The sequence below is a fragment of the Vanessa atalanta genome, chromosome 2 (assembly GCF_905147765.1).
Source record: "Vanessa atalanta chromosome 2, ilVanAtal1.2, whole genome shotgun sequence".
Classification (NCBI taxonomy): domain Eukaryota; kingdom Metazoa; phylum Arthropoda; class Insecta; order Lepidoptera; family Nymphalidae; genus Vanessa; species Vanessa atalanta.
The window spans coordinates 3,998,274-4,070,362 of NC_061872.1; the positions used below are offsets into that span (position 1 = coordinate 3,998,274).

The following is a 72,089-nucleotide window of genomic DNA, read 5'->3' on the forward strand; positions in this document are numbered from 1 at the left end:
AAGGTATATCTGGTATAGTTCTAGTCCCAGGGATGGACAAAGGTTACCTTTTCACGCCTAGAGGGAGTAATATGTTGGGGGTTAAGGCGGTTTGTGTGTTATAGGTAAGGTTTTTTAAATTTCGAGCGGGTAGCCGCAGATTCAACTAATAAAAAGTAAAATTAATGAAAAATCTTATATACGTATGGTATATATGTACATACATATACAGAAGTTTATTATATAAATCTATATAAAGACAAATGTACACTTAAAATGAAATTTAATTTATTCCATAATGATAAACGATTGAAACTAATGTATTATCTATTCTATCGTAAATAGTTGAACACGGTTTATACGATGGATTTGATTACATTATCCACATGATTAACGTAACTATGTATTCCGTTTTCAGTGGAATAGTTCCGCTTTGAAGCTACGAGACATTATCCTCAAAAGGCTACAATATGTTCTACGATGAAACTGTCTTTCAAAAGTTCAAGAAAAGAGACTACAAATTAAAACTTTATATTTTCAACGATTTTAGTCTTTCAAAAAATATCCCTATAAACTGCATTACAATCGGAACGGCAACGTTTGCCTTAAGTTACTGACCCGCTGTGTCAGCCAAACGTATAAATTCTTGAAATATAAAAAAACGTCCCGTGAATAAGTTAATGAACGTATTTGTTTGTTTTTTTAGTGTTTGGTCTTAAAACGCCATATTATATTAGGGGTTTTAATGAGCTGACGTCACAGCCACATTGTATATATCGTCTTACTTGGCATTTATATATATCCAAACGAAGTAGGAATAAAGTTAAACAAACCCTAGATTTAAATATTTCACGAGATTTGCTTATAACTCATCTATATTGTGCACTACTAAGAGTATGATTAATGATTTATTTTCAAAATTCCGATAACAGTTTCGCCGACAAAACTCCATTTTTTCGCAAATCCATAGTGAATATGATAGACTAATCAAGCTACCAATGATATCGCGTCAATTTGCTGTCAAATGTTGTTTATTTGGCTTTTCTCCACTTATGGTTACATTAGAGTATAAATTAGTTCTATTATGCAATATCCTAAATTAACAGTTTTGAATTATGAATATGAAAAATTTCTACAATTTCTCTTTGGTATAATGTTTTCAATTACTGTCATTATAGTATCAAAGTATAAAACAAAGTCGCTTCCCGCTGTCTGTATGTCCTTATGTATGCTTAGAACTTTCAAAATACGCAACAGATTTTGATGCGTTTTTTTTTTATAGATAGCGTGATTCAAGAGAAAGGTTTATATGTATAATACATGCATAATACAGTAGAGAAACTCTGATAACTTTAGAGGTTTCTAATGTGATGTCTTAAATAAACACATTTTTTTCCACATTTCACTTCTGACATTGCAAATGCTTGTTGAACCCTACGAGATAGATCAAAATAATATAATACAGTATTGTACACTTTAAAAGGGTCTATATGCATTGCACCCGTGCGAAGAAAAAACTGATAGAAGATAAAAATTAAATACTATAAAACATACTCTTACTTAGCTGTGCATAAAAAGAATTGTGATCCATTTGTATTGGGTCCTGAGTTTGCCATGCTTAATATACCGGGTCCTGTGTGTTGTAATGTGAAGTTCTCATCTTCAAACTTCCTTCCGTATATAGATTTACCGCCTGTTCCATTGTTATTTGTAAAATCACCTCCTTGACACATCTGGTTACCGTTGATTAAGAATTTTATTACAATGTTATATAATTACATATAGGATTCATCCGGAAAGATAATGAATTTCTAAATAATCTTTATTCTAATATATCAATTTAAAAAAACTAATGACGAAACAAGAATTCTTCATAGAACAAGAACAAGGAATTTGAATAGTCACTCCTTATATATATTATATATATACTCCTATTATATATATATAAACATTGAAAATTTTGATACATATCTTAGTAACTAGTTAATTCATATATAAAAATTGCAAAGTGGATTATTACTGATCTATTGTTTATTTTTGAACAAAAGCTGAAAAATTGTATACTCTACAATGTGTGTGTATGCGTTTACTTTATATGTGTATTGTAATAATATTAAGTATTAAAAGGAAAAAGAAGTTTACACACTTTCAACTGTAAAATCTATACTCTGCTGCTCTTGAGAAATTTCCTTTCTTCACATAACCTATATATTGTCAGAGCCAAGCCCAACCTGAGATAGCTGCTAAACGCAACGAGGCAGTCAAGTATCATTTGATTTTGAATCATAACTTTTAGCTTTAATTTTATATTTTATATCAAGTGATTAAATACATACTTCTCAAAGGCGCTACAATTATTTGCTTCTAAAAACTATTAAAAGGATACAAAGTCTGGTATAATCCTGTGGAAACTACTTCCTTGGTAACCAAAGCCCTTCTCATGAGTGCACAGGGCTCTGAAATTTTCTGCGGTCTTGGGCACTACATCCGCTCTCAGCATCATAATTATCCTCCCTATTTCCTGCTTGCCGACACTAATGTCAAAGTATACTTGGGGATTGCGTTTCTCTGTAGGTTTTGCGGGAACAACCTAGAAATTAAACATTTGTAATATTAAAAATAGTCTTTGAAACAACAATATCATTGTAAATTTAAAAAATGTACATTACAATACAATTACAATTTAAGATGTAAAAAAATTAATATCAATTCATTTCTTTCTTCTTTTTTCTTATAAACTATCTTTCTTTCTATATAACTTATAAGCTTTTCTTCTTTCTTATAAACTAAGTAAAACTCGCCAAGTTCTCTTTCCAATTGATTTATATAAAGTATGACAATCAATCACCAAGTACAGTTTCCATACATAACCTTACTACCAAATTGTTTTATTAATTATTTTATCAAATAAATTATAAGATATATTCTTGAAATTAATTATTTATATTAGAATCATATTTCATATTTAGAATTGGTAGTTAAACTTCAATTTACTTACTGTGCCAGTTTCTGTACTTTCTTTCGTACTCTCTTCTTCTCCTTCTTTATTGACATTTAATGTCTCCCCAGCATGCTTCTGCAACCAACTGTCTTCAGACCAGACCGGCCGAGTGGAACCTTCTTTGATACGTTGTGGTGCTGCTATGTTAACTCTTATTGTGCGTCCAAATAGTTCTGAATCATTCTAAAATGATTAATCATAATTTAAGGTTATACGATGTTGAATAACAATTTAAGCTTTTAGAATAACTTATGTAAAGTAACTTTAAAGGAAATAAGAATTAAAGTAAAAATTATTAACGCGAAATTGTTTTGAAAAGTTTCAAATTTTTTTTTTAACTTATTTGGTGTTTCTTTACACATACCATATTATCAATAGCAGCAGCAGCATCTTCAGCATTTTCAAATTCAATAAAAGCGAATCCCCTATGCTTTTCTGTCTCATAATCTAGAGGTATTTGAACATCAACAAGATCTCCGAATGGAATGAACGCAGCGTTTAAAACCTTCTCATCGACTTCTTCAGCTAAACCACCAACGTATATTGTTCTTTTCGAATTGGGCTTGCTAGCCATGATTATTTTTTCTACTACTTACTTATATATACAAAAATAATGTTATGTTTTCGGCAATTGCATATCCTAACCTAAAAATGCAGTTGATGTTTACGCTTTATGATAAAGTGACAAACGTCAGTCGACTTAAGACAAAGACTAACAGATAAAATATTTAAAAACATAAAATATACATTATAATGAATAATTATTATTATATAATTTTATATGATGAATTATAATAAAGTTATTTCTAATTTATTAAATGAATATATTCACCGATGCAATATTCATACATGCTTAATATATTTATAACTTTAATCAAATCAATTTTATTCAAGTAAACTTCACAATGAAGCATTTTTGAATCATCAATATTTAAACACTACCACGGTTTCGGAAAGCAATATCCTGCGAGAAGAAACTGCAAGAAACTCGCATTATAATAATAACCTAACCATTAGCACTAGGCTAATGGTATTTTTTGTTTTTTTTTCTTAGGTTTATTATTTATGCTATCGAATAAATTATGATGAACAAATAATAAAATATCGAATTAATTAATAGTATTAAAAATAAACATTTTGCTAATTAAATCAATTAAATTAATATACCTATAAAAAAATCTATTCAAGCATTCCTCAAACAGTAAACACATGCCACAGACTAGACTACTAAAGACTCAAATACAACACGATACTAAAATGTACAAATATGTAAAATTGTTTTGAATTTGTCTTCAAATGTACAAAAAGAGCAAAATGCATAATATTCAAAATTACTGTTAGCCCGGTTGTAACTAGTTTGCAGAGGCTATCATTATTTTTTCTTTCAAGACGTAGTTATACGAACAACTGTATTTAGCGCCATTTTTTAATAATAATTGTAGTTATAACTCAAGTCGATACAATGTTTGTTTGACGTTCGTAAATTCTTGCAAAATAACATTAATTTTATGTTGTAAATATATATTTTTTAACATTTTGTGTCAAGTAATAATATATCTACATATTGAGTTATCCTTAACAATGTTGTATTTACCGTTTGACCATCAACTAAATCGTACGAACCTTTTGTAAAATACATTTTCTTGTAAACAAATTAAAACTAAACTACGCCTCAGAAAAGGATTGTGAAATGTCAGAAAGTATATATTTTTTTAATTACAAGATATTATGCCACATTGATTATAACAAAACTATTATAAAACGTACAGAATACAAGTAAAAAATAAGCGTAATTAACACCTGACGTCACTTTAAACATTTCACGAGTGAGATATGTAGATACCAAGTGAGTTCTTACAGAACAGTACCGCTGAGTCGTACGAAAGAAAGGGTTGTCTTTGTATTTATAGACACACATAGCCCCTGATCTGATGCTATAATACCGATGTTTTTTTTTAAATCAGCACAATGTCTATGGAGCCACCGAAATCATAAATTGAATTGTTATAAATATTAACCATTCCTTGCGTCGCCAATACGCCACCAACCTTGTGAACTAGGATTTTACCTACTTACTCGTTTGTTTCTTGTGCCTGCATTTGCAATTTTGCACTCACTTACCCCTCAACCCGGAACGCAACAATACTACGAAAGTTTTGTAAAAAGTAAAATTCTCATAATGCCAGCCCATGTTTAGTTTTCTAATTTCCAACCTACCTTTCCTGTCATACATACAAACATCTACGAGTAATTAATATAAAAATACATTCTCACCCAATTATTCGTCTATATTACACTATCATATATGAAATTGACCATTGCTAATACGTTTCCTACTCCAATTTATGCAGACTAATCTGAGTGAAATATATCAAGTGCGGATCTACTACATGGATTTATAAGATAGAAAAAAATATTTTTAAAGTTTTGATGGGCTCTTTTTTTACATTAACTTATTACACCTATACTATATACTATAATATACTATATACAATATTATAAATTTGAAAGTAACTCTAGGTCTGTCTGTCTGTCTGTCTGTCACGGCCAAATCGATAAACTGAATTTGACGAAGTTTGGTATGAAGTAAACTTGAACTCCAAGGAAGTACATAGGCTACTTTTTTGCCTAACACATAACAACCAACTCCTAAAACCGCGAGCGAAGCCGCGGGCGACAACTAGCATATATGTATTTTCGCCGAAGGGTCGGCTTACGTTTCGGAGCTTCGTGTTTTTAAGCCCTGTACGTATGTTGTCATAATATTTATTATGTTATATAAAACGTAACGACTTTTGTTTACTTGTGCATACCGTTAACGAACAACAAACGCTAAGGCCGTCAAACATGCTCGTGGAGATTTAATTTATACGTAACTAGCGACCCGCCCTGGCTTCACACGGGTGCAATGCTGATACTAAATATACTACAGAATGTCTTACAACGTTCACAGTTTTTCAGTCATTAGACAATACAAACCGTTTTGTCTTCGAAAATATTCATTTAAATTACATGCTGTATAGGGCCATGTTGATCTATATTAAATGCACAATGTATTTAAGGTACTTAAATGTATAAGGATTAATGCTGTATTGCTTAAAATCGCTTAGAAAGTAAGCCACTATTTCTCGAAAAAGTAAAGGATAAAAATGGTTATTGTATCTAAGAGATAGACCTATACCATCGCGGACTTTTTAAGGTGGACAATACTGTAGTACATTATTTTGATCTGTCTCGTAGGGTTCAGCCATCGTTTGCAATATAAGTGCAAAAAATGTGTTTATTTACGACATCACTTCAGAAACCTCTAAAAGAATAGTGTTTCTCTACTACATTGTGCGTGTATATATAAATACAAATATTATATAAATCTTCTTCTTGAATCTATCTATTTAAAAAAAAACCGCAACAATATCCGTAAAAAAAATATGAATAAGTAAACTCGCTTTAGTATAATATCGTTATACCAATATCACCATTAACTGTACAAAGTTCAAACTCAATTGAGTGAGTTATTTCGGAACGCATAAGACACAAACGAAGAAACACTATTTTTTATAAATATACTAGCAAAATCGTTTGTCATGGCAATCGGTTGGACTCCGGATAAGTTGAAGTGCTTCATCGTCATCTAGTGGCGAATTACAACTATATAATATAAAAACCTGTATTCTATTCCAACTATAACAAGAAAAAGCCAAATAAACAACATTTGAGAGCAAATTGACGTGATATAATTGGTCGAGAGCTTGATTAATCTATGATATTCACTATGGATTTTGCGAAAAACAGGCATTTTGGTGGTCGACGTAAATGTTTTGGAATATTGGAAGTAAAATTAAAGTGAAATAATAGGTTAAGTGTAATAGTGTTGTATTATAAATGAAGATATAATGATCATAAACTCTTAGAAGTGCACAATATTGCTGAGTTATTAGCAAATCGCATGAAATACGTAAATCTAAGGTTTGTTTATCTTTTTTAATACTTCCATTGGAATAGGCTACAATACATGGTAACCGGCAAAACAGTGTCGCAGATAATTAATCTAAATGCTTTTTTTTTTTTTAAATGCAATAAATTTTAAATGATCGTATTAATAAAGCCGCACGTTAAGTTTGTAATCAATGATCGTCTCGAATACTAAAGTCTGTTACAGATAATTAACAGTAGGTAGATCAGCATAGATAGTGCAAATTGACGTTAGTGATAAAGCAGGGATAATGGCGGGAATCGTACAGGTTTAGCCGGATATGGACATGAAATGAAATTAGCCATAAATACGTGTTTGATTAATGATCTGTAATAAATATATCCAGATAAAAATAAAATCTTATAGTACTTTTGGTTTAATTAAGATTTATTTTATAATTGACAAAGAGTGTGCGTGCCTTTCTAACCACTAGTGTTTATACAAAAAGGCGCATGTGAAAATTTGATAACAATTTATAAAATCAAATCAACATTATTTATAAATTTATTGTTTGATCTGCCTTATTTAGAAACGTAGCTTAGCGAGTACTTAATTAAACATATATTTCTGTTTCTATTTAATTATTTACTAAGAATATACAACAAAGGATACATACTGACGTGTACATATCGTGCAATAATGTTTTAAAATGTATATTCCTCTTCATTTGTAGGAAAATACATCTAACACGTTCAATATTGATTTTATTTAAACAAAAATAATAGTTACTTAATAAATTCATATGGGAACTACAAAAAGGTAAATAATGGTTATTAGAGACAATGTTAGACAAATTTTAAATTAAGTATTACAAGACAAAGTATAATATTGAACTTGAAAAAAGATGTGAGATTGCTTAGTACAAGATACTTTTTTTTGATTTGATAAACAATTTGTCTCAAGAAGAGAAGATTTTTGTCATTCTTAAGATAATATAACTACTCATGGGAATTTGGGATCGAATAGACGTTAAAATAAAATTATTTATTCTTAAGTTATTGTTACATCAAGAAGACTTCATTGGATGTCATCGAACATCGTAAAATTTACATAAGCGACTTTTGTGAATATATCTCCAAAACCTTGAGAGAATTATTCAATACTGCGTGTGTCTAAGGGAACTTTCCTGGATCTGAAAATATACTTGTGCCTCTGGGGCTTGTTTTAGCGTTAACTGTTGATTTTATGTTATTTTATTTTTACCTTAACATTATTCTTTCTTCTTTCAGTGCAATCATGTGATCCAATTTAATAGCAATATCCCATTATGAATGAAAATCTTGTATGTAAATGCATAGTCGAACGTGTTCTGTGTGCCATAAATATCGCGTGTGCAATTAAAGATGTGAATGAAAAGCTGAAAGAAAGATCTGCAGATGTCTATCAATGGGAACCAGATAAAGATAGAGTTTTTTAAACCCTATACATCGATTACAGGTAAAAACCATTAGCAGTTAATTTAATTCTTAGTTACTAAGGAAACATCAAACTTCATTCATAAAACTAAGGAAATAATTAGCGTTTATGCTCAATTACCTATACTAGTCTAAACTAGTATTATAAAGAGAGAACGCGAATTTTGTGAGTCTGTGGTCTTGTAGAAAGTAGACTTAGGAACCACATAACTTATTTGAAAAGTTCTTACATCATCCGAAAGGTACATTATTCCAGATGGTGGTTTTATTCTACCGTCATTCAGCTACCTATACTTCGTATTCTTGTTTCATTTAGCGGCGGGGGCGCATGATGGGTGGCGTATTGACGTTATACGAAGTAACTTATACTTCTTCAGAGGTCAGGAAAATGAAATAAAGAGTCTGTAGTTGGATTACTGCTAGGCTATACCTCCTCTCTTGCGGAGAAGTTTGGAAAGTTCTACGCTGTTCTAGTGCGCGTTAGTGGAAAGTGGCATGTAGACGATTTTCATACGACAGGTTTCTTCACAATGTTTACCTTTATCACAATATAAACACAAAGAATTCAACAATTGTCTATTAATGGAATAAAATCTTCTGGATCTCTACTAATTGGCGTTCCACAAGGATACATTTTTGGTCCATTTGTATATTTTGTTGTACATAAATGATTTTTATGTTAAAAATTCTTATATTGAGCCTACTTGAATAAAAAATATTTAATATAATCACAAAACGTCATCGATGCATGTCCAGAGCCTGTAATCTTCGTTAAAGATTAACGTCTTCTAGCCAATAGCCCTACAACCAAACTGGAACACTAGTATCTAAGAATAAAGATAACTTACCTTCCAATGATTATCATGCTCTTTTTCGTGAAATAAGTAACAAGAAAACAACTTGCTAGGAAGCATAGAACCATTCCTGTGGGTACATTATACAATAGATTAACTTCTTGCCCCATAGATACAGATTAAGTCTCAAGCCGGCTTGTTCAATCCGTATACAATTCGTTAGTCACACATAACGAAAGTGACACAGGGTACCGTTTGTTTGTCGTAATACAAGTACAGTTTATTTCAATAGATGTTATACAATGATCGTGACTTTGCTTTACTCAGTCTGGGTTAGTGTTTGTATAAAACAAAGTAACTACTAATCACAGGCAGCGCTATTCTGTAAGAACTCATATCGTATCTCACTCGTCAAATATTCAAAATAGATTTAAGCTGATACGCTATTTTGATATAATTTCACGGTCGTGTTTTGTGGTGACATTCTTTTCGTCGATTTTTTTTTCGAAATCTAATCAATCTGAGTTTTGAGTTCTAAGAAATTTTAGTATATATTTCTTATGTGTTAATATATAGTACAGACCGATTTATCTCTCTCTAACATCAATAAGCTACCACTCGAAAGAAATAGACAAAATATTGTATAACGATGATATAATATCGTAATACAACATTTACTAGTAAGTAAATAAATAATGTTTTATTTTAGATATCCAATAGATTCTACTAAGAGAGTTAGCAGCCATCACGAGTCTTGATTACTGTTAAAGGTACAAGACTAAAATCTTGGTGTGGAATTGGTTTAATTACACACACACACACACACACACACACACACACACACACACACACACACACACACACACACACACACACATCAGCCCGCATTCGTCCACTGCTGGACATAGGCCACTCCAAATGCACGCCACTGTGGTCTTTCTTCGGCAACTCGCATCCAGCTCCTGCCAGCCGTCTTCTACACTACGTTTGCCGAGACGCGGTCTCCACTCTAGAAAACGTTTTCCCCAACGGTTCAACCAGTGCGACCCGTCATGACATACGGAGCCGAAACGTGGACACTCACGACAAAGCTGGTCCACCGGGTTAAAGTCGCTCAGCGTGCTATGGAAACGGCTATGCTCGGAGTATCTCTGAGGGATCGCATCAGAAATGAGGTGATCCGTCAGAGAACCAAGGTTATCGACATAGCCCACCGGATTAGTAAGCTGAAGTGGCAGTGGGCTGGCCATATTTGTCGTAGAACCGATAACCGTTGGTTTAATTATTTCGAGGAAAATATAATAATCATATTCTCATTACGATATCCTTACTTTATAAGTCTGATTTATACATTATTAAATAATTTGGCAGCTGAGAGTCCGGACTATGAAAAGTCTTTTTAACCCCCGACGCAATAAGCGAGGGGTTATAAGTTTAACGTGTCTATGTATCTGTGTAATTGTCTGTGTTATCGCAGCTTCCAAGCGGATGAACTGATTTTCGTTTATTTTTTTGTGTCATAGATAATTTCATTAATAGTTTTTAGCCATGTTTCATGAAAATCTGTTCAGCCGTTTGAAGATCATCAGCTCTTTAATAGTTGATGAGGGTATCTGACTACCTTCCATAGGCCCTATCCATTCGAAGTTAGGGTAAGGTTTAGATTACGAATGTTGGTAATTAAATGGGATCAATTAGGCTTAATTACCACTATATTTATACCTATGATACCTAGTACCTAACTAAGTTACTAACTCAACTAACTAATCACTACAATTACCTTCCTAATATTTATACCTACTTTAAAAAGGACTAAATAGAAGTAAAATTAAAAATGTCAAAAACAAATAATATATTAAACCTATTATAATTATAATCGTTACATATATTATTTAAGTTCAAATATTTTTATTTTCCATGCATCGTCGTCGCGTCGTATAATAATGATACTAATAAAATTCATACACAAAACTCTAATGTACTGTCAGAGTAAGAAAACCTTCGTCAGTTTTCAAATTAATTCCTTTATCAAGTCGTAAACTCTTAGTACATTTTGTAACTAAAGCATTAAACAAAAAACTGCATATAAAATTCAACTATCATAGTATGATAACTAGGTTCAAAATAGTGTACATTGCGACGCAATATGTCATACTCAATCGGTAAAGCAGATTATCGCGCATACTGAGCACACGAAAATAGACCTTAAGGTGACGAACCTTTTCTTACCCCGACTGTACATATTTAAGAATTGTAACTATGAATACAATATATTTTAAAATTCATAAAAGATTTTATTGAAAAACCTTTCCTTACATTATCATATTAATATACACGTATTTAAGTAATAGCTTAAGCTTTTCTCAAGTTAAACAATTTAAATATTAAACAGGTCAGTTTAGTTTCGTTGATCATCATCCAATCAGTCATCACCTTGTTATTATTACCTCGTTTATTGTACGAAATATGATTACATACAGCGGCGCTTTTTGGAAAAAAAAATTAGGCATCAAACTTAACATTCGAAAATTGTGATCCTCCTTTGTTTCTTAGAAAATAGCTTTCTTTACCTTTAAATAAAATACCTTAGTAATTATTTAGTATGGTAATAAATTACATACATAATGTTACATAGTTACAAATTTTATTGCCAACATTAAAATATACGTTAAGTTTTACATACAATAACCGTTCTCTAATGCGCCAATTAGAAGCGATGTGATTATGTAGGTATATATAAATAAATACGTGAATCACAACCAAAGATCGCTAGTTCGAATGCGTGCAACAAATTTTCATGTTACAGTTATTTTTATAACAAATCCGATGGTCAACAAGAAAAAATTTGTTAATAGGGCTAACCTACTCGATGATAGGGATTTCTGCAAACGCTGGGTACCCCTACTTCATACATTTTCTCGTCAAACTTAAATACGTGGTATTGTTAGGTTTCGGTTTGAAGGGTGAGAAAGATAACATCTTAGTTACCAAGGTTAATAATTGACGATGTAATAAATGGTTGATATTTCTTACAGTGGCAATGTGTATAGGCTATAGTCGGTAGTGATCACTTGTTAACCAGTCTACATGTAGGTACCACACATTCATCATATATTCTACCTCCAAACAGCAATATGTAGTAGTTCTAATGGATTACTAACTTATTATTACTTCAATAAATTCAATAATTTATTCATTAATATGTAACGAATGCATTCCATTTACAAAATCGATTATGATACACGACGACAGATAAGTATAAAATTAATTTATGTTTTGTTTTATGTTTAGATTATTGAGCCAAAGATCTGACATTATTATGCCAATAATTAATCGGGACGATGTAAATAAGCGCAAAGGCAATAAATAAAAAATATATATTCTTTTTTGCTTTCTATGATTTTTTCTTAACCAAACATATGACAGTTATTTTTTATAAATTATTGCAACCAACAGTATGGAATGAGCCAACACCATGCTATGGTGTATGAAAGCCGATATCAGTAACCGCGTTACAGCTAACATGTTCCCCTCATGTATCTAATTACTAAATACTTATTTTTTATATTATAATTATCTGGAACTGTATACGCAGACAACGGGTTTCATTGTTATTTATAAATAAAATAATATTTATTTGAATACTAGCTACCCGTCCCGGCTTCACACGGATTTACATAAAACGCTTGTCATAATTTATGCATAGTATAAATCTATTAAATTAAATAGTAAAGCTCCCTTAAAGTAAAGTTACTTTCATATTTCAGTAAATTTTCACAAAACCTCAATAAATTATACATCTAAACCTTCCTATTGGTGACACCCGTATAAAAAAAATTGTCCGGTAATTTTTGACTGACGGTGGACGGAATTTGTTTTATAATAGGGATAGTTCATAGAGAAAGGCACAATGATTACATCTTCAAATAAGTTACTTAATCTTATTAAAAAAACACATGACAGTATAATATATACCAGTCAATTAAGCTACCTGAGCGTGAATGATTATTTTAATTTTGTTGATCAATTTCGTTGTACGATAGGTCTGCTTAAGCTGGATGGAATTAGCTTGTTGATATACATACTGATGTAGCGAACAGCAATTAAAATGAAAAAAAAAGACATAAATCATATTTTTATTTTTTTTCATATTTCTACCATAAAGTATTTTACAAAACAACTACAGAATTATTGATAGACGTGTACTACAATGGTAACCGGTCGCCGTATTGTCAACCGAGACAGGCCGTATTTACATGCAGACAACAAATATTATTCCAACACTTGACCAGTGCCTGAAAACAAGACCAGAAATCCTCATGCGGAATCATTTTTTGTCATATCGGATATTTGTTGTTTTATAACGTTGCTTCCGCAGCTTCAGCTGTTTATTTTTCCCCACATATACCCCCATTTATACCACAAGGTAATTTAAGTAAACATCCATGTTCAGACCTAACAGTACAAAATCGAGAGCTTTAATAACATTATCGTAATATGCTTTCAACTAAAAACTTATAGATTATAAATTTTAAAAAGAGTTTAATTAATATTGATATAAAACTCCTTATATCTGAGGAAAGTTTTAATTTACAGACATCAATGTCGATTGAAATTAATGATAAAGAACATCCCTATACTTTATCAGTAATTTCATCGGCTGTGTGTCAAGTAAGAATAATTTAAACGTAAACGTATTTAACCATATTTAATACACATTTTTATTAAATAACTTTTTATAATTACATACACAAAAATGGCATTTAAAAAAATATAACCTAATTATGAATTTTTAGTTCTACTTATGATCAGGAAAAAAATGTGATGAGCATCAAGACGTTTTAAAATATGCTTTCAAAACTTAAAAATATTTGTCAATCGTACACAAACGAAACCGAGGTGTACAAATATACCTTTAAATCCCAAGCGTGCAGTTCATACCGTCCGTGTGTACATAAAATAAAGCCAGTATAAAACAGGCACCGCGGAGGTTTCGCGGTACTCGCTCGTGCAAGGTCAAGTGTGAGAGTCATTGCTCTACGACGCGCATCTGGATACCTTCATCGACTTCGGTGAGTACATTTTTTGAGTTTGTCTCATTTCTGATTATGTTTACTGTATAATATTATGACTCAGGATGATAATGAGTTCGACGTTTCATTTGTATTAATTTTAAATTTAGATTTAACTTATCGTTGACATTTCTATCAATACCTTATACTATTCAGTAATTTATTATTATTTTTTTACTACAATTTATAAATTTGCTATTCTATTTTATGCTATTATAGAATACGAACTAAATAAAACTACTTGAAAAACGAAAAACAAATTAAACTTACAACTTTTTCTTAAAAGGAGAAAGAAGATACTTGGTCACCTGTGAAACAAACTGGCTTTAAAAAACACAAGTATAGGATAAAAGATATCTAATATTTATTAGTTTATTTTGTTATTACGCAATGATTAATTATCTAATTCAATTTAACTTTGATTGTAGGACTTTGTGCAAGCTCGTCTCGATATATTTTAAGCACATAACATTAATTCTACAGTTAAACAACAACACTGTGTATTGTTGTATTCCAATTTGAAGTATTCGTGTGGCAAAGTATTAATTTAGTACACATGGTTAGTTTTGCCTCAGTAAGGGATACTGGTATTTCTGGTACAAGCATCAAGAAGTGACCCATTGTTTTGACTCCCTTAGTATAAGAAATAAAAAAAATACATACAGAAATTAAATGGCAGAAATATTTTATATATGTCCATAGAAGGAGTATGCTTACTGTAAATTTCGTAAATGTAAACACTTCGATACCAAAAAAACTTGCTCTATATTCACAAGCCAGTCACTATAAGAAATTTTAAATATTAACTTCGCATAAGAGAACTGTTACATGTAATTATTTTTTTTTTTTTGCAAAGATAATATCCAATACCGTTAATTAATAATACAAATATGTTAAACTCGTAACGGTTCTTTGTTCACAGCTTAACAACGATAATATTTAAAAACCTATAATAGCAAATTAAATATAAGTATTAAAATTATTGCTATCTCTTTTTTCAAATGATTTATTTCATCTAAATCACTATGACATAAAACCACATAAACGTTGATGATAATAAATAAATATTTGTTTACTTTATATTAAAAATATAATGTATGCAATGCGAGCCAATATTTTTATAGAATTTACACAAGACTTTTATAAATTTAATTAATCACAATTGCTAACTTTCAAAAGCATGTTAAACATGTAGTAAAAAATTGGTAGCAGATGTGACTGTGTTTTATAATAGTTACTTTATTCGAATAAACATAGCACAGATACACATTTTATATGAGCCAAACTATTACATATATATAATAAGTTTAAAACCAGGGAACAATCGGATATCCGAAAAAAAATCTATCCGAAACCGTTACCGAATCTGACATAAGCTAAAATTATTTTTCTGTGATTACCCCTAATACCAGATAATAGCCACATTGTTACCTTTTAATTTTCTCTCATATAACTACTAAATAATCAAATATACGTAATTGAAACTTTCCGAAACAATTGGTTAATCCGAAATAATTTCGTATCCGTAACCGTATCTGAAACCGGTAAAATGGTTTAAGATTTTAGCTTTTGCAATTTTTTTTATGTCACGTATTGTATAGACTAAAACATAAAGCAAATAACATTATTAATAATATTCAATAACATTTCAAAGCACAATATCATACAAAAACAATTAAACAAAAAAAAAACCTTTACAATCAGACCATCGCAAGATATTTCTTAGGACGTGAAGATTCAGAGAGAAACCAGTTCATAATTATACTCGATACAATAATTCCATCAAAGTGGACATTATTATGATCCTTATGCTGATGTATTACGGACTAAGGATTACATAAGATTTTACCTGTTGCCTACCGTACATGTTAAAATATAACCTGTTGTACTTTAATGAGACCTTGAAGGGCTATGATGAACTCCGCGCCTGTGAGGGCTTACAAAAGTTTATTTTCTTCGCCATCTTTTCGCACGTGACGTGACGTTTTGGATTCAGTGAAATATAATCCCATACAATAGTCATAAGTGTGTAAGGGTCGATTACTACAACGGCGACGTAACATTTATTATAAATTTATATATCTAAATATATGCGAAATACCAATGATCTCAAGATCTCCAGAACTAAAGGTCTAAAAGGACATTAAATTTATGATCGTTATTATTTTCGCAACATTTAACTTACTAAGACAGGAATTTTGAAAATGGGAAGGTTAACTTTGTATGTATTTTACCCGTACGAAGTCGGGATAGAGAATTAGTACATCATATTTTTATGACCCAAATTTATAAAGATCCAAAAGCTTAACGAGCTTGGTTTGTTTCGAGTTTCAGATTGTGCTTATAGTATAGAAATCAGTGACAGCACATGCGTTGTACAGCCATAGGAACAACTGTATATTAAAAAAAACAAATAATTATGACAAATACCTTATACCTTATACTATATGCCTTTTCATATGCACAGGAACACGTGTAAAGTAGTAATGTATGAGTTTTATCATACTTACAATGAAAGATTTCTGATATAAGATCATTTGATCAAAGGACATACAATCTATCGCAAAACTTATAATGAAACAAGTAAAATGCAAGATTAAAACTAAAGCAAATAAACTACCACACTTATTTTTTATTTTTTTTACAATTGCATTTTGCAAGTTGCATTTTGAACCTAGGCAGTAAGCAGTCCATCACGGCACTTAATATGCCTCTCTGAGTGCACCATACCGGGTCGTCCACCTTCCGCATCCTGTCGGATTACGCCAACTGATTCTCAGCTTAAAATCCCTCTGACTTTTTATTGCCAGGCCTTTTTAAGTCTGGTCTATTTTGTTCTGAACGAATGCTAGGTTTTTGTTGAATAAGTAAATGTTTTATATTGAGAAAAAAAACACCTTATAATAATTTACGTTTTCCATATTATACAAAGGTAACTGAAAGCTTTTATGTAATATATGCCTGCATCAGAGCCTTCACCGTTTACTTTGAACAATTACAGTACTACAAAGGGACTTAATATTTAAAGAAGGGTTAAACATAATATATTTGTAAAATTTTAATGATTAGTAACTCCTTTATTTTCTCTGTTCTGCATAATTAATAGCATTAAAATTTATTTAATTAAAAATACATTTTCAAAGCTCTATATAGAACACTGTCTTTTTTATGAACATAGGTGTACTGATTTACTAACACAAAATGTAACAACCTACTTTTTAAAACTATTTGACTACCTTGTAAAAGTATTCGATAAATAAATTAAGTTTAATACTTACGCAATACCGAGACATCTAGAAAATAGATATTGTCCCAAATGCTATGGCATTTAAGAGTCTCTGTATTACACATTCCGAGAATTGCCTACGAAAAGTTAATATAATGCCTCCACAGATAAAATATTGTAATAGAAAATAAAATAATTATGTCCTCTTTGGTGACACGAGAAATGAAAACATATTATAGTGAACTAGTGTATACTTATTCCTGTGTTGGCACTTTCTTGTTACCTAACTGGCATATGAAAGGGGTGATATCTGCCATAACTGAAGATTATAGCTGAAACATGACTCAAATTTCTGTATTTTAAAGTATATTTATTTATGAAGTTGGAAGTCGGACAGAGCAATATGCCAGCTGATGCTCAGTGGTCACCACCGCCAATAGATATTTGCGCTGTAAAAAATCTTAACTATTCCTTACATGATACCAATACGCCACCGACCTTGGGAGATAAGATGTTCTTTGTATCTGAAGTTATACTCACACATCCCGGAAAACAAAATGCAAAGGACTGCTGTTTGGCGTTAGAATATCTGATGAGTGACTGTTACCCAGACTTGCACAAAGCCCTACCTAGTCAATTTTATTGAATATCTCTAAACATAAATAATATTTAAATATGTTTATGTTATACCGTAATTTTTTTATGCCAGTGAGAGTAGGAAATGAGTGGTTTCAAGGAAATTCTATAAATCTCTTGTTATAGTTTCTCGATAAAAAATAATCTTTACAATATTCAAGTCAAAATAAAAATAATCAAAGAGGAACATTTCGGGCCGGGAGCCCGAAATTTTCTTCGTCATTGATATAATCCAAGCAACTTGACTAAATACGAAAAAACCTTAACTTTAAAATTACGGTTTGATTCCGTTTATAATAATCGCGAGCTATGGTTTTTCTGTAGAATAAATTGTACGTGTTGACACAACTATTCTCCCGTTTATAATGGTAGCAATTTCTTTCGGAAGCAATTTCGATGGAATTATTATTTTTTTTCATTAAACAGTTTTTTAATGGGCACTCGTACTTTGAATCGTTTATGGCATTCGAACGTGACGACTTCGAATGCTTCAGAAAAAAACTTCACAGATATTTTTAAAAGCTCATTGATTTGTTCTTTAAACTGCGGTAAATTTTGGCGTATTTATTGAATTTATATTAAATTTATGTCAGTAAATTGCAGACCATATTAGCGTTATATATATCTTGCATAGAAGATTATTTCTTCTAATCAAACATTTGTAAAGGTAAAATATAAACAAATATTAACCAATAAAAGCACTGGGCGTTTGTGCTGTTCGTCTTTTTTGGTCGACTTCAAAAATAAAAAATAAATATTGGACATCACATACATTACTCTGATCCCAATGTAAGTAGCTAAAGCACTTGTGTTATGGAAAATAAGAAATAACGACGGTACCACAAACACTCAGACCCAAGACAACATAGAAAACTAATGAACTTTTTCTACATGGACTCGGCCGGAGGTCGAACCTGGGACCTCTGAGTGGCGTACCCATGAAAACCGGTGTACACACAACTCGACCACGGAGGTTGTCGAAAAAAGGAGGATTTTATTAATTTAGAAGATTTTAAGTCAAAACCCGGGATTCGTGCAAGCTCATCTGGGTAGGTACCAATTACTCGTCAACTATTCTGCCATCAAACAGCATTACTTAGTGTTGTTGTGTTTCTGTTCGGGTGAGTGAGCAAGTGTACAGGCACAAGAGATATAACATCTTAGTTCCCAATATTGATGGCGCATTGGCGATGTACACACACCACTTCCAATAATCAACATACTATTGAGATATATCTGTAGGTTGACTGAAAAAAATAATAAGAAATACTTTACCCAGGAAAAGATACCAAGTTATCACCATATGACAGCTTTAATAGTGAAGGAGACAGTTAAAAAATATATCATCAAAATGAATTAACGTATAATATACAACCTCCTTGGATAAAATACACTAGCGTCGTAGAGAAAAGAAAAAAAATCTTACAAAATCTATTGAGTGCTCAATTAAGTTAAAACTGTGTCTAATTGGAGAAGCTACGATTGTGATATTATAACTGTTATATGTAATGACGCTACGGTAAATTGATTGTATTGTTAGTATTGCGTTATAAAAATAATACAATAAAAGAAAAAAAAACGGTCAAGTGCGCGTATGACTCACGCGAGGGTTCCTTACCGTTACGTCTTATAAAACCACTCACTAGTGCGTGAAACGTATATGAGAAAGATAAAAGCCTAAAGGGCTATATTTATTAAGCTAGCAATGGTGATGTCGGCCTTTGTATGTGATATTAATTTCAACATCAAGTAACTTAAGATTACATAAATTACCGAGTGACTACTCGAACGGTCAATAATACAAGAATTCTGCTTTTTTCATCTTGAAATACGGAATCTCAACCATAATCCTTTTAATATTAGGCTTTAATCACTTTGACATAAAACAAAAAAAAAAAAATTAACATAAATTTGAAGCAAATGAATAGTTCATAGACATTGGAGCTGTTAGAAATATTGACTATGGCCTGCAGAGACGATGGCTCACCCTTCGCTGTTGTATTGCTGTTTGGTGGTAAAATATGTGATGAGTCCCTTCTAGGGTTTGCATGAAGCCATACCAAGTGAATGAGAAATGTGTCTAAAGGATTAGGATTTAAGAAATAAACAATGCAGTGCGATTCTGTTATAATTCACTTCGAATCTCACTCGTGAAATGTTGACAAGCGACTTACAGTGTAACGCTATTTTGTAATCACATAGTATAGTCATTATCGCATATTACTTTCTGGCATTTCACGCACGTATTCTGGGGGTTTCGAGAGTTTGTTTACAGGATAGCTCTCCTGATCGATTTGCGAGTAGTTGATTAACTTCTAGCAAAAAGATAATTTATTTCTCACAGGAAACACTATTGGTATATTTAGAAAATAATCAACAAAAATAACAATCATAGTGGACTCGATATTTGTTGATTGCTAATGCAGAATATACATAAATTTAATTGTACTTTATTGACATACTCTGTAATTCAAATGGCGGAAAAGAGTAACTATTGAGTTTCTTGGCGGTTTTTCTCGGTAGAGAGCCGATGTTATTTTTATATTTAATTCAACACTGTAACACGACGATTCAAAATAGGCTCAAAAGTTTCAAAACAAAACAAAGGCTCAAAAGTTGAATAAGTAATATTTTGATTATCATAATTCATCATTACAGACATTCAAGTATACGTTTTATATTTTGTATGAACTTGTCATTACTCTTAAATAATAAAATTGTGTCAGAAAATGTAATTGAAATAATGTTTAATAAAATAATGATTGACTATTTTTTTAAAATAAAGGTAACTTCACTTAGATGAAAAGCTGAAAAAGCGTGTACGAAAATACTTAATTTTCAGCCATTCAATTGTGACGGAATACGTTTACGAGATCGCCAAAAACTAACATATCAAATTAAACAAAAACCTTTAGGTACATGAAAATCTGAAATAATATATACTTAAATTATTATTTTTTTAATATTTGCGCAATACTTAGTCTTAGTTCGCCTTTAATGTCTAACCACTGACATGCTACTTATTGAGAATTGTTTGACATAAAAACCCAATAAAGTTCATTGGTGATTGAACTGAGATCCTCTGGTTATCCGGCCTTATATCTAGACCAACGAGGCCGTCGAATAACATGATAATAATAAAACAGCTCTGAAGCCAAACTAAGTCAGCGCTATTAATGAACATGGAAAGCAACAATAGCTTTACCGCTACAATCACAGGCCCTTGAGGCTAAACTGATACATTTTCTAATGCGTGTGTAATGTTCGCCTGATCGCGGTGAGCAAACTGTAATCAGTTAATGCTCTGAGCTGTTAGACAACTCCGTTCAAACATATCCATTGAGCGGCTTCGTGGAATGCCTTTATTTTATACCGGACGGCCGTTAAAACCAATCGTATATACTAGGTGTAAGTATCTTAACATGAACCTTTCAATCAAATAAAGTCAAAGATCAGTATTAAATATTAGAAGCATTATCATGAAAATAAAACTGCCACCGGTTCGGATATAAACACCTTAGATATGCGAAGAGAATATTTCTTTGTTTTATCTATCTGTGTATATAATCTATCTTATATATAAAATTATTTGTTTGTATATTGGAATTTGGAATTAATTTTATTTAAAAAACATATATTTATTCCTTCGTAACTTGGCCCTAGATGCCGCAGTACATCAACATTTATAGAGCTACCTTTCAACGGATGCCGTAACTATTGGCAGGCATATTATTGGTCGGGAAATGAGATTTACTAAGTTTAAACCTCATTTGCCAAAAGTACCATTTTAGCGGTTAAGCTTTTCTTCCACTCTACTGACAATATGTACCTATATACACATATAGGACAACTGCGTGCCTTTTTCTGAATTTAGGGTCTGGTCGTCAGGTGCTAAGCATAAAAAAGCCTAAGTCCTTTCTTGGAATTGTAGTTTAATTTATGCCCAATTTCATCAAATCCGGTTCAGTTATTTAGCCGTGAAAGAGCAACATACAGACAGACAGACGAAGCTATCTTCGCATTTATAATATAAGTATATAACCCATGATACCACATCATATGCAGCAATCAGACAATGTTAATGTCTGACCTGTGTGACCGTGAGCCTTCCTGCCATTAGTAGTAGTCATAACAAAATATCTGATTGCCCCCTCTCCGTTAGAGAAGGTAAAGAGCTCATTCCACTACTATGTAATTAGCTAATCAGTCAGTCTCGTGAACAAGACATTCGTAGATAATGTCAAAATATCGAGCTCCACCAAATAAAAATAAAAAACATTGTAAGTCTCCCGTTTTAAATACTGTTAGTAATAAAAATAACCATGTTAATTTATAATCTTGTATGTAATGCTTTATAATTAGTTCATTTAAAAAGATTTTGATTAAATAAAATAAAAGAAAATCTTTAATTAACTGTATCATTCTTGATTACTCTCGTTATGCTATACATATATGTAATATAATTATTAACGTTGAGTTTTAATAAAACATATAGATTATTAATTTATTATCTCTTTAATCGCGCACTTGTCTGTTGTGCTTTGTTAGGCGTAAAACTAATCCTTCTTTTTCTTTATAACTAACTTATGTTATACTAGCGAACCGCCCCGGCTTAGCGCGGGTGCAATGCTGATGCAAAATATACTACAGAATGTCTTTATATACAACGTTCACAGCTTTTTAAATCAATTCAGGACCATATTGATCTATATAAATGCACAATGTAACACAATTTAAGTTACTTAATTATATAAGCATTAAAATGCTGTATGTCTTAAAATCGCTTCGTAAATATGCCAGCATTTCTCTTTAAAAGTAAAGAATTAAAACTGGTTATTGTGGGTTATCACTAAGAGTTAGATATATACCATTGTGGACTTTTTTGTAGATTATTTTTAGGTGTATTGTAGTACATGATTTTTACCTATCTCGTAAGAAGTTAGCGTTTGCAATATAGCGCAAAAAAAATGTGTTTAGTTACGACATCACATTTTCAGCGTTTCTCTACTATATTATGCATGTGCTATAAATAAAAACCATCCTCTTGAATCAATCTATCTATTAAAAAAAACGCATCAAAATCCGTTGCGTAGCTTTACATATCTGAGCATACATAGGGACAGACAAACGGCGGGAAGCGACTTTGTTTTATACTATGTAGTGAAATGGAAAATTCCACACACAACCGATAATCGAGAAATTTCAGCAGTCGGAAACTATTATAATGTCATCTTTTAATATTCCGCCCAGTCTATATAAAATAATTAAATGTTTGTTAGACATCAATAAAAAATAATTATCAATATTGGAAAGATAAGTTCAGTAACATTCTGTCGTATAACGGAACTTCTCTACTTTTATATATTTAATACAACATCATAAACTAGCGTGTAATTCATAACTGACAGAATTTTTTACTCATCACACATAACTATTATCGAAATAACACCGTTATTTTAATCTTACAAAAACTGCCATCATCTTTGATTGCCCGTTAATAATTTGTACGCAAAGTTTGTGTATTCCAATGGAAGTAGGAAAAAGATAAACAAACCTTAGATTTACGTATTTCATGCGATTTACTAATAACACTGCGATATTGTGCACTACTAAGAGTTTATGATTAGTTTATATAGTAGTATTTATAATGCAACACTATTGCACTTAACAAACAATAAGTATATTACCACTTTAATTTTACATCCAACATTCCGATAATAGTTTCATCGACAATCCATAGTGAATATCATAGATTTATCAAGCTCTCGACCAATGATATCGTGTCAATTTGCTGTCAAACGTTGTTTATTTGGCTTTCTTCCTGTTATGGTTGTTCTGGTATGACTTGGATATACAATTGTCAACCATTCTTTCGCTGTTTACTCTCGGTATAATCACATAATAGCACAGATGATAAAATTTAAATAACAGAACTCTCTTTTAAATTAAAATCCAATTACAATGACGAATTACAACGATCAGTTATTATGACAAAAAATAATAAATATAATTTTCATATTTTAAGTAACAATAATCATGGACTGGACATAATAATCTAATAAAAAGAAAAATTAAAAATAAATGAATGAAATATAATAAATTTGCCATTTCGGAACGCTTGTGCAAAAACGAAATTAGTTATTTAAGCGTCGATAGCGCAAAGGTTTAAGAGCCGCCTAGCTATGTTGCAGGATCGATCCCGGCCCCTCGGGCTATTATCTTCTCCATTCCTAGCAAGCTTTAGGCTTAATTAAAGAGATAAATAGGAATATTAGTAATTCCTTAAATAAGCAATTCTATTATAATTTAATAAAGCAACCACGAGCGAAAGCGGAAAGGAGACACGGAGGCATAAAAAACAGTTATGACGTAGGCCGGTACAGCAATATATAATTAAATTTACAATATAACTAATTATAGACATAAAGAATTTGTATTTTATATATAGCTGGGTAAGGAGAGCTGGGTCCTACTGGCGTTTATAGTGACACTCAACTTTGCTTTGAAATAGAGTCATCTCCAGCTGCAAATGACATCTCCTATAAAAACTCCTGGACCCGCGTGATACGTATCGAACAGATAGCTCATACACAAAGCACTATATTAATAACACAAAATGTACCTTTTGTAATGTCTTCTTTGAATTGTATATGAATTATGCATAGTAATATTCTAGGTAGTATAAACAGAAATATAACGAAAACACCCATCAGATGTATGTACAGTACTAGGTATTGTCGTGTTCCGGTTTGAAGAGTGAGTATCTACAAGCTCAAGGGACATGAGATCTTAGTCTGCGAGCTTAGTGACGCAATGGCGACGTAAGAAATGATTAAAATTTCTGACGGCGCTTATATAAACACAAAGTTGTAATTATATTTATTTAAGAAATAGGCTGACGAGCAAATGGGCCACCTGATGGTAAGTGGTCACCATTGCCCATACATATTGGCACACAATCAAACATCTCCAACACACCACCAACCTTGAGAAGGCAAAAGAAATTGCAGCAAAAACTTCGTCAAAAGAAAACTTTGAAGCCGGCAAAGTCGCGATATAAGGGAGTCACGAATATCAGATTATCCTTTTACATATACTTTCAATCGGTTGTAAGCCAACGGAAAGAGCGACTACTTAAGACAAACATTACGAAGCGAGCTATAAAGGATTCCGTTATTCGAACCGTACCAAACGAATAGTATAGGAATCATTTATATTTATTACCGTTGACCTTCAATTTAATGATATACTGTACATATGCCGTACTTGCGACTTTGTCGGTGTGAACTCAGGTATGGGAATAAAGTTTATTCGTTAATTGCCACTTTTCTTAATGATTTTTACAAGTTTTTATTTTTTATTTACGTCCCATAATCTTTGTATGTATCTTTGTATACTTAACGGATTTTAAGGATCTTTTGATGACTTTTATTTCAGTTTTATGTATATTTTATACAATTATATCAGACTACAATTATAACAGACAGTTTCAGAGATTTCGTGATTAATCAGTGAGTATGTGGTATTTCACTTTTTTGTATATAGATTATTATAAAATGACCTGTAAACGGCACTCAGCTGAGCTCAGGACTCCTTCTCCCTTTGAGGAGAAATTATGGAACTAATGCCAACACGGTGCTCAATTGCGGAAACAGGGCAAAATAACATCGGTTTCCTCACGATGTATTCCATCACTGCCGAACATATGATGAATTTTAAAAGGTGGCTAACCGGATTTGAATCCGTCTATGGGATACGTAGCCTAGCCACTAGGTTACTTTGGTTCTACTAATTTAATTCTAGTAATTAATGGTTAATCATAATTAATTATTATGCGTAGTAATAGCAATGTCCTGCTTTCATATTCAGCTCAGCTGACAGCGCATATTTAAACGTACTGTCTCCATTCCAACAGCAAACGTATTCCTGAATTGCAAAAAGCTTCGGAGGACGAATAAATGTTAACATACGACTAATATATCTCTCCAATTAAAAACGTTTACCCATCGCGGTTTTCTTGCTAAGCACAAGCCTGACCAATCAACGTCAACCCTGTTTCTCGTATAATAAATACTTGTCAAAGATACTATTTATTATTCCTACAAGTATCTTAACAGCGAAATATCTTATAACTAGCTGTTACGTGCGGTTTCACCTGCGGTAGACGGGATATTATTGCTACAATTCAGTAAAGGTTCCGTACCTGCGGATCGTTTTGTAATGTAGAGTAGTCTATAATTGTGAATGGTCTTAATAGGCTTCCTAAGGCAAAGAAATCCATTCTCAAGATATACGTCATTCGGAGCTCCGCTGACTTCGTAAAATCAACAAAAAAACATTTCACCCTAAGCTTAGTCCGTTCGAACTAACAAACCTAATAGTTTAAGAGCTTTATATATATGATTGCATTGCAACAAGAAAGATATTTATTTATATAAATCGAATTATTTAACGTACTTTATCAGGTGAATATATGTACTCGTATATGTAATGGGTCCTTACATATGAAATTGGCGTTTTTACGGGAGGAATATAAAGTATTAATTTTTTTTGTAAAATATATTTAATTAGTCAAAATGTACATAGTTGTTATCTATGTACTTTTGCCATCTCATAGGTAGTTAATTGATCCCCTTACTAAAAAACCATAGTGGCGATAATCAATAAAATCTGAAGGCGGTTTGGACTGCCGCCCCAGAGTTGAAGATTTATCCTTGTCAGAAGTTGTTCAAATTCTGGAAAAAATGTTAATCTGTTGGAGCAAGGTCCGGGGAGTAAGGTGGATGTCCCAAACATTCCAATTGTAGGTCGTCTAACTTAGTGGTTTTTTGTTGTGCAGTGTGTAGTCTTGCGTTGTCGTGAAGCAGCAGTACCGAAACCTGCAGCTATCTCTGAAGTACTTTGTGATGGATCCGCTTCCACAATAGCCTTTAATTTTTCATTTTCCACTATGGTCTCCGGCCGTCCACGGGTTTGGTTCTGAAGGTCAAAATTTCCAGAACTAAAACATGGAAACCAAAAACGTATCGTACTTTCTTTTGCGACATCAGCGCCGTACACATCATTAATCCTTCGAACTGTTTCTGCAGCACTGGTGTCACGGTAGAACTAGTACTCATAAATATACCGAAATTTCATGATTTCCATTGTGCGGTAATAAGCGACGCCATTTGAATTTAGAATTCTTAACCAAAGAGGAGATATTTCAGATTCAGAGGTCAGTACGACAAAACGCTAATTTCATAAATAAGGACCTAATATTAAGGTAAATATCAAAATTTTAGTATTCAATACATATAATATCTTACAGACATTTATAAGATATTACAAGACCAGGGGTGTACTAAGGGCTTAAAAGTTATAAATCCTTAAGTGACCTAAAATTATTATTCTAATTAAAGTTTTTGGTAAGTATTGCGCTACTAATAAAGGTTTTTAGATGTTCACTTTGACAAAACCTACCCTCAGCGTAGTCAAGCCCCTCCCAAACGGCCTGGTTCCACGCTATTACACATAATAACATATATTAGTAAGAAATAACCTAACCAATCAAAAATTTCAATCAAAATGAATTGTACTTTATTCAAGTAAACTTTACAATAAATTCATTTTTGAATCGTCTATATTTCAATTCTACCACCGTTTCAGAAAACTAGAAGAACGAGAAGAAACGGCAAGAAACTCGCAAAGTTGCTCTTTTGAATAACCAAATTTACAATAATGTTAGTAGTCACAATTGTTGTTCTTAATCCGTCCTGTTTTGTCAAGGCATCTTTATCCAAAAAGTATTATTTTAATGTATAAAATTTATTTAATACTAACCTTCCATTTGGTTTCCATTTCGCGCTGCTGATAATAATGGATAAATAACTAATAAAGGCTTAAAGTTCACCGAACGTTTGGAAACATTACGATAATAACCATAATGAGACGAAATACAAATAGCCTTATATGTAGCAATACGTAAAAAAAAAGATGCACTCACTTGTCTTTACATAATTAAGATAGATAAAATTAAAATGATATATATCAAAAATCAATATATCTAATATTAAAATAAAACTGTACTTTTTTTTAAATCTTTCAAACAGGTTTTCTTAATGTCGGTCACTGCAACACTGTTATAAACGAGCCGGTTTAATTGATTTCTAAAATCAATTTCGGTCATTCAATAACCACGAAAATAAATTTTAACATGTCCTATTAAATATTGCGCTTGATCACTGAATGTATTAATTCTAAACCAGATTAACTAAATAAAAAGTAAAAGCAAGTGAATGGCCGTCAGCCATTGGCACATTCTCCTTTTGGAGCTACACTAATTCAAGGTACATGTGGCAGAATTACATCCGACGATGTGTTCCTCGACCACAATACACGAGATGAAATATAAGCACAAATTAAGCACATGGAAATTCAACGGTGCTTCTAATGATTTGTACCCGCAATCTTTGTTTAAAATTATACTTCTGTAATATTTTTTTATTAATCAAAATAAATAAAGTGTCTATGCAAACTTCATTCGAATCATTTGAAATACTTTTTTTTTGACATTTAATTTGTAACAGCTTTTGTTTTAATTGAAATACTGCATTCTTATTTCAAAAATAACCAACCAATTAATCACTAGCATCGTTTTATGTTGTCTGTGGCTACTAAATAAAATAAAGGTATAGGACTTCTGCAAAGCAATAAATAAACATTCACAGGGTTAAGTGTCATGTATTGTCGTCTCTCGCACGCTCTTTTTACTTGATGTTGATTTTCAAATAAATATGTGGTTTCCAACCCGCAGCGTGATAAATATCTGCAAAATGACTAGAGAACCATTCATTATACATACAATGAAATGGTTTTTTAATAATTAAAAAGTTATGCTACATATTTTTACTCCTTTTTACGAAAATTACCCGGATGGAGGAGTACGAAGATCACACAGTTCAGGTTTATAAAAAGAAGAAGTGCAGAAATCTAATATTTTTTACATAGTATACGTTAGAAATACATTTAATTAATAAAAACAACATAACATACTGTGTTGGTGTTGGTGGTAGGTATTTGTTCAAGCTCTTCTGGGTAGGTAACACCCACTAATTAGATATTCTACCGCCAAACAGCTGTACTCACTCAATGTTGTGTTCCGGTTTGAAGGGTAAGTGAGCAAGTGAGTATGGGCAATTACAGGCACAGGGGACACAACATCTTATTCCTCAAGGTTAGTGTTGCATTATCGATGTATGGAATGGTTAATATTTACACCAATGTCCATGTGAGGTGGTGACCACTTCCCATCAAGTGGCTGGCACATTCCCCCATCCGCCTACCTATATCATAAAAAAAAACATGTGTTTGAAACAAACATACATATTCACTATGAAACATTCATAAGGCCTAAGACAACACAGCGTCATATCAAAGTTAAAATAAATTATGCTTTTTGACAATTACGTTTTTTTAACTGTAAGAATGACAAGGTATCGTCCATTTCAGCCTCACTTTTCATATCTTTCGAATCAATTTATCTTATATTTTTGTTACAAACAACAACGGTCGAGTTTCGACAGTTAATACTACAAAATTACTGAAACGATAAACCGTTACGGAGAATTCATGAAAAACAATTTCGCTTAAATATATTTTCAATTATCTATTTTTATAGCTTACCTCTTTGGTGAATTTTCATTTATTAGGTGTTTACGATCGACAGAAGGAAAACATGATGAGGAAACCTTGAACTTACTATACTATACTTTGACGACAAAAATAAAATAGTATATGGAAATCCTATCCAAGAGACAGATTACCTATTTAAAAACCAACATTAAATCTTGGAGTACCCTCAGATAGTAAGATACCAAGGGTGTGTTCAGTACCCTTAGATACCATCTCAGGATACTGAAAACACCCTGAGATGGTAAGAAAACCTGCATGGAACAAAGCGAAGGACTTATAGATTTAGGACAATGTTGTGGAATCCATTTCAACCAAATTTTACTATTAATCATAATACTTTATGAAAGCTAAGCTTCATTCAGAATTGAATCAAATACGAGCTGTTCATTATCCGTTTTTTTTTATAATACCCATATAATACAGATTAATGAAAATATTCTCTCGATAAATGCTTCAGATGTCTGCTCTGTCTTATAGCAATTGGTCATACATTCTACTGTAAGAAGCAAAAACCCCGCCGCGATTATAATTCATGATGTTATTAAATTGATGGCAAGATAAACGTTCCATTTGATGAAGCAAAAAGAGATAGGCAGCGATTGCATTGAAAGATTTTTCTTTGAATTTCTCACATTTATTACAGCTACTGTGTGTATACAGTTTGGCGTGACTTCACACGACTTGGTTATACTATGAAGTATTTCATTTATTTCTGTAATAAAAATTAAATTATCATGTTATGTAAAAACGTTAGGTCCTTAACAATGAATTTAAGGATTTCGGACACTGGCTACTTTCTAGTGGGAACTAGAACTAGATTTTTGAAATTCCTATTTTAAATTATTATTTAGAAAAAAAAAAAAATTGTAACTTATTTTCCCGCCGTTTATTTTTCGTGATATTACTGTCTCTATGACCATGAATAAATCGATTTTTCTCGTTATTTTCGAATAAGATACGAGTTTTGTCGCGGCATCACCCTAGCACGTTGTCGTTTCCATAGCTTCCATAGCATTAAAATGAGCTTAAGTTTCAAATAAACCTTAATAAATACCAAAAAGTTAAAGTGAATAGATATAAAATACGTCTGATGTACAAGCCTACAAACCTTTCTTTCGATACATTGGAAACTTTGTACATTCAATATAAATAGTTACGTTAGGGTTTCTGCCTTTGTACTATCAATACATCACACAGTTTTACCGCACTAAACGTATTAAATTAAATAAGAATAACTAAAATTTGTTGAAAATTATTTAGCAAAGATATCGATATTATAAAACACAAATTCGATTATCGATATTATCGAATTGGAAAAGAGTTATCGACATCTAATCATAATAATCAGCGAAGCTTTTTACGACAATTACTGATAGAATAACAAAATATATTTTTTTTAAATTCAAGTAGCTAAAATAGTTTTTAAAATAAGATCAAATTATTTTCAATTTCCGTACACTGTTAGTCATGTAGTACGCTTATTTTGTTTTTTAAACCTTAAAGAAAACAAAAAACAACGACCGTGTAATAAACAGCCAGTTCCATCGTGTTCCCATAATTATGTATAACAAAAAATTGTTTTGTTATGAAGGTACTAAGTTACCTATTACAGATCGTTCACCTGAGATGATTCCACGGAACGCGGTTACGTAAAAGCAACGATCTTAAATTATACGTTTTCATTATTTCTATTTACTTTTTAGCATATAAACAGGAATTTAAGAAGTTAGTTTAACTTTTGGAAGTATATCTTTTGAATAATAACATTGAGATCTGCTGTGTTTTTGAATAAGATTGTGTGTGAGTGTGTGTGTCGTGTGTACACTCTACGTGTCTGTGGTCGTGTATATCTTGAATACAAATTTGCCACATAATGAACAATTCATATTTATTTTATTAAAGCCTTGGTATCCCGACTGAGTGATTACACTCATAGCTTACAAGACAACAAATTAATTTCTCACTCATGTAATATCTTTCAATATTACTGATTTATTGTAATACGCTGTTTTATTCATTAAACTGTTATACATATTAGAGCGAATTTAGCATAATATAATTTTCTAACACTTTACGATCGTGTGCCGCTGTGAGTTTCGAGTTTCTTCTCACATAATAATCCGACTTACATTTGGATATTTGTTGTTTGCTTTGCAATGTTGAGACTAAAAAAGGTTTTTGCGTGTTTTATACGTTAAACGCGCGCTGTAAACGTTCTACCTTGATCTTCATCTAATCAATTTAAAGTGTGACACTAACACTTGAATGTTAGTGCATGGTATTTACGTTTTAATGTAGTATTTGTATTTATTTAATAATATCTGTAATTTTTGGTGGGAAATACTTAGTACCTGAGGTTTTCACCAGGTTTATGTACATGGATTTAATCGTCTAATTCGAGAGTATTTGTTCTTTGATCACTCGAAAAAAATATATAATTTGATTTATATATGGCAAATGTTTGTTGTGTTTTGTTGAAGTATTTGTCTTTCGACACCACTTCTACCGCTAGACCGAGGTAGGGGAGACACATTCTATTTTTCAAAAAAAAAAAACATTGTACTTGAGATAACAACAAGGAGTTATACTATGAATATTAATCGCCGAGAAATTCTCGATAGCAGCTTGGATATAGCGAATAGTTTATAGGTTTATGTGTGTGTATGTATGTAGTGAACAGAGATACAGTCCCATGCCTCCGAAAGCAAGTGATGTCCTGCGCGAGATCTCTAATTTATGCACGCACATATTTACAGCTACCCATGTGATGTGGAATGTATCATATTAAATGTGTCAAATAAAGAACTTACCCTTTATAAATAAGTTAAAAAAACATCGGAATTTACAGATAAAAGAAATCCTTATTAATATATTAATTTAACAATGTACGCGTGTATGTAACATGTACCCGGGGGTTGAGCTTAGAACTTCAGGTACTTTCTTGGACCAGCGAAACAGTTTTTGTATTATTTTGTTCTTTTTTGATTATTATTGTCTATTAGGATTATTTATACATTGCATAACTTTTCTCTTAACATTTATTCATCACTAAATAGTATAAAAAAGTCGCTACCCGCTGTCTGTCTATCCCTGTGTATTCTTACATCTTACAAAACTACGCAACGGTTGTTAATACGTATTGTTTTAACAGATAGTGTTTTAAGAGGAAGGTTTATATGTATAATACTTGCATAATATAGTTGAGAAACACTGATATCTCTTAAGGATAACCCATAGTAACCATTTTTTATCTTTTACTTTTTATTTATTTTTACTTATCCATTGTGTATTTAATATCGATCAATATGGCCCTGTAGTTTAAATGTATAGTTTCGAATATATTACAAATTTAAATTGGAGGGACATAGCGGTTTGTTTTGTCTAATGACAAAAAAGCTGAAAGTTGTATATAAAGACATTCTGCCGTATTTAGTATCAGCATTGCACCCGTGCGAAGCCGGGGCGGGATAGCTAGTTTATTAAATTATAATATACTTTAGCACCGACGACGACTAAAGTTGTAGAATTTATATTGTTAGTGCAATGAGAGTCTTCTTATAAATCACCTTTCAACAAAGGTTGTCTCTGAGAGATTTCTACAAGCGATAAAACTGCCATTGCACGCCAAGTGTTCCTTCTTTATTTTTTGAACTTGGAATTTATAAATATAAAAAAATAACTTTTTAAAATTATATAATTACTGAATATTATACTAGGAGCAAGGGTAAGTACTAAAGCCACGATAGCAAAAAAATTAATTCTTTGTATGCGTGTTTATTTATTTAGTATATGGATGTATGTATGTATGTATATAAAAAAAGGCTAACCTAACCTATCCTATATTTCGCATTAGAAGAATGTTTTTTTAGCTGTGGTGGTGATAATACGTTAGTACCGATAAAAGATATAATTTTTTATCAGCAACATTTAAAGTTTATTTATGGTTTGAACTGTGCTGTCCCCCTCGCCCCTTGTTAAAAAGATTTTTAAAAGGCCTGCTGTGTTCCTCACCGTTGATCCAAGACTTAACCCAGGATTAGGAGAGGCCTTCATACGAATTTAAATTATAAAAAAAAAAAAAAACTTAGTGGGAAAACTGATAAACCGTGGATACAAAATATTGAATGTTTTGAACTAGTGAGGAAACTACATTATGTAGGTATATTTCATATATAAATTTGAATGTATCGATCATCTATTGTTATACTACATTTTTTTTTTTAAAAATCAGTGACAACACTAAAGCTGTCCAAAATCAACCGAACAAAATCGGTTCACAAACAGAATATTAATGTAATATAACCTTACCGTATTTTATAGCAAATTGTAGCCATAACATTCATAGCTACCATATATAATACGTATAATAAATAACCTATAAAAAAAGTATCAAGTCTAAGTTCAAAGACTTGCTCTACAAAAAAAAATCAAATGATAAGTATGGACGTCATTACGCAAGTGGTATAGCAGATGCGCTCATGCACAGGCTGTGCGAAGGCCGTGCGCGACCATTGACCCCAAGCAACGCCATCTCTTAACGAGTAGCTCTAATAAAATTATTAGAACTACAAAACTTGTTGTTTGCTTCACAATATTTAAATATTTCATAATAACGACTGTACACAACTAAAACAAAATCACTTTTAATCTTCCTCGCATATTGTAATGTCTAAACAAAAAACGTTTAAACTTCAGTTAAGTCTGAGAACCGTAATAATTCTAATTAGAAATTGCAAACACCCTACCACATTCTATTACGGGAACAGGTTGTAGCAAGATTTTTTAAATAAACCACTTCTTCCAAGAATAAACCCGGAGCCACACGAGTGACAAGTCGAACTCACTTAATATAGGAAGACATACGTAGAAGCTTTTTCATAGTGAATTTTAATTGTTTTAAATTTTATGAACAAAACACGATTTGATCGATTGTATGCGATTATATTTTCTTTTTAATGTATGTGCCAAGGAGAATGACTAATGCGTTTATGAATGGCTGTCTATTCTCATTAAAAATTACAATTTGAACGTGTAGTATAATTCTTATAACTGATTTCGTTACGATGCGTAATTGCTTTTTTTCCAAACGTAATTAATATTTCACAAGCGAAACTTATTTTTTATCTAAGTTTTTACAAGAAAGTCTTTCATATTTTATTACTATTTAATAAAACGGTATATCATTTTACTAAATTGTTTGTACAGTAATTTTAACACGCACGAATGTGTGCTCTCAGTAGCTGCAGTCTGAGGCCAAAGTTACTCTGCCACTAAGCCACTATTTGTGGAGGGTCATAATTAATCAATCCATATGTATTTCTGGTTTAGCCATTCATGGCGTGCGTGATTGAATAAATAGGCGAGTGGAGCCTAAGCTAATTCAATAAGAAAGTTCAATGAAAACTGAACGTTTAACTGTAATACATATAACTTGGAAATCCTATATTAAATACTATATATGTAACTTATACGAATAATTTAAGGTTTTATTTGTAAGGCATTTCCGAATATAACCTTTTCAATTAAGATATCAATGATATAATCGAATAGGATTTAATTTAATGCGCGTCAAATCCTGTTTTATTGTCACTAAAGCGCCATCTTTTATCCGATAGTCGTAATTATAAAGTACATTTTCAAAAACAAGTACGAAGTTACTAAGCTGTTATAAATATAATTTCTCATGTCACGCTAACGGTTTTGAAGCGATGTTAATGAACTGGTCAGTAGATTTATTCGTTAGGAACGCCCACTTGACCGCTGTTAGATAACGATTTAGTTTAAATACATTAAGGTGTTAAATATAATAATTAAAAAAACTAAATTAAAGGATGCTCATTTAAGGCAGTGCACTTGATAAAAGTAAGACTTAAAAATAGAAAAGCATTAGAAACTGTGTGTCTGTATATGTTAAATCAATTAAACAAAAAATGTATCGTGGACGTCAAAAAGATTTTTTTTTTTTTCTTTTTTTCCACACATATCTTCGTAACTACTGAACGAGTTTTGCTAAGCTTAGTTAGCAGCTACATTCAGGTTTAGAGACGTTTAAAATGGATGACATAAAAAAGTTATCCTCATATAAAAACATTTTTAATTCGCCGCTCGCCTCCTTATTACGATAAATAATAACACTTTTACGGACACGACGTCTGTAGACGTGGGTGAAGAAACTGACTTTCACGGGAAAGAAGTGGCCGGCAATGGACATTATTAAATAAGATTTGAAGAGGATCCTTTCCACTCGAAAACCCACTATATTGAAGAAAAATAATGTTTAGTCGAAGTCTAAGTTCTTAATCTTAAATATTCAATATAAAAGTATTACTAATATCTATTGATTGTCAAAACACCATCTCCTGGTACTCGATGGTACTTTTCAGTCAAGATTACGACAAGTTTAAGCGAGTAGGAATTTCTTTCCTGCAGCGAAAAATCGCTATTCATACGATAGAAACTATTACAAAAATAACAATTTTATACAAATTGTTTATCTTTTTTTATGAAATTTTATCATCCCCAGTCTCCCCTTTTCCCCAGTCTCTTTCCATTTTTGATAATCCTATAGGTACTATGTAAACATTTAAAAATAAAAATATTGTTTAAGTTTACTTATAAAGTATTATAATATACGTATCTTGTTTGAACGAGGCGTAATTATACGAAATCATAGATTAGAGTAGAGTACTTATATATAATTCTTTTAAAGGTATTTTTATGTTTATAATATTTAATTTTTTTGTCGTCAGGTACAAAATGGTGCAAAGAATATTCTTATTGTGCCTCCTAAGCTTAATGGCAAAGGCTCTAGCCAGCAGTGATGACAGATTTATAAAGAAATACGCAATGATGAAGGTAAGTCATATATTGATTGAAATATAAATGTGTGTATTGAAAAATAATTAAAAAATATATAATGGAAAAAAAATCTGCCTTGCAAGCAAATAAAAATAATTCGCAGTCGGTAGGATTCGAACCTACGCTCCCAGAGGGAATCTGATTTCTAGTCAGACGCCTTAACCGCTCGGCCACGACTGCTGTTATATGTTAGTGTGAAATATTTAAATAAATACAAACACATCTAAAATTAATTATTATCAATAATATTTTAATTTTTTTTTTGTATTAAAATTAAATTATGACAAAGATAAACGTTCTCGAACTTATAATAACTAGGAATAACTTATTTTGAACATTGTTTTTAGATCTTATTTAAATTAGGACTTGATTTTATTATTTACTTACATAACATATGTACAAAATTAATAGATTTTCATACACACATGTAATATTAGTAATTTTAGTAACATTTGGACTGATATATTTTCTAGTTTTATATTTAAGATTTTGGTATATTGGTTTAGTACTTTTTTTCAGTTCGGAAAAATACCCTCACGTCATTAATTAGTCTCGATAGAACATTAAAATTAGAAATATAACAATTAATGATATATAATTCGAAATTAAATCTAACGAAAAAAAATAAAAGATTTACTTATTGAGTATTGAGTTGACTAGGGATGGACCGAAATTCGGTTCATACGCCGAACATACGGTGCAAGGGAAAAGTAAAATAAAATACCTACTTGCACTACTTTGACTGAAATTACCTAATGGATATCATACTCTATATTATAACAGTAAAATAAAAGTAGGCCTTTATATACTTATGGTCCCTAATTTAGTAGTAAGTAAACCTCAACTTACAACTGTGTTAAAAATTAAATTATCTTCATCTTTTTTTATTAATTTTCGCTTCTCCATACAAACTCTAACTAACAGCTGATATGTTTCGAGACAAATTACTTGCCCGGGTTTGAAATTGCTATCTTTAATTAACATATACAAGTCCATAGTATAGATAACGAGAGATATTAAATTACATACTATGAAAAGTGACTTCATAGAAAAAATTAAAAGTAAAAATCTGTAATACTGTAGATACTTACATAACAAGTACGTTCTACTAAATAAATATAAAGAGATTTTAAGAGGATATATGTTTATCTAGGGATGTAACATATAATGTATCGGTAGAAACATAATGTTGGATACAATATAGTGAAAAATCACAGTATCCTTATAGAATAAATGTCAATAATTAATTTTATTAGCACTGCGTTTGAAATCGGCGACGTCACTTTAGACGATAAGCGGAATGTTATATTTTAATAATTATATTTTTTTATATAATTATATTTATATTTCCGTAGTGAATTATAAATGTTTTATATTTTTTTATTATTAAGATAAAAGGGAATAGTTTGTTTCCAGTGCCTTTATAATATAAAGATTTTATTTTTTTGTTAAATTTAGGTTTATTACAAAGGTTCAAACAGCAACTTCGTGTTATTGTGTCCCGTTTTGAAGTGGGAGTTAGACAGTGGGACAGTGTAATAGGCGCTTGAGATATAACATCTTAGTTCCTAAGGTTTACGTATTGGCGATATAAGGAATGATTAATATTTCTGACAGCGCCAATGTCTATGGTCTATGGGTCTAACTAATATATCAATCATACTCTTAGTAGTGTTCAATATAGCTGAGTTATTAGCAAATCGCATGAAATACGTAAGTCTATGGATTGTTTGTCTTTTTTCCTACTTCCATTGGAATAGGCTATAGGTAATATATTGTGAGTTTTAGAGTAGTTACATAGTGGATAATGGTTGCTAGTGTATATTATTATTTTGATGATATATCCTTATTTAACAAATCCAACTTTGAAACTTTATAAAAAATATTAATGTTATTTGTTCATTAACGGAATTATTTTTAATAACTAACATTTCTCTGATTTCAGATTTACGAAAGTTGCTTCGGTCCAGAAGTAGTAAAACAAATCCGTAAAGAAATGAAAGATGCTTATGCGAAATGCTCTTCACCGCCATCTTTTGACGAGCCACCGAACCAGCACAGCATACCATCTATCCTTCTAGGAAAATTACCGCCTGGGTTCACGATGGACCCGAGTACGCAAACCATCACTAAGCCGGCAGATGGCGCTATCCATGGCCACGAAAATGATTTGTCACATGATCAACTCCAACCACATAAAGTGACACCATTAACTAATATCCTACCATTTAGACAAGGGGTGAGTATTATTATGAAATAGCCCAAAAAAATATGTATCATTGTGTATGCCTCCTGTGAGGATTGAACTCACGACCCCTGGTTTACGAGACCAGTGCTCTACCACTGAGCTAAAGAGGCGATGTTAGCAATTGTGAAATATTTTCTTACATAACACATGACTTTAAATTTTTTGATATATTATTATTAATTTAATTATTTTATTTATATTTGATAACATATCTAAGTATTTCTAAGTAATTTTTGATAATGAGACTATTTAATAATAGTTTAAAATCATGTTTTATAATTTTATTACTGTATAACCAATTAAATTTCTGATCGACAGCATTTCAGGAACAACCGATTTTCTCAAATATTAGAGTTTTAGGGTAACAGGTTTGCTCTGTGAACTGTTCTTGGCCATTTCTTGTAGAGATAAATCAGTTCCGTGTAAACAGACAACAACACAAAATTAATGACAATTTATACAAAATGTCATCGATTTAATTCTTTCACATATTGAATATTTGCAATATTGAAAAAAAATGGAGAAAAATCAAAAGATTAATTCCTCTTCAAAACGCTGGAATCCGTTTAGACGTGAAAAAAAACTTTAGATCTTTCTCCGAATGCCTAATAACATAAATTCAAGGCTTGCTTAACCACCTAAATTATATTTTAAGTGTAATAATGAATTAGATATTTTTGGTTCCACAGCCTACCTTCCAACCACCAGCGCCCTACATGATGCCAGGGCAGTTCCGACCGTTCGCACAGCCCTACTATCAGTTCCCTTACAACCCTATGTTCTACCCACCTGGAATGCAGTACAACCCTTATGCGTACCAGCAGCAGCAGCAGCAACAGCAGTATCCACACGGATTATACCAACAGCCTTACTTTGGAAATAGCAGGGTGTCGGTAAGAGATTGTCCTTCGTTATTAACTATTTACTTATACAAATGTATCATTTTTTGTAATGGTTATGAAAGATAATTTTATTTATTGTGATCTTATATATATACATATATATAGCCGATTTATTATTTTACCTGTTTTATGTTGTACACCAGATCGGAGATTCGGAGATTTTAATGAATAAAATTGTCTTCAAACTTCAACACTAAGGTGGTGCTGTGGTCCGGTTTAAAGAGTTAGGACTGGCTCACTCTTTTAAACCGGCTGGCTGTACAAGCACAAGGGACATCTTAGTGCATATTATTAGACCGTTTGCCAGTCTGCCAACTTATTTAAAAAAAAAAAGAATTTACAATGGCAAAATTAATTAAAGCATAAACTATATAAAATACCTAATTTCTAATAACAACGTTAAGTTAGACGAGGTCCCAAAAGGTATAAACACAATACAATATGTGCCAATAATTTATATTACAATTGTTTATTGCATCAAATATTAGTATTTTTAAAACTGATATGTTTCTGACCTGCAGCAGAAGTATCTCTCAAACTATTTTCTGGACATTTTAAAATTATAAAATCCCAACCATGAAATGGGCACATCGTATTTAGGTCTAACTTCCTTGAAAAAGAAACATGAGCCAATGACATTGGAATGGACCATAACGAATAAAAATGATCTTCTATTTATCTTCTTCCAGAGAGATTTGGACCTTCGCGATCGTCTTGAAATAGTATCCCGCGGTCCGAACGCCGGTCGAGTCCGTAACATAACCTGCGTGATGCAAGAACTCGGTTACATCGATCACAACCTCGAGCCGAACTATGAACAGATCACTCAACGCATTGCCAACCTGCCCGTGTCCAGCGAACTCAAGGGAGACATACAAGATGGACTTCAATTCTGTCAGAAATTCTCGGTAAATATATTAGCGCCCGTGTCTTTTTCCGGAACTGAATCGCCTTTGGACCATCATCATCATCGCATATGTAATCATTCTCTGAATTATAAAATGCATACGGAAAGTCACATGCATCGATATAACCATTGCATGAGAATAAGACTTGCACGACTTCTCATAGGTATCATACAAGTCTATCAGATATCACGTGCATACTTTTCCAATTTCTATATTATTAATCTATTGAATCGAAAAAAAACGATTAAATCCTTCCTTATTATCATTAAATGTCACATGAAATCGTGTTCTCTATCAAAGTAAATTTAATTGTTTCTAGCTGGCACGTTCAACATTGGTATTTTCAATTTTATTCAGTCATCTAAAAATAATTTTCTGAAATGATGACTAAGTCTTAACCCAGTAATGAGACATTTAAAAGCTGTAACTTTACTTCAAAATTTATTATTTGAAAATAAGAAAGAGAGAAGACTCTCTAAGTTAAAAGGCGAGGGTTAGGGCCTTATTATATGATTAAGTCGCTCTACTGCTGGTTGAATACCAACATGTCGCAGAATTTCACCTGACTCCTGTATTTTCACAATTTTTTCCTTCAAGATAGAAGAGTTGATTTGAAAACACATTCTTATTCTAATCTCCTGTTTGTATCAATGTTTTGTCTCTTGGTTCATCTCTGAAATTAGTGATTAATTTATTTTGTTCCAGCAATGTGTACCAGACATCAAGCGGGACGTAGCTCCATTATCTCAAGAACTTATTAAGCCTATGTTCTTCTTCCGTTGTTATAAGGTATGTTTTAAAATATTTTATTTATATATCTGTTCCTTTAATATGAACTTAAATTAGACCATGTCGCTCAACCTTCGGAGACAGCCGATCGTATCGAGGCTAACCAACTATGTGTATGTATGCGCGCAAACACAAGTGCACTCTTGTTTGTGACACGCTTTAGAAAACTTCAGAAAGATACCCAAGCCCATAGCGGCGAACCGGGTTATATAGGATACCTAGAACAAATCCGCGGCCCCTCCTGTGCAGTGCTCCGCTGGTGGCTTGCCGGAGTTCTCCTAATAGGGCGACGGTGGTGTCGCCCTCCTCGCTAGTGCGTACGCACGAAACCATCTCCGCTGGCGTGGTCCTCAGGGCCGTCTAAAATAGGACACACGAGGCTCCCACCGCACGCGTCCACGGCTCCACAGTGCTCACTCTATTTCATCTCTTCCATAATCCATTGGGCCACGATAATCCCACACAATAGAAAACAGTTCAAATGCAGCACTGCAGTCTATGTGAGACAAATTAGTGAGTGTATCTTACTGAGATTAATTATATATAATTTTAGATATATGTATAATTTTGACAGCACAAGAAGCTAGAGGCTTGCATCATGAAAGACATCCGAGAACGTTTTACAACCGAAGATGAATTGGATACCGACGGCGACTTTAGGTAAGTATTCTTAAATTAAAATAACTTAAGAATATCTTTTCTTTGAGTACTTTATTTTCTTAAATGAATTCTAGCATTGAACTTATTATTGAAAACTCCATATTTCTTTTGTAATATGTAATCAAAAAATGATGTAATCAATTTTCATTTATTAATTATCAATATCAGACAATTTTTGTCAAAGGGTTTATTTGGTAGAAATGTTGAGGATTAAATGTATCAAACATCAGATAGATAGTCAGCTTTCCAAAAATAGTGATCTAGTGTGTGACAAAAACCTACTAATTTCCATATGTGTGAATTTATAGAAGAGATGTTCTTAAACAGACTTATTTTAATATTAAGCTAATCAAATGTCGTTTTGTTCAATTGGTTTGAAATTTTAAGTTGTAATAGCTCTAAGACAGGTAGCAGACAGCATATTGATAAAAGATTGTAATTGTCAAGATAAAGAGTTACTTCGAATAGAAATTCCTAGTTTTGCAGAAGGGTCGATTTGAATAATATTTTATGGACTAGTAAACTAAGCTTTTCGTTATAGAATCTAGTTTATTTAAACTAAAGGGGGAAGGTGTCCATTATTCATGTTTATATCTACTTAAATCAATGTAAGCAATTGTATTTTATAATAAACCCACAGGTCTTTACCTAGGTCAGCAAGATCAATCCGGGAGGAACCCCTCAACGACCCAAGACTTGAAGCGCTCGATGAAATGGCGGTGTACCTTTACGACTACCTCAGCGGCGGAAATGGGCTCGACTACGACTTATATCTGTAATGTGCAAAAGTTTGTTGTATAGATCGATATATTAATTTCAAGATTTTGTATGAAGAGGCTTTTGGATTAAATTTTCGGTTCGTCAAATTACAATTACTGTATTAAAATAGCTTTTTTGAAATTGGAATATTTTATAGTCCTGCCGTTGATAGTTTGAATTTCTGACATTTGTCAGTTGATCGAGATTTTGATTAACCAAAATATTATTCTCTTAATTATTTAAAATTAAATTTAGCTCAAAATCATAAAATTTATAATAAGTCGTAATTTTAATTATATTCTTTATTAATAGGGCAAATAAAAAAACTAATATTGCTCTACTAACCAATGATCGACACTCTAACAGCCGACCTTTAGTAAAAGATTAAAGTTTCGATGCAAAAATAACGTTAGTTTAGAATTAACTCCCGAAATAAAGAGTTAATAATGAACCAACAATACTTATAGGATAGGATATTCAGTTTTATTTAATAGAGTAAATACTCTTTGCTGCATTTTGTAAGATTTTTTTTATTTTTTTCGAGTCAGTTTATCTGATTCAAGTTACATTGCCAATATCACATGCTCAAATAGATGATAAATATTACTTGCCATTGAACGCATTTTTTATAACAATTAGATAATAATAAATATTCTATATATACGGCCTTATGACTGTAGAGAAGAAATATATTTCACTCTTTCTTTCATCGATAATTCGATATACGAAAGAAGAAGGTAAACATCGTGTCACAACACAGCCGATTTTTAACGTTTATTGTTAATGGGAATTTTTTGGTAAAGGATTCTAAGTGTTTGCTACTATTATGTTTCTCTCTAATTTCAACTATGTCAGGATGTTTAGAAATGTATATAATACGTAGCAAACGACGGTTCTTGTCAATCAAGCTGACGTGACGTCATAAAGCTTTTTCGGCAATAACATATATATTTTAGTTTATTTTAAGTTCCTTTGAGATTACTAAGATTGCATTTAATAGTTAGTGTGTGTTAGTTTTAAGATAATCTTAAGCTTTGTAATCTTTTAAGGATTATAATTATATAATAAATTATTTATGTTTTGTTTTATTTGCAAATAACACTTTACTTGAAATGTTTTATACACGAACTCATTAATATGCTAAAATAAATTATACGATTAAAAAAAAGATTTATGTACTACAAATATTAAAAAACCGCAAAGCTTGACATTTCAGTGACGCTTGATTAAATAAAAAAATATAGTATAAGATACCGTGAAACTTTTCTGACAATGAAAAATCAAAAATGTCAAATAACAAGTTTAACACATTTAAACGTAAATGTTACCCATAAAATCGACGTCACTTTATTATGAACCCTAATCATAAACCATTTAGCCCATTCTAAGAATGTATATTTACGAAAACTTACAAAGAAATCATAGTATAAATATTTTATTGAACACGTCGCGTGCTCGAGGGTGCAAAGGGCATGAAAGGTGAATGTCCATCACGACACTACGGTGTACAATTACCCTGTCAGTACTTTATTGGAGACATTTGTATGTATTCGTGCAAATCCTTTATTGTCACATCAATCAAACATCTAGTTTGAATTTAACAACAGTACTATTCTGTAACTTCATGATTATCTCACTCGTGAATTGTTAAAGAACGACTTAAGCTACACTCTGTGTGCTGTATTTTGATACGTGTGTACTTAAATTAATATTTATTATATGTTAAAGAGCGTTCGTGTGCTAAAAGATATTATAAAACTAATTAATACTTAGTTGATTACACACTTTGGAAATAAGATGATCGCCTGCAGGTTGTTTTAAATAACGAAAATTTTTTTTTTATTGTGATTATAAAATATTGAATTAAAAAATCGCACTGGGTTACTTTCGCCGGTTCTGCTCGAGTCCGTGGTGTTTCTTTCAGACCCGGTGGTATCAATAATATGGTCAAATCAATCTTTGGCTATCAATAAGCAATTGTAACGCTTCTATAATATTGAACAATGATTTCTGACTTCGACTTTGATAAGTATTTATTATACTTAAATTTCTAGTTTGTTCTATCAGATTTACTCTACTGTATTTGTTTATATTCATTTTATGTGAACGACACACACATAAAAAAAAGACTGACTTATCACACCGCTAATCTGAAATACTGTGTATTGATGTGTGTGTTCTCGTTTGAAGAGTGAGTGATTACTGAGCTAGTGTTAATTTAGACACAAGGGAAAAACCATCTTAATTCCCAAGGTTGATGGCACGTTGAAGGTGTACCTTACAGTTTATATCATATTTCTTATGACCACTTACCATCAGGTGGTATATTTTGTAATAGTAAAACATTTTATGGAAATATATTAAATGATGTAGTTACATATAGATTATATATATCAACATTTTTTTTCCTGTTTAATTAGTATACTAAACTGTTTTAATGTTCAGTGATACATTAAATTTTTTACTTCATAAAATAAATCGTTTCAATGTTTAGCCGTGAAAGCATAACCGACAGACCTACAGACAGAATTACTTTGACACTAATGATATAAGTATAGATAGATTATAAAAGGCAAAGCATTGATATCTACACGACAGATTAAAAGTAAAAGATAATTGCAGTCTACTTTTCTGCTATTAATAAGAAAGGTTAGAGTTTATTTGAAGATCAAGCACAGTGGCGCGCCTTGGGGAAGGCCTACGTCCAGCAGTGGACTAATACCGGCTCATTCTGATGCTCCAGTCAGTGGCGTAGCTATCGTAGGGCCAGGTGGTGCAGTGCACCAGGGCCCCTGAGCTCTGGGGGCACTCTAACCTAAGCTATGAAAAGATCTTTGAATAGAGATGAAGTATGGATTTAACTTACTAATTATATGTTCAAATCACTGTATCCTGTATCCCATTTTTATTATCATCTATAATTTTGAATGCCAATATACGTTAAAGAGGGGGCGAGGGCCCGATTCTTTTTCTATGCACCGGGGCCCTTATCCACCTAGCTACGCCACTGGCTCCAGTGCGAGTACGCGGATACATATGTGTCAAAATTTGTTCGGACGCATGCAGGAATCATCACTGCGAAACACGATTCAAATCACAACCAATAATTTACCCTTTTTCAGATGAAAGCCCTTTGATTCTTTGACGAATATAAAACCTCTTCATTCCAATCCCTTAGACTATCCATTCGTCATCGTTCATCTGAACAATCGTTCAATAGATAAGAAGAGATTACATAATTTAAACGATCGATAAAAATTGACCTCCCACTTATCGCACTGATACTGCTATTTAATTTTCAAATGTAAAAAATATATCCAATGCAGCACCAATATCGATACAGAACTACCTATCGTACACAGGTATAACCAATTACGACGCTGGTCTAGATAGCCTACACGGGAGATATTATCGAGCCTAAGTTTGACTTTCGCAAACACATGAGCACCCTCTGATCTCGTACTTTACGTAATAACTTGAAGTGCATTTCGAAGCACGGGTGTGTTGACACTGCCCTCTTCCAAAATTTGAGCGAGTGCTAAGACAAAAAAACTCAACGATTGCTAGGCCGGACCCGGGGATATATCACAGCATCTTGAGATCTGCACGCTTTTAAGCAAGTTTCACTTGGCTAGATCAACTCGACGACACAGAGAGACAGTAATTAAATAACGTATAGACAACAACATTTATCGGAAAATAATGTTTCAAAAACATTTAAAAACGCACTTATTTATTTTATTTATGTACTTGGTAAATAAAAACCATAAGCAGCCCGTAAATGTCCCACTGCTGGGATAAAGGCCTCCTCTCCCTTTGAGGAGTAAATAAAAACCGCATATAAAAATGTAGTTACGAATCCTCGCCACAGGATATGACGTTCGTGTACGTCTTTCAACATCGCAAAAAATTTTTGTGAAATCCAAAACCCTTTTGTGATCCATCGGCTAGTTCGGAGAAAGAGCGGTATTTTTTCAACCGATCTCATAATATAAAAAACCTTACATTATATTTGTTTGTTCGTAAAGATTCTACAAAACTTTCACCGGGTCTTTTATAGGGCATATATTTTGTCTCTGCGAAAAAATTTCTACCTGTGTTATTGAAAGAGGTGATGGGCATGTGAACCAATTTTGAAGGATTTCATTTTGCGACAATATATATTATTTACTTTCTTCTTATTTTTTTTATCTTTTTACAATGCAAATAAATTATAATGTTCCGTTGTTTTAATAGCTTCAAGTCCTTCCAGAACTTTCGATTTTATTTTTTAATTACTGGAAACTACGAGATAGTTTAAATAGATTTTACAATTTATTGGTAAAATTATCTGAACTTGTGTCATCAGTAATAAAATCAATAATAGCAAAATATATATTTTTAACACACTTATAATAAATTATTATAAATAAAACATTGTCTTGAAATTAATTCTGTGAACGACCTTAAGCTATCCTTCTTACAGATGCTTCAATTAGCATGCAAATTAAATATATTTTCATGCTATTTGAGGCTGAAAATTCAGTAAAATAAATGTAACGCAACAGCCTGTTAACATAACACTACTGGACGAATACCTTCTCTCCCTTTTGAGACGAACGTTGAGACATTTGGAACTTACCACGCTGCCCAACCCGAGTAGTTGGATACATGTGTAATAGCAAAAAAAAACTATTTTCTTTGTCCTTGCTATTTTAAGCAAGCAATAATGTAACCCTGAGTAATTTGTGTATCTTAATATCCGACATACAATATTTGTTTACATTAAGAGAGTAAAGAATTTATGCTCAAATATTTTAACTTTTACAATCGTACAGAATATGTTATATAATTTTTAAATGTCATTGTAAGTCATCATTCATCGTTCAATACATAATATCAAAGAGTTATACAAATGATAGATTCGTTACACACATGGTGCAGATGCGTTCGCAAATAAACACTCATTGTAAAGTTTGTTAATGTACCCTACTGGCGATGCACTCAACCCATTTGGATCCACCTTTCGCTTGAAATAGGGTAAAGGGGCCATATGTTGGTACCAGTATTAAAACTACCTTTATCATTATTGTAATAATATAAAAAATAATTATGTCACTATAAAATCTACTTGTATGTATACACCTGTGAGTATTATTGCTGCATACGTAATTAAATAACACATTTTATAGGTATCAGAGAGAGTTAAGCCTCCATAAAAGCTGTTTTTTATTTACACTAATTTATATAATAAATTTGCAAAAATTACTGGTTTATTTATTTTACAGATTCAAATAAACTATCTGGCTGTATCAATAAATAAGAAAACAAAAATTATGACTGATTAAACTTTATTTAAGTTTTAAGTTTCACTATTTAAAAATATCTTTGAAAAAATTACTGTTTCAAATCGAAACTATAATACCAAAGGAAATTGGTAATCTAATAACAAATATAAAAAACTAAAAATCACTTATAATAACATTTACCCTACACATAATATGTAGGACACCTTTTCACACAAAATCCTCGAAGAGAAAGATCCTTGTCAAATAATCGCCTGCGCAAGTGTTGTGTATACAACAATAGCGCAAAAACGGGGGCTTAAAGGATTGGCAGAGATGAATGTAAGATTTTATGGAAATTGCGATCGCAAGGTGCTTTATGACAATCACAATTCATCATAAAGAGTTCATTAGCAAAAAATATGTGCGGTAAAAATATATCTACAAGATATTCTTAGATATTATATAATTTCAGAAAATAAGCATGTCACAGGTGACCATGTGACCAGGTGGCGGGTACAAGGCACTTAACACTCATTCTATTTTATATTTAGTGGGTTTCACTTAAAGGATTAGTGAGCCAGCGTAACTATAGGCACAAAAGACATAAACATAGTTCTCTTGTTTTACATTGCCGAGAGAAGGTGGGGATTTGTACAATGACCATAAGTTTGACCATTCGCTCGCCTGTCTTCTCAATGCAATTTAAAATAGATGACAGTTAATCAACTATGCAATTTTGAATCGTCATGTTATAATGAATTAAATTTTAAGCTACCACCGGTTCGGAAGGTAGAGTCTATCGGGAAGAACCGGCAAGAAACTCAGTAAATACTTGTTTCCACCATTTTAATTATTTAAGAACAATTATTTTTTTATATACTATGCCTAGAAGTTAACACTAAGTCCACGTTTCTTTTCTTTAATATAATCTTGTCTTGAGTAATATGCTTTATTTATCGAGGTTTTTTGGTATATGAGTTTAATTTTTTTTTAAACATATTATGTTTCTCATAATAAACACTACATATAATAACCTCAATATAGCTAATAATTTTTTTGAACTCTTTGTTTACTGTACAATACATTAAACAATGTAAAATGAACTCTATAGTTGTAGCTATACAACATGTTTTCGTTCGTACATTATACATGGATGTCTAGTACAGGATGAACGACTAAAGTGTGAACCGTATCTAAGATGTAGCTCTTGAAAGTGTGAAATCCTGTTCATTGCGACAAAAAGTTTTAAAGCTATCGTTGCAGATAGAGATAGAAGTAGGGTATTTTTAAAAATTGCCAGTTTATACAAATAACTATAGTATATTTTTCTTGGTAGATTACATATTATAAAACAGATTCTTTAATTAAAAGAATATCGTTATTATAGAGATTGTGATTTTAATTCATAAAAGAAAAAAGTAAATTAAATAATAAGTTATTGTTATTTTTGTATTAAGATTGCATATCAACTTAGACCACGACAACCATTTTTTATCCTCTATTTTTACGAGAAATAAAGGCTTATTTTCGAAACGATTTTAAGGAATACTGCATTAATCCTTATCCAATTAAGTACCTTAAACAAATTGTGCATTGTGAAACAAGATGTAATTTAAATAAATATTTTGGAAAATATTACAGATTTAAATCGCAGGGTCATAGCGGTTTGTATTGTCTAATGACTGATAAAACTCTGAACTTTGTAAGACATTCTGTAGTATATTTAGTATCAGCATTGCACCCGTGCGAATCCTGGGCGGGTCGCTAGTAGTTAATATAACAAAGTTCTAGCCGAAAATCAACATTGCTTCTTTTCAAATATTATAATTTTAAATTAAACTGCAGCACCCACGTGCGGCTAACCGCAGATGCTAGACCTAATGAGCTGGGTCCCATGGGACTCGAACTCTGAACTGCGAGGTATTTCCGCAAGATCGCCACTAATCATTAGGGTATCCGAATGTCATTTACCATTGTCAAAATAGATAAGTCTTGGTGTGATTTTTTTTTTCATAATATACAGAACATTTTTTTAATTACTTAAGTTCAATTATTAGTAAAATGAAATAATCGGCTATTAAAATAATAATGTTAACCGCAAAGATAGATCTCTGGTCTTTTTTATGACATAATCAGACAGACAGATGAGTTAGTAAGTAGGCTACGTACACTCACACTGTGGTATTTATGTTGTCTTGGCAAAGTATAACCCACACATTACACATTTGATGACATGAAGCATCAAATGACATGGATGACATGGAGTCTTTGGTGTGTCTGTAATTAATAACTACGCTGGTTCACTCATCATTCAATAAAAAGTTTTTATAGTTTGAGGTAGTATAATCCACTAGATGGTGTAGAGCGTCACAGGGAAATCCTTACGAACAAACGATAAGGAAAGTAAAAAGAGAAATTTTCGTTCAAGACTATAACAAATAAAATTATTTTAGATATAGATAAAAATTTGGTACTTGAAAACAAATATTAAATGCTATAATACAAATTTAAGCTACATATACTATATATACTATATTCATACCTATTTAACATGTTCTTAAAAATGACAAAAATGATAAAATGTTTAATAAAATACAATTTTAAATTAAATTGAATTTTAAGTACAGCTATGTATGCAGCAAATGTCAATTCGAAATTCAAATTCTCCCAAAAAAATTTTAGAATTATTTTCTAGTACAGAATGTACTATATACAATATTGTTGTTACCAAAAAAAATATACCAATATCAATATTGAGACATAAAAAGAAACAAATTTCAATTTCAATATATATATATTACTATGTTAATATACATGTACCTACTAATGAAACACGCTTCTGAGATAAAATTTGATAAGGATTGGGAACGGATTGGGAAGCTTTTCAAGGATTCAGAGTATTTCTCGTATTTTATTACTCTAGAAAAAAAAAAATTATCGACCTGACAAAGATTCGAACCCAAACATCTACAGCCTAATGAGTTAACCAAAATTTAATTATTTATTTATTTACTTTTATTATTATTTTAGCTGCATAAAATCTTTTTTAGAAAAAAATAAGATAAGTGTTTAGATAAAAAATATAAATAATAAACATAACGGTTTTTGAAGATCACACGTATATCACTGGTTAATGGTTTAATATGGTTGCTATCTCAAGTTCCGGATCGCTTCCCCCGGGTCAGATAAGTCAGGAATCGGAAGCACTTGGCGTATTCCCAAAACTATCATAACATAGAGATACAAGTTTGTGGAAATTTTCTTGCGATGTTTTATGATGGAACTAAACTAATGACATTTTTAGCACTTCTTTTTTTTATATGGGAAAAAAAATTGGCAACTCGATAATCGATAATTATTGTATAAATACAATATATCGATAATCGATAATTCTTCAAACACTTTTTTTTTATATGGGAAAAAAAAATTGGCAACTCGATAATCGATAATTATTGTATAAATACAATATATCGACAATCGATAATTCTTAAACACTTCTTTTTTTTATATGGGACAAAAATTGGCAACTCGATAATCGATAATTATTGATTATCGATATATTGTATTTATACAGTTTTTGATTTAATAGAAATTTATTAAATTTTTATACTTATTGTGAATAATAAAATTTTATGTAAGCTTGCTATTCGAAAACACAACCAAACTGAAAGGAAACACAACATAAAACAACGGGAGTGTTCACATGTACATTTTAATATTTTTCGCTAATTATTTTTAAGGGCACAAACACACGGATCTAATAATTCACATCAGTGCCTAAACTTGATGCATAAAAAGAAAACATGTATAAAAACGTCAAAGAACTTTGTAAGGCGATATCTGCCGGTTCAATGTCTGAAATGTAGCGACAAAAAGGTCCTATCGACGCCTCCTACTTGTACAGAAACGCCAAAAAGAACATTTTCGATGATTTATGGAGCAAATTAACGAGAATATATCCTCATTCCTGAACATCATTTCCTGCTAGAGCGAACTCGCAACTGAGCTGAAAAAACATAGAGCAAAAATGCGAAAGCACTACCTTAAATTATTTGGGGTTTAACAGAATAAAAAGCCATGGATAATTAAAATTCATTATTAAAAATTATTCGTTACATAAGTTAATTAATAAATTAACGTTTTTTAGTTATAAATTTCATTTTTTTTTTCACTATAAAGTGGTTCAAATCATTTATTAAAGCAAATGGCTTTTAATCAAAATTTCTTTTAATCCGTTGGAAGAACCATCTAAATGAATCAATGACAACGATTTGTTATGTTTAAAATTAAATTATTATGAAACAAGATAAAAATGAATTATTTCAAAGAGACGTGAAAAATAAATGATTCATTTTAACTCGAAGCGAAGGATCGTTGCAACTGACATCCGCATACCGTTCGGCTCGTGTTTCAATATTTTTTATCTGTGAAAAAAGTTAAATAAAAAGTTGGCTACCATGCGGCAAAACAAGTGCACCAGCTTAACTACCGCCTTGAAGTTTTAGATCAAAGATTCAAACTTATTTAACTTGCAGAAGTGCCATAAATTATTACAAAGGAAATTGACTATCTGCAGACATAAGCCACATAATAGATCTGATCTCATCACATTTACAGTAGAATAATTAATAAAGACATTAAATATTAGAACTACATACTACTATTATGTAAAAGTCCTATGGAAATATCACTGCCAAATATTAAACGTACAACACCTCTCCAAGCCCTCACTGGTTCCTTTTTTGCACAGATGGATCGGAATTGCAATTTAACGGGGAAATAATCCTGAAATTTAAATTCAATTAAAATTTTAATTTCCACCTTTCCACGGTCATGATTTCAGTTACTATTTTAATTTTTTATTTATATTATTCATATTACCTTTATGTAAATAATTTCGGCGTAATTTCTAAATTAGTTTTTGACTACGATAATATTTAGCACATCCATTCTTGTGCTAATCTTTGCCCAAACTCGCGTCATTCATTAGATGGGTCGTTCGTCTTCATTGCATGTGACGGAGATAGTTTAGTGTTTAAATTAATGTTCGGATCGACTTTTAAAAGCTATAACTGGATTATTTATGATGAAATAGTATTGAGGTAAAAAGTTTCTTTAAAATTCATAACAGCGTTATGACAATAAAGCCATAAACGGATTACATTATGTACATTAGGTTCAGTTTAAAGGTACATAGATAAGGGTACGAATATTTTTCATAGCTATGTAAAAGTCCAGAAAATATAAGTAAAAAAAAATTGACATTGGTAGGCGGACTTGCAAATGGGCTAACTGATGGTAAGTGGTCACCACTGCCGTCGTATAAAACGTACGACTTTGGAGTCGTATAAAATTTGAATAATTTTTTTCATAATTAATGCGCCACAACGAGATGTTTTGCCCCTTGTGCCTGTGATTATACCCGTATATACTATCGGGTAAAGTTTAAATATATAGCTGGTAAAAATAAAGTTATAAATGTCTCGTGCTGGGCTAAGACCTCCTTTCTTTAAGATAAGCAAAAGTGATGGACTTTGCTTCACTGCGGGTCAGTCACATTCGTGGCACATTTTTCATCTGACACAAGCAGGTATCCTTACCATGTTTTCCTATAGCGCTCACAACACAATAAATATAAACACTGAGATATCTCAGATCTATAAAATAAATAATATGATTAGTTATGTTATTATAAATTATAATAATTATAAATAATAAATACATAATTAACTTTTAATGTTACGTGTTACATGTACAGTAATGTAAAATATTTGCGTCAAAAACGTTTTACTCTAACGTTGCATTTTGCGACCTTCAAATTTGAATTCCCTCGCCTCAGAATAAGTTTCACTTCAAAAAATGTTGAAAAGTCAATTTAGAATGTAAAAACGTCTTTACAATTTCGAACTTGTGAACGTGGCCTATCACCTTCTCGTCCTCGCCCTTACCCTTGTCAGTCACAAGTAGTAAATGTTTTACTAACAGATTATGAAAGTTGGTTCTCAAAGAATTCACACTTATTAATATTTAGAGTTATTCGGTTCATGAAAAATTTTTAGAATTTGATTGATATTTTCTAAAGATAGAAGTAACACTTAGTGCACATGCATACGGTCATAGCACGGTGACCACACCTTGTGCAGTGGTAATGTATGAGTTAGTAGGTAATGTAATAAATCTTGGTGGTAGGGCTTTGTGCAAGCCCGTCTGGGTAGGTATCACCCATTCATCAGATATTCTACCGCCAAACAGCAGTACTCAGTATTGTGGTGTTCCGGTTTGAAGGGTGAGTGAGCCAGTAAAACTACAGGCACAAGGGACGTAACATCTTGGTTCCCAAGGTTGGTGGCGCATTGGTTATGTAAGGAATGGTTAATATTTCTTACAACGCCATTGTCTATGGGCGGTGGTGACCACTTACCAACAGGTGGCCCATTTGATCGTCCGCCTAGCGATATCAAAAAAAAAAAGAAAAAAAAAGTTATCATTATTACGATTTGTTTTGTGGCTCAATTGCGCACAGTTTTAATTAGTACTAGCTCTTTGTACAAGCCCTTCTGGGTAGGTACCCACTCAGTTCCACTAACATAATTTTATTTTATCCCAATCGCATCGAAACGTAATTGTTGCCGTTTAGTTCATTCGTTCGTTTTCCTATTCTACTGACTTAACCCTCCAGTTGTGGTTCAGTCGAAGTTGAATCAGAATAGAATCGGGAAAGTAACGTAATCGTTGTAAACTAGTAGAATTAGTCCCCAGTTACGATTTAACTGAGGTTTATTTTTGTGAAGAATGGTCCTGGAAGGAGTCCAGGAAAGCAATTGAAATAGATAACGGTAAATTTATTTCATATTGTGTCCTAAAATGAATCATAACTAATGTTTAATTTATACCAAAGTAAGTTCATACGACTATTGTGCATACATATAAATTAATAGGAATATTAAATTATATAAATCTTATTGTATATTAGTATGTAGGATAACATAATTTTAAAATTCAACTGAATTTTAAAATAACGTTATCCGTTTTTTTTTTTGCAAAAATTAGTTGACCTTGAAAACATCTGTACCTAGTGATTTATAACCGAAAACAACTGAACAAAAAGATAACTAATCTATCCTAAACAGTTAAATTGGCACAGACTATCCAACAATGGAACATTTTTATCTCAAGCATCTGCAACCGGACACTGAGACCACAATGTCTACTGCATACATAAATCTACAATTATTTTAACCGATGCCTTTTTTAAAACATCCACCCTCGCATCATGGGCCATTGTGCACAGTTGAAGTTTTTCTGGTCATTTTAAGGTCTATTGTTAAAAAGATGTCAAATAGGGGACAATTTTTGCTTAATAGCGTGCAGCTGAAACTTTTGTAGGTTAAGAAAGTATGTTACATGATATGGTCAGTTGGAATGCGGGTTGGTGCTATATCGCTTAATCAATTTTAAAAAAAAACTTTGACGTTTCGATTTAACAAATTAGAAAAAAAATTAGATTATTCCTTTTTGTAGATCGTGTAAAGAGGTTTGCACTTCTATCTATATATGTATGTATAACGTATATGGTAGTTATAAATAATAAATAGTATACGGTTTTTTTTTTGTATATATACCGTAAATCGGTTTATTTATTTCGATGGAACGGATTTGAACTAAAACACAATATTCATTTTATCAAAGTTTTGATTTTAATGACATTATCCAATTATAAGAAAATATATAAGTAAGAGGTTTCACTATAAAACTAAGTATATTAAATCAATGAAATCTTAACAAAAGCCATGGTTTCATAAATATTTTTATCCATGTTTTTACATGCAGACCTTTTTTGCATGCAAGCCATTTTTTAAAAATAGAATTCAAATGACAATAAATTTGCATTTCCTTAAATAACTCAAGCTAATAAATTAATAAAGATTAAAACAAACATGTCAACAAAAAAAAACATTTGTCACCTTGACATTACGGGTGGTCACTAATTATGTGAATGTTTGAGACAGAGCCACCTTAGAAGCGAGATGTACAGATAAGATAAGACACCTTTAAAATGTCGCAAATTACTCGTAATTTTTATAATAGATAGCTCTGAATTAGAAGAAATTTAATTTTTGTTTATTGGGATCTCCAAGAAAAATAGAAATCACTAAGTTACAATAAAATCTTAATCTTTATATATTCATACATTATGCATGTGTTTCTACAGTTGTAGGAAACCACAGAACATAATATATAGATAAGTAAGAAATGTAATCAATAACAATAAAAAAAAACGATATAATTTTTTTTTAAATTCATGTTATGTTAAATGTTTTGTGTAACAGATAAAATAAATAACAAATGATTACTTATTATTAAATTACTGCATAAAAATCATTGTGTGTAAAATTCCTACTGGCAATTATTTGTTTAAATTAAACATACTATTAATATACTTAAACTTCTCGAACATAGTAAGAGCTAAAAATCTTATTTTAATTGATGTTAACCTAAAACTTACGGTGAAACAATAATAACACCCGCGAATAATAAATGTGACTCCAAAGCCGATGAGTCTGTTCGGAACTTCTCTAGTACAGAATATACTAAATTAACAAAAAAAGACTCAACCAAAATATATAGAACTTTAACTTTTGTACAGAAGTAATCCGCTTTGCAGTGTCAGCTTTAAACATTGACGTTACGTGAATTTTGTTCTTGAATATTTATAGATGGCTACATTGAAACAATTGTAAATAGAGGTATGTATAGAACTATTTGTATTTATTATATCGTGTTTTTTATCTATACTTATATTGTATAAAACAAAGTAGCATCCTGCCGTCTGTATGCTCAGATCTTTTAAACAACGCAACGGATTTTAATGTGATTTTCGTCAATGAAACAATTATTCAAGAGGAATGTTTGTATAAGTCGAAGTCGAAAGCCGAATATTTAAATTTTTCTAGCCGTCGAATTTGCATTATATTTTTAAGTTTGTTCTTCAATCTAAAAATTGTATATACTCTGTTATTGTATCCGTCTGAAGCCGGCTAGGTATCTAGTATCATAACAAAATTAAGTTCACTCTTTATAATGTATCCGTATTTATATTCTTAAGTTTACAACTTTTCCGTTATAAATGTACAGATACATATCATGTGACCATTTCTCATTTGCAATACGTAAAAGCACTTCAAATGATTGTACTTTATCTAATATCTATGTTTTGTAACCCTCTGTCCATAATTTGTTATCGAAATAACAAATCAGATTCCTTTTGTTAAAATGTTCACAGAGTTTAGTCTGATTGATAATTTAATTAAATCTGTACCCGCATCGGTCATTATGAACGAAGTAATAATGATACCCGTGGCAAAAAAATAATAATAATTTAAATGGCAACATATTAAAAATAAACTCTTAAAATAAAATAGCTAATGGATTTCATCTACGCTTACTTTTCTCTTTATATAAACAGGTGTAGAAATATTTTTTATCTGTATCTTTGCCAGCCATATGCTACATGGCAGTTCGGGCGTAAGTTCGAAATTTAAACGGCAGCTGAGCAGAAATAAATAAGAGGCTGTGACACGCGCCGCGCCCTCCCCTTTTATAATTACTTCATTTTATTTTTAAATTGTTTTTTCTGTTCCACAAAGATTCCCCTCTATGTTCGTTCCAAAACAATGTATTCTCCCCAACACCTAATGGTCGCTTCGGCGTGTGTTGTTTTAAATTGGATACGGGTATAATAATAAATTGACGGTTTTAACTCGACTTATGGAGTGTGAGTAATGATAATTAAATTGATCCTTATTTTTAGCTTATTTTTAAAAGATATAGTTTTAGTAGGTTTCTTGATTTAAATAATTAAGATTTTAATCTAAATATATAGACTCTTTTTACAGTATATATATATTTTTACAGTATATATATACTTGATAAAATAAATTGACAAAGATTTTACTTCATATAAATGAAAGCCGACAAGCATATACGATTTTTAACAATGATTATTTACTATTAGAATTACATTGTAAAAGATAATTTGAATAGACTTGTCTAATTGAATATAAGACGTATAAATATGAGGCTATGCAGAGAACTGTTCCAGGATTTCGGTTCACCTTGGAGCGGAAGCCGTAACTTGAAGACAGGTAAACAATACAATATCTAGGAAACCCGATCTCCCCACGACACGTGACCAGACCGAAATAACACCCACAGTCTGCCATATATTGACAAATCTTACGGCCTCACTGAACCAACACACGCTGTGTATTATGAAAATCCGAAGTAACACCGACAATACATCAACCTAGTCCCCTAAGGAAGGGGAGACGTTCTATTTTTAAATACTTCCCTATACGGCTCATTTTATATTTTTTCCACGCAGTATTTTTACCTAACCAGCCAGTCTTAAATGGTCTTTATTTTTAAATATTAGTTCGTTAAAAGGAACAGGGGAGGGTTATTTTAAAATGGTAAGATTATAATAATAACTTGCAGCCGTCGTATGTAACATATGAGCGCGTGCGTTCGATATTTGAATTTGAATGGTGGAACGCGTGCCCGTATCGCACGCGTCTTTATCTTTTTTATTAGGGGAATCTAACCAATGAGAAACGTTTTATTTTCGTTTTAAAAAGTAGGGGAGTTTTTTAGTTACTATTTACACGATATGATTCTTTTTTTAAATCTTTTTAGGCGTATATATTTTACATAACTAAATAGGGGCGGGAGTGTTGTTTTTTACGGATGTTTTTTTTTGTATAAGTAATATCCTTTAGGACAATATCCCTTAGAACATTTTTATATAAGCATTTATTCTTACCATTGACGATTGTAATTGTGGATATTTATTTGTGAATTGATCAATATTGGTTGATAAAAATATAACTTTTTTTATCGTCTCACATTAAGCAATCACAACAGTAACATTAAGAATGGCGGGTCAGACGTATATCATTTTCCTAATCCCGTTATTTTCCGGAGCAAATACGTCCATGGATAATTGATTTCCAAATATTAAGTTACTATATTTGCTAGTTAAGTTGGAAGGAATATCGCATCTATTTGCCGACTTTCTTATTTACAAAGTATATGTTTACGCTTCGCTTGACATTTTTATTTTAGATATGATTTTCATAACTTCAAAAATGTATAACGAATCGTTCTAAATTCAAATAAAAGAATTTTTATTAGACATAGAAGCAAATAGAGCTTGAATTATTGAGGAACTATTAAAAAAAAAAATTGTAAGGCGGGCTGATAAATGGTCACCTAATATTTTTACATCAGTTCTCACATCCCCAACGCATCACTAACCAGTGAATCTGAGATGTTATGTTCCATGGCCCTTTCATTACACTGGTCAATCAAAATTAAACGTAGTGTATTGTTACTATTTATATTAATATAACTTAGTATTGCTGTTTGGTAGAGTAACTGATGAGTGTTTTTTTGTTGGTATCCAACCAAACGGGACTATACAAAGCCCTATCAACAGTATAATACTGAAGTGAAGCCTCTTTGGATGCGACGAAAGCGATATTGCTATATCAAAATTGATTCCAGTATTACCGTATATAAAGTTTCAAAATAAATAAAAATGAAAATTTTAAGAATATAAGCGATCGTTTAGAACTAGTAAACTAACTACCGTACCTTATTTATTTAGGTATATATCCGTGACATTACGAAATAAATCAAATTGAAATTAATGAAGGATCTAAGCGATTGCAAATAAAGATAAAGTTTGAATATTTTGAAGAACTATTATGTTCAAAGAATTTAAGCTCGTTTGTAGGTAAGTATACTGCACAAATGTCAAATGGCAAGTGATTAATCTATACTAATATCATAAATTCCAAAGTAACTCTGCCTTTATGCCTGTCTGTTGTTCTTTCACGACCAAAACTCTGCACCGAACTTCATCAATGTTGGTACGAAGCAAGCTTGAACTAGAAATTCCTACTAAGTAAATACATAGGCTACTTTTTACGCCTAACACCTGAGGACAAACCCCTAAAACTACATATTATTATATATGACAAATGCTTTAGACATTTTTAATTTTGCCATTTCATAAATTCAAATCATTTGTAAAAAATACATTGGTAAAGAAGGCATATTATTCGGTACAAAATTATATAGATGATAAAAAGCGTGGAGTTAATGCTTTTTGACTTCCAGGCAGGAGACATAACATACATATATAATTGTATTTAACTAACATGACTGTATTTTTAGATGTTGAAAAAGAGTAACTACTAAGTTTCTTGCCGGTTCTTCTCAGTAGAATCTACATTCCGAACCGGTGGTAGCTTTACTTAATATAGTTTGTGAAATTACGATTCAAAAGTGCTTGTAAAAGCTAACTTGAATAAAGTATATTTTAATTAATATTTTTATTTTGCTTAAAGTATATCTAAGTACATATAAAAGTCATCAAAGAGGACTCATCTCCTGCGCAGAGGACTAACCTCACTTACGTTCAGGAAGATATTATTACTTTTTTATAATACTTTTTATCCTTTGTTAATTTAACGATCCCAGCAACGGCTTAATACTATAGTTCTTATTTTATAATTGACAATTTTATTATATTAATTTAATATATATTTACAAACTAAAGCATAGGAGATTTTTACTCAATAAAATGTCCGAAGCTTTTATCCCGGGAGGGGGCGTGTTCGTTGCTAGGCAACGCGCGACCCTCAGAGGGGAAAAAACGAGTAAAACGCCGGGAGCGAATGGACGGTGATTTTTTATGGCATCGTACATTTTTTCCTTAGCGCCGCGACGCTCGTATCGTATATGTGTGCGTTTATACGGGCTGTTACAATCGGCCAAATTTTTTTTTTGAAAAATAATATTTTTTCATAGAGTTAAAATTCTTATAATAGTTTAGTCTACACTATCGGTTGCATTAAAACTCCTTTAAATTCCAATTTTAATATATAGTTGTGTATAAGTATAAAGTGTTTAAGCTGAAATTATATATTAGTATGCTTCTCTAAATCTACAATGTTTATTATTATTTAAATACCTACGCCATATGTATTTTTGTTTATATTACAAAACACAGACGCCAGTAAAAACAAAATATATATTTATTTTCTATATAAGAAAGTCAATCGACACACTCTGTATATAGTGCTGAACTCTCCAAAGAGAGCTAAATCGCGTTATCTATGTGTGCGTGAAGTGCGAAGGCTGCAAATATTATAAGTATGGATTTTATTGGCGTCTCCTTCTAACCTCATCCTCCTTCCCATTTCAACCTTCGGAAAAAATATTCACGAAGGGAATCTAAAGTTATGAGCGCAAGGGAAATTCCCGATTATAAGAAAAGAATCTAGAATCATTTCGGTCCATATATCTTGTATGACGTCGTTGATAGCATTACTACATTTAGGCCGGCAAATAACGACAGATTTAATGGACGTCTCACAAATGAAAGCATTGAATACTTATTACATTTACTGGCTATCCATACTAGGTGATAATTAAAATATATTATTAATTTTATGAATTAAGGAATGACAAAAAAATATATCGAAGTAAAGTTAGTGTAAGCAAGAACAAGGTAAAACAATAATACCTACAAATAAAAAAAAAAACAAAAATTACTTTATTCACGTAGGCTTTTACAAGGACTTTTGAATCATTATTTCATTTCATTTTGGGTGTGGCTGTGCGTTATTTCATGCTTGGTTTTCAAATGCAATAATTCTATCGTAAAATAAAAAACATATTTAACATATTAATAACTGTACGACATTTAAAATAGTTCTATAACTAGACTTCAACTAACTACATCCATTTATCGTTTAAATATAGCATATATACACCAAAATAATTCAGTATTTTATTACGTATAGAAGATAAAAATCACTTTTACTGGATTTGATACTGGCTAAATAATTTGTTGAAATTCACCGAGACCAAAACTCAGCCAGGAAGATTCTATTTCTACGTTTTCATTCACTTTTAAAAGATACATACTTAATTTTTCAAGTCTTTTATATGCATCAATTAATATAATTCATTCCTTTAACGGTTGTGTGACTGACGAATCATTCTTATATATACATTATTTAATAATAATATGTAATAATAATTCCGACATACTCAACTCAACATACTCAACTCAACGTCCCCTTTTATAAAAGTAAAATAAATCAATACTTCTATATTGTTCTCAACCCTCTCTGATTGTCACAAAAAACTGTGGGAGCATTTATTAAATTGGCAGCAGGGAAAGGGTTGATCCCCCCGTCAATCCGCCATGTTTTATTCATGGTGCGTTTGAACCGAATCAGGGTATCGCAGATTCCCAATCTCATCTTACTTATATACTTGTTTGTAAATAGAAAAAAAAAGTAAATGGATGAGATTTGATAGTCTTGTATATGAGATACCAGCTTCAAAATGTTTTACATTAGTAAGAAATAATGAATTATACTGTAAATCTTATTAATAGTATTTTTTTGATAAATGTTAACACGTTTAGATGTCAGTGAACCTGCAATATGTTTAAATTAATAGCAATTTTAAGCGATTATGTACTTCAAAACAAGCAATCTAAGCTAAAATCTGTGTTTTATTTTTTTTAATTTCCTATTTACGCGGACGGCTAGTCGGCAATCTAGTGGTAAGTTGCAATGACATTGGACCTTTCATATAACATAGAAATATAAACCAATCCTTGCAGGTAAGTAAGGAAGAAGTTACGTTCATTAATTACACTTGCAAACAGGAACACAACAGTACTAGGCTATATGGTGGTAGAATTAGTGAGGATTGGACGCTACCTACCAAGATATACTTGTAGAACGTCCTACTGCCAAATAATATCAGTACTAATAAATGATTACTCAGAGACATGTTGGACAGAATTACAATTGCTAAGATACTTTACGTTAAAGTCAGCTTTTTGCATTCTTAGTAAGGCACTGCTATGCAATGCAGGTGCGAAATAACAATCCATCAATTGTGGCATTTACTGCCGCCAATTTCGATAAAACGATACATAATGGACATTCCTAATCGCCTTGTCCTTTAAAAAAGCACAAAAGATTCCCTATAAAGAACTATCCTTTGAAATGCTTAGAATAAAATCGCATCTCTTATAACAATGCCAGTAAGACTCAAAATCGTTTAGGTTATGTTTACACGTATGTAAGCTTCATAGTAATGGCTCGTTAAAAAATGGTATGTTTTTAAAAAAAGAACATCGATCTTGCTGTTTGTGGCACAAAAAGACTGCACTCTGATTCTGATTTCACGTGATTTGTGCCAGTACCTGAGTATTATGTTTTTTTAATCTATTATCTGGCTATTATGTAGCCAGTGTTAAAAAAAATAATCTTTCTTAAAGATTTTAAACCTAACAAAATATCTATTTTTATTTTGTTGAATTGAAAATTATAACCTAAAATTCGATGACATTTGACGTTCTATATTAAATATACTATATATCTTAAAGATAAATTTAATTGATACTAAAATTATATTAGTTAAGTGGGTAAGGTTATATTACTAAGTTATTTGAAGAGCTGTTTGAACTACATAATATTAAAAAAAAACGCAAATAATGTAGATTATATAAGAATAAGCTATTAATACTTTACAGCTGAATTTTAACTAATATTGATTTTAAAGAATTAGATAATACGCACACCGAGCATGTCGTCTTTTTATACCTACGATGACGTCATCCCAGCCAATCTTGAACGTCATACCAAATGATTTTAAAATTAGTTGCAGTTATTTGAGCATCAAAATTATTTACTGTAATACCTCCATGGAGTTAATTTATTACCCTGGAAGAGTTCTTAGAGTTTATAACGGCACAATTACAAGCTAAAGTCGTAACGCGTCACGACCTTTAGTACTGACCTTTGTTGTTTAAGTTTGTGACATTTTCCAATGAAATATGAACTTCTTTCCTTTCAAAACGTCAATCGTTAATGTAACGGTTCAATCTAATATTTTAAGCCGACTCCTCCCTTGGACATGTCGATAAATAAGTAACAGTACAATTAAACCTTGCACATAATTCTATCCGTTAATACTGTGTGATAAAGGTGAAAATAGCTTGTAGTGATTTCAGTTTTCTAAATTGTGCAGTCAAGGGGTATTTTTGAGGTATTTTTAATTTATTTGCCCCCTGCCATTATTTTTGCGAGGGGTCAAGCGCATTGTCCTGCTAATGGTCAACACTGAGTGCGTTTTATGGCCGATCTAAATTTCAAGCTTGGCATTCGTCTGTTTCCTGGGAATATTCTGTGATTTATGGATTGGACTTAAAGGAAAGTTGGAATAGACAACATTATATATATTTAGAATATAGTTATGCTTGTGATAACGATTTCAAATTAAGAATAAAAATTATGGCATTTATATTAAAATCGAACTGGTTATATGTTATCTAAAATAAAATATATTGAGATAAAATTTAATTGTTGGTATAAATGCAGTACTTACGACACAATTAAAAAAAAAAACAGATGTATAAATTATATTAATGTCATATTATTTTGTTTATTAATAAATTGCACCCGTGCAAAGCCTAGCTTATCGCTAGTTATGAATATATTTTAAATTTAATTATTAAGAAACGATTCTTAATGTATACAAAAACCAACATGTCGTTAATGACTATGACTTTTCTGTCAGATTAGATTATCTTAATTGGTCGGCAAAAGATTTCTCTAAAAACTCACTTCCTGTCTAATTGTTAAATGAAAATCGACTTATGGTCATCATCTATTACCACGTGCTTAACGCTTAAAACCAAAAATTCTTTATTAGCTGAACCAGCCTTGCAGCGCGAAATTTGAAGAACTTACCTATAGCACACAAACAGTTTTAACCACCTCGAGGAGTAAATTAAAAAAAAATAGCCTATGGACTCCAACTGAGATAACTTCATAGCAAATTTCATCAAAATCGGTTAAGCAGTTTAAGCGTGAGGAGAACCGACAGAGTTACTTTCGAATTTATAATATTAGTATAGATTCAAGAAGGCTCATAAAAGCACTTTGAATCGTCATGTCAAAGTGATTGATTAAAAGTAAAACAACCACCGGTTCGGAAAGTTTCTACCGAAAAGAAGCAACAAGAAAATCAGTAGCAACTTTTCCACCGTTCTATAATGTACGATTAAATTTCGATATACCCTGCCTGGAAATCAACAAATCCACACTTTTTATCACTAATAAGTATAATCTTGTATTGAGTTTTAATATTATTTATAATTATTATTTCATGATTAATTATTAAATATAGAGTTTGTTCTTACAGAATACTATTTATTTACTAGCTACTGATTCTGGTAATCCAAATTTTGACATGTATCTACGTCTCGATGTTAGAGGAATACTTGGCTTTACTGTTTACCGAATTTGTTTTGAAATTAACATATACTTACACATACATACCTACATAAAATATTCATATCTATAGGTAATTTTATTTAGCTCTTATTAAATATAGATTCCAAGGCTTTCCATTTCACGCATACATTTAAATAGGTTTTTATTAAAAATCAATTTAGTAATCAAACTGACAATTTTATGTTCTTGTTATTAAGACTGCGATCAAATAATAAGGCTGGCATATAAAAAGTAGGAGACTCATAGATAATAGTTTTTTTATAAAAGAAAGAAAGAAATGTTTAAAAAAAAAAACAATACATACGTTATTTTTAATTGAATTAAATATTGTTGCTTATTATTTATTTGACTTAAATGATAAAATTTATTAAATCCATATCAATATTTCGATAGTTCTCGAAACTGATATATTGATTGTTACAATTTCAACTTAAAATCCTTACTACGTATCTCCGGTCACGGATGAAACGAAGCTTGCAAATTGGCGTAAGCCAGGGGTCAGACAAAGGCTCGGTCACCGTATTGACACCCCGACAATGCAAGGGTCACTTTTATTTGTAGCTGAAACTTAATTTATAATCTTTTCACACACGCCATTAAGAAGATTACCTACCCTTTAGTCTTCGATAACAATTGCACATTGAAATAAAATGTAACTATATATCCGCAGCCATTGTTCGGGGACCGTTGGTTTCGATTTTGACACATTTTCAAATTTCGAATTCGAATGTTCGATAGTTGATTTATTTTTTTTGAGGATTTGATGGGAAGATGTTTGGGTTACGGGTCAATGGGTGGATTGTGTTCGGATTTTAATTGCCTAACGGTCATATCGCACACTTCTTGCAGAGCAAAGGTTAACGGTCGCCTTGAGAATGCCGCTATCATTATTCAGTACCCAATCTTGAAACGTTAACTTTGCTTCATTTATAAGGACAACCATTTTTAAAACATAATGTTAAATATAACATTTCATAATAAAAGTCTTATTTATATTAAAATTTATTTATCATCGCCATAATCAAGACCTAATTACTAAAATAGATTTATTAACTAAAATTATATCAGCTACTAAATCTTTTTCGAAACAGATAATTGCTAATTATAATTTATGATGATATTATCAATTCCTACCTCCTAAACAAAATGTTTGTTTCATTAAAATCAGGTAGGCATGTGTAGGTAGAGCATTATTTAATATACGTTCAAGGCGTAGCATATCCGATGAATATTATTTTATTTCGAAATGCGTTATAACACAGATTAAATAAACAAAAGATACTTTAACAACGGTCCAGTTTTAATTCCATAAAATCTCTTACAAAATTTTGACGCAAATGTCACGGGTGTAATTTTTCATAAAATGCAATAAATCGCTGACCCCCTCGACCATTTTGACCCCACGGGCCGGTGACAAAGGCCCGAAGCGTCTTAGGGCTGACCCGCAATAATAGCTCCAATTACAATAGTTATTGAGATAACATAAATTATAAATTACGCTTTTGAAATGTACACTATTTAATACATTATTTAAAATGTAACAGAATTCGCACCTTGTAATTTATATATTATGTATCAAGGTTATTCATAGAACTTTTTTGAATGTTTACGTAGTGTACAAATGCAATTAGTATATGTAATATGCATAGTAGTATATAAGAAACGACAACGAATTTTGAAATTAAATTTTGATTATGTAAGAAAGATAAGCAATTACAAATACATTTATTAGGTTGTATACGAAAATCAAGTGCGCCTTTTAACCATAAGTATAATGTTCTCTGTAAGTCGATAAAAGGAAAACATGTCATAAGCCGTTAGATAAATCTTCATTTATAAAACTTAACAATTAAATTTATATACTAACCTTTCATAAAAAAAACTCGCTCTATCTCTTTCACGCAATGCGAAATATAAGCATAGATAAAAAGCGAGCATAATACATCCTATTAATAAAAATATATCGGTGTTAAGGTCATTCAATAAGCAGCATTAACAAAAGACAAGAAAAAAAACTAACACGTGTAAACATACCTTAATAAACTAATATACGAGATTAAAAAAACGACTAAAAACGTGAGAGAGGTGTTTTTTGTAAAAAAAAATTATTCGTTATATAGTATGGTCTGCACGATCTCGACCAAGTCGATGGATATGGGACTCATAAATATTAGATACCTACATAAAAATTGTTGACTTTATATTGTTTTTATAGAAACAGACATAACTTTTTTTAATATATAATCGAAAAGCAAAATTGTCTAAAACGAATGTTAATTTTTGTAATTATGGTGAAAGTGTTTAACAAATAAACAAATGATTAACTTTATAATTTTCTAATTATAATATATTTTATTTCATTTTAAAAGTGTTAATACACTACATATTGTAACAAGGATTACAGCACGCTTAGACAGTATAACAGTCTGAAAAAACGCACCCCAAAATAACAGGCGTAAAAAAGACCCTCGCAGTTCACGCAACAAATCGTTTTATCGCGCACGAATCTAAAAAACCTGCTGTTTTTTATCAACCTGATCGGTTTATCGACCCCTGAATAAGGTTTTTTTTGTCATTTACACGTGCTATTTTGTGATATTCGTTTGTTTTTTGACATATCATTGTTTGTTTCTTTTATTTATAACATACAAAACTATCGACTTTGTGACTATAACATAAACTCTGAAATGTGCTTCATCTTTCTAACGTCTGCTCGTTTATTAATTAATGTAGATTAAAAAAGCTTGAAAAAATAATTTAAACAATAATAAATTTTATTCTTCATATGCACCCAGGTCTAAATTATAAAGCGAAGTCGGTATACAACATAAAATTGCTAACAATTACCAACATAATAAAAAATACTTTCTGTATCGTTACGACAAAATGAAAAGTCTACAAAAAACGCATTCAATTTACGTATTATCTGTGCAGGTCCTTCTAAGAAAACGCGCCAATATTTTTTTTAACAATCAGCTACTGGGTTTTGCAACCGGAAAGCATAAAGAAACAAAGGCCCGATACAGATGCGGATTTCAAAGACAAGAGGATAAAAAGTTTCAAGATTTACTTTTGCACAAAAAAAACAAAAGTGCTCTATGCTTAATAATATTTATAAAATGTAATAATAATTTTTTAAAATAATTTATCAATAAAATTATTTAATACAATTACTATTATTAAATAATTTATTAATAAGAATCTAATTTTTATAATAAGTAGGCACCTATGGTAGAATGTGAAATAAAACATTTTCCTGTATACAATATTTTGCTGCTATTGCTCTTTTTAGCTGCAAAATACACAGATTTCTTTGGTGACAGCTCTCGATATCCAATATTTTGCTAGTTTTTTTCTTTCTCGGAAGAGGAAGCACGGCAGCTGCGCCTCGTGCCGACTTGTGCCGATACTTTTTGCTCGCTCAAGTAGCAAAGATTTTTTTGTTTTTGACGTTACAATTTTTTTTCTCAAAAAATAAGAGACGCCTGCCATGCAGTTCCATTAGTTCTATTTTCAAAAATATGTATTCGATTTTTAGTAACTATAAATGATATCAAAATAACGCTCTCATTTCTAAGCAAAAGAAATAACTAAACACAAATACAGGTATTTAAATGAAACTGTTGTCTTTAAAAGCCTTTTGCAAAGAATTTTAGCATTATCTTGCAACAATAGAGGATTTAAAAAGTGCGCAGCTCCTAAGTAACGCAAATTTCGGCTACTGAATGAGCCAACGTTGATTTATAGCGGTCGGCAGCTGATTCGACCAATGGTCGACGTTTTGGTTTAAAAAAAAATGTAAAACGACGCTTACTTTCATAGGTCACTGTTAGCGCACAGGATGATACTTAAACTTGATTATCTTTAATAATATATGTATATTATTATAATAACTGTTATTAAAATAATAACGTATTTATATACTCAATTAGATAGACTGTTTAAATAATCGTTCTACTGAATTAAATATAAAATTACATTTCGGTACACAGATTCTATCGAAAAAAAAACCGCTGTATAATTCAGAAGTTAACGTATATTGTTAGCTACGATAGCCAGTACCTACTTGATCTGTGTTTCTTTTGATTATCATATTATATTATACATTTAGACTTTAGTCATAGTGCAATCATGTAAAAGTTTTATAGATGATTTTTGTGTGAAAAATAAAACACTAAAATATATTATTTTTTTTTTATTTAAAATAAGTACACATTATTGAGTGTAAATTTCAATTATTTAATGATCGTTCATAATCGTGTAAAAATAGTTACAAAGTTGTTAAGTTATATTTTGCAAATATGAGATCATTCGTACATTTATTCATACATTTTAAACTAAAGTAATTTATTATGGCTACAACCTTTTTAACCTATATGAGCTACAAAATTAAGTCAATTCCTTGACTACATTAAAGTATTTATACTATAAAAGTATTTTCAATACTATAATGTAAATTATTATTTATCTACAATACAACAATAAACACACACACACACACACTTACACTTTTAATTATTTAAATTTCGAATAAATACAAATTTGAGATTGAAAATGCAACAGACTGTATACAAACAAAAATTTAAAAAAAAGTGAAACTGCAAAACTTTGTAATTCGAAGCAAAAGGACTCACGCAGTGCTCTATTTACCGATTTCATGGAATAATTGTAAAAAAAAATAACACCGATTTTCAGACTATTTTTTTTTATGATATTATTTAAAATTAGCTGCAAGTTATAATTATATGTATTTATATAAATTATTTAACTTGTGTCTTGCATTATGTTGCATATTACTGCACCGAGAGCTGTCTCAGTGCAGTAATGCAGATTATATTCCAAACTAAAGTACACATCCCGCTACAAAATTTTAAAATGCGTCCTATACTATTTTTAAATTTAAGTCTTATGCATCATTTATATAACAATTTAACGAGTATTATTATAAATTTTAAGACCGAATAGGACAAATAATATGTTACCCAGACTTTCATTTGTAAGTCTAAGTATCAGCTCGGAGTAAAATAGTTGGTACTTTTTTACCCTTTGTACTCGGAAAGCATGCATACAATCAAAGATAATCTTACTCCGGCTGTTTCGGATTCCCATACCAAGCGTCTTGAAGACATTTTCATACGGCTTTGGTATAGGTATTTCCATTAACTCAATAACAATAACGCTACGCTGTTTGTTTAAACGACTGAATTAATGAATTATAAAGAAAGACCTTGCTGTAATTTTTTTATTGAAAAGTCAAAATTTTCCAATATTGACATAGTCCGAAAGAATAAAAGTATTTTGTAACGAACTAAAGCGATAGTGAAAATATTTGATCAAGTGATGTAAGTTGTATTGTTTTAATTGGTAACATTTTATTATGACGATACATATATTTTTTCATGGAACATTGTTTTTTTTTTTTTAAAGTTTTACAAACTTTAGTCAACATGTTTTTTATTGGTACAGCTGTTGGTTTATTTAATATTTTATTTATAGTCTAATACGTATTCAATAAGCTAGAGTGTTAAGGCAATTGGATTCCTCATACTTCTTTGACTTTATATATATGTATATATATTAGGATTACCGCTAAATACCTAACTCTACCTAGTATTCCCGTTTGAAGGGCGAATTAGCCAGTAAGCAATGACATACTACATGACTTCTTAGCTCGAAATATTGGTGACAGTGGATAAGAATTAGTTTATATTTCTTACAGCGCCAATGTATTTGGGCGTTGGTGACAAATGCCATCACGTAAGCCATTTGCTATAAATATATATTTGTTTGATCAGGTTTTAACAATACGAACGAACGAATCTGGAAGCCAACACGGTTCCGTATTCTAACAATCCGGCCCAATGTAGCAAGCAGAGGCCACTATCAGAACTTACAATACTGGAAGGACAAATGGGTTGATAAAATTATTACACATGAGATCCGGTTATGCTATTTTTTGTTCATTATAAGTATAATATTTATCAGTATATAATTACGAGCTAAACCGACGACTTTAAACTTTAATTATTGTAATTTATAAAACATTATCAAACGCCCCCCCCCCCTCATTTTACCATTTAATAAAATAAATTACATAACATACATCAAATAAAATTCAAAGTAGCTTTCGCTACACATACTTATACAGATTAAAAATATAATATAAAGGTACAAATAGAATTTAATTTTAAACGTATGTAGACCTAAATACATAATTGAAATAATATCTTGCATAAAGAAAACGTAACGACTTCATGTCGCTTTTCTTAAAATACGAAACTGTTATTACGAGATGAATATTTAAAATAATAATTATTTAAATGAAAACAACATATATTTATAATTATATAAGTACTATATATAATTACTATTTTATATATAGACAATAACACGAAATTGACGCTTATAAATTATTAATAGTGTAAAATTAAAGCAGCTGAAACAGCGACGCACAGCTAATTATTTAATAATAATACAAAAGCCTTCTTCGAAACATGCCATATCCCTTCGCAAAACTTGTATGTATATTGATTTAT

The 72,089-nt window shown here is 31.3% G+C and overlaps 2 protein-coding genes and 2 non-coding genes across 5 annotated transcripts in view; 1 reads left to right on the forward strand and 3 right to left on the reverse strand.

Annotated features, from left to right (window-relative positions):
* LOC125072758 (peptidyl-prolyl cis-trans isomerase) overlaps positions 1 to 3,652 on the reverse strand; it is a 4,468-nt gene extending 816 nt beyond the window's left edge. The window contains exons 1-4 of the mRNA XM_047683445.1: positions 3,345 to 3,652; positions 2,978 to 3,163; positions 2,366 to 2,569; positions 1,540 to 1,712 (exon numbers count right to left, since the gene is read on the reverse strand). Of these exons, the coding sequence (XP_047539401.1) occupies positions 1,540 to 1,712; positions 2,366 to 2,569; positions 2,978 to 3,163; positions 3,345 to 3,554 (773 nt within the window). The 5' untranslated portion in view covers positions 3,555 to 3,652. The remainder of the gene's footprint in view (positions 1 to 1,539; positions 1,713 to 2,365; positions 2,570 to 2,977; positions 3,164 to 3,344) is intronic.
* Positions 3,653 to 36,518: 32,866 nt separating this feature from the next.
* On the forward strand, positions 36,519 to 43,000 carry LOC125072743. Of its 2 annotated transcripts, none has more exons than XM_047683434.1 (7): positions 36,519 to 36,624; positions 38,573 to 38,866; positions 39,565 to 39,768; positions 40,467 to 40,685; positions 41,391 to 41,474; positions 42,049 to 42,134; positions 42,787 to 43,000. In XM_047683434.1, the coding sequence occupies exons 1-7, from the start codon at positions 36,526 to 36,528 to the stop codon at positions 42,911 to 42,913; spliced, it is 1,113 nt and encodes a 370-aa protein (XP_047539390.1). In that variant the 5' UTR covers positions 36,519 to 36,525; the 3' UTR covers positions 42,914 to 43,000. The 2 variants fall into 2 exon arrangements, with proteins under 2 accessions (XP_047539390.1, XP_047539382.1); XM_047683426.1 differs by having other exon boundaries at positions 42,775 to 42,998.
* On the reverse strand, positions 36,726 to 36,807 carry Trnas-aga. Its single transcript has one exon. It is a non-coding gene; the product is annotated as a tRNA-Ser (tRNA).
* Trnat-cgu lies at positions 38,914 to 38,985 on the reverse strand. Its single transcript has one exon. It is a non-coding gene; the product is annotated as a tRNA-Thr (tRNA).
* Positions 43,001 to 72,089: the final 29,089 nt, after the last annotated feature.

Excerpts from the sequence above, each read along its gene's own strand:
- LOC125072743 (XM_047683426.1), top strand. The coding sequence starts at position 36,526 with ATGGTGCAAAGAATATTCTTATTGTGCCTCCTAAGCTTAATGGCAAAG. Across the intron at positions 38,867-39,564 it reads TCCTACCATTTAGACAAGGG|CCTACCTTCCAACCACCAGC; the intron begins GTGAGTATTATT and ends TTGGTTCCACAG. Across the intron at positions 39,769-40,466 it reads TTGGAAATAGCAGGGTGTCG|AGAGATTTGGACCTTCGCGA; the intron begins GTAAGAGATTGT and ends ATCTTCTTCCAG.